Source organism: Amblyomma americanum, chromosome 7 (assembly GCF_052857255.1).
Source record: "Amblyomma americanum isolate KBUSLIRL-KWMA chromosome 7, ASM5285725v1, whole genome shotgun sequence".
NCBI classification, from domain to species: Eukaryota; Metazoa; Arthropoda; class Arachnida; order Ixodida; family Ixodidae; genus Amblyomma; species Amblyomma americanum.
The window spans coordinates 114,975,085-115,047,173 of NC_135503.1; the positions used below are offsets into that span (position 1 = coordinate 114,975,085).

General features: G+C 45.3%; 1 protein-coding gene across 1 annotated transcript; it reads left to right on the forward strand.

Moving 5' to 3' along the window:
• The first annotated feature begins 27,552 nt into the window (after positions 1-27,552).
• On the forward strand, positions 27,553-50,321 carry LOC144098013 (neprilysin-1-like). The gene is made up of 11 exons (XM_077630585.1): positions 27,553-27,720; positions 31,128-31,226; positions 34,137-34,214; positions 39,490-39,602; positions 40,582-40,640; positions 40,838-40,889; positions 41,755-41,822; positions 47,236-47,366; positions 48,473-48,538; positions 49,278-49,354; positions 50,276-50,321. Exons 1-11 carry the CDS (start codon positions 27,553-27,555, stop codon positions 50,319-50,321), a joined length of 957 nt encoding a protein of 318 aa, XP_077486711.1.
• Positions 50,322-72,089: the final 21,768 nt, after the last annotated feature.

Sequence of the window (72,089 nt, forward strand, 5' to 3'; positions counted from 1 at the left end):
TCAACAATTCCATGCAACAACCATTTAACTTGCAACGCACAACAGGGCCTGCCTCGTCGGCCACACAAACTACCACCACCTCATCATCCACTGCTCCCTCCCCACGCTCCTCAGGCTGCGGAGGACTATCTAGTTTTTGTCTCGGTATCTGGAGCCCCGCTGTAGGCTTGCTTAGGGCGTGTCTCGCCTGCTTCTCTTTGTGGCTCCCCACGGCGCACGTTTTGGCAGAACCTGGCGATGTGTCCGCGACCCTGGCAAGCGAAGCATACGATTTCTTCAAAATCTCGCATACCGCGCCTGTAGCTTTGTGGCGGTCTCCGGTTTCCAGCGAATGGGCGCTGTTGAGCGCGCGCTTCAACTTGGCGTTCTACCTGCTGAGATAGCAGCTGTTCTAAGCGATCTAACCGCTCTGTCAAGAGAGCAACCTCAGGGTTGAGCACCGCTCTCTCTATGACGCGTACTCTCGCTGCGGCTGTCGTTAACGCCTCATTTCGTTCCTCATCCAAAGCGGCCTCCACGGCTTGGTCGAAATTGCTCGGCTTGCGCGAGAGCACGAACCGGCGCACGGGGTCTTGCAGACCAGCCACGAACAAAGCGGTCATTTCCTCTTTAAGTATATCCTCCGCGTATTTCTTTTTTAGCTGGTCTCCTTCCTCCTCCCTGCTTAACGTATCGCGCGCTAAGCGCTGAAGCCGTGACGCAAACCTTCGCACGTCCTTCCCTACCATCTGTCCGGCGTCACGGAACCTCTGTACCCGCACGTGACGTGGTTCAGTGTCGAAATGCTCAAACGCGAGCTTCTTAAATTCCGCAAATGCTTTTGTGAATTTTACCTTTTCGTCTCGCCATGCAAAATCATGAGCAGCTCCTGCCATCTTACACCTCGCCATTCCCAGCATTTGAGCATCGGACCATCCCCCCATTTTCCCAATCTCTTCTAGCATGGAAAAGAAATCGCAGATTGGAACCCCTGTCTTATCTCCCGTAAACGTCGGAATGACGCTTCCTAATGCCAGCATGCTTGCTCCGAGCGACGGCTGTGGAGTGGGAGCTCCCTCAGATACAGACATTTTTTTTTTCTCAAGCCCTCCAGTGCCTCAAGCCTCTCAAATGGGGGTAAAAGTCCCACAATCAGTCCCGTGATTCCCTTTTGATTACAATTTTGAAGTCATGAATGTCACAGCATTCAGAGGACATTTGCTTTTGAGACCCCACTCCTGACACCAGTGTGATGACCCCCATAATGCGCAGGTCCACACGGGACGGAGAGGCAAAGAGACACCGTATGGCTCAGTTTAAACAAACAGATATATTCAATAATTATACATGATTAAGATTCAGAGGCTGGGGCGTCCGAGCTTACGTGCCGACGACTTTATGGGGGCGATGGAGTGGCTCCGGAGTTGGGCTCGAGCGGTTGCTGGCAGAAGCTGCACGCCGTCGGGCTTCGGCGCTGAAGGCCCTCTTGGCGAACGATGTCGTCCTGAGCGTCCTGCTTCCGTACTGCTTGTCGATTTTTATATCCTCTTCTCCACACTCCCTAGGGTGAGGACGCCCACGCCGGAGGGGAAGGAGGGGGGCTAGGGCTTTCACTTGGGCGCACAAACATACCACCGCACTTATGATCTCGCCCCCCTCACGTGTTGAGTCCGAGGGAAAGAAGGTTGTCTTCGAGGTAGCGCATAGCGTCGGCTGTGGTAAGGCGCGCTCTGGCCCGCTGACAGTTCCCGCGGGTCACCGGCCTCCATTCTCCATCAATCAACTGACACTCGCTCTTCAAGGTAAGGCGCGCTCTGGCCCGCTGACAGTTCCCGCGGGTCATCGGCCGGGAAAGTGGTCCCTTCTCCTGGGATGTGCTCGTGAGGCCTCCCCTGGAACCGCCACGGCAATTGGGGAGGATAAAGCCCGTTTCCCCGCGGCGGCGGCGGCGCGTCCGGTTGGGTCCGGTTGGGCTTAAACCCCTTCGTTCTGGCCGTCACTCTCAAAGAGCATGGCTGGGTAATTGATGATGCCGCTGTCATCTGGGTCTCCGTCTACGCCGCGCCGTCGAACGCGGAACCTCGTAGCACACACAAGGAACGTCACAGTATTGTTTCACTTTTTACATATTCAAATGGGGAAAACCGAAGATATTTGCGTGATAAAAAAGCCGTCTCCGTCAGCATTGGAGATCATGTGGCTCCTGTTCGACAGGTGTCTGGCTCGTACTCATAACAGTGCTATACTACAAACGGTTCGCAAAACCTGGACGGAAGCTATTCTCTGCGGCGTCCATCGAAATTTGACTGCCGCGGCCGGGATTGAACCCGAGTCTTCCGGGCAAGCAGCCAAACGCCATGCTGGCTCTGGAGTTCGTTGACATTGTATAGACATGCGTAAACACTAGAAAGCAATTTAAAAGTAATTTGATTAATTTTCGAAAGTGACTGCAATTTAATGTCATTGCGTTTTGTGAGAAGTAATTGGTAGCACAATTAACTTACAGTTTCACGATTATCGGCAATTAATTTGTAATGTAATTTAATTGGTTTCCACACGTAAATTTTGCCACGTATGAGCAGGGCCGCCATTGTGCTCTCGACAAGAGCTCAATGCGCGGGCCAATTTATTTCGGCGAACATGAAATCGCCATCGCACTCATACGTAAGTGGCGCAAACAAATTTTTCAAAATCAACAATTCCCGGTTTCCCTGTTTTCGAAATCTGTTTAACTACAAGGCCAATTGTCTTCATTAGCTGTAAAAGCATACTACTCGGAACCACAAAGCACAGCCTAATCCTTCGCACGGCAGTTACTTAAGCGGAACGCCCATTTCGCCTCCCGGTTGGAAACCGTGGTCATAACTGACAACATTTTAAATTTTTATTACGAAAGCAATACTACGACAGCTCTAACCGCTCGTCGCGTATGCCATGCTCCCCCCAGATCCGGCGCTGCGCTTTGCAGGTGGTGTGACGTCGCGCTCGCCGTTGCTATGACGACGCGTGACGTCTGCTTGCTCCCTGCCGCCGCTAGAAGGGAGCCCCTCGTCGCGTGTGGAGTGGCGCCCGAGCCGGTGCCGCGCCTAACAGGTGGTCTCTCCGTTGATATGACGACCTTCTCGCCTTGAGCTCGCTACGTGGCGGCTTCACTGGGATATATAGCGGTGCGCTACGCGTTGGTTGGTCAGTCTCTCCATGGTAGTTACCGACGAAGAGTCTGTATCTGAGTCTAGTTGCTATACTGCTTCGGAACGGTTAAATTCTAAGGCGAAAGCTAAGCAACCTAGGAAGAATGAGACAAGGAGGTTTCAACGTGCCCAGGAAGCAGAGAAACAATTAGAAGAACGATTGCAAAAAGGACGAGAAGCCGAAGCAGCTACGCGAGCTTTCCCAATTAAGCCAGGTTTAGTGAGAGCTAAACCACAGCCAATTTTTCTGTTTTCATTTCAAAAAGTAGCTTTACACACCACGTTCTATAGAAGACGAGGACGCGAATAAAATTTTTGCTACTTCCCGCCCTCCAACAAATCTCAAAATAAATATGGCGTAATGCTTCGCCTTGTTCTGGAAATCATAATTCTACGTGTTTGATATTTTGTTCACATTCCTGGCAGTATCCCAGCTTGAGTTGAAGAAACAACCTTGTGCCATGGCGCTCGTTGGCCGCAGATGCCCTTGCGCCATAAAAATTCATCATCATAAATATCTCTGTCCAAAATAGCTTTGTAATTCTAAACAAGCAAATCCATCATACACAGTGAAACAATTCATTTTTGTAAACTACGTCAACAAGGCTGCTTGATACGCACGTAAACATCGCCTTACTGCGGTGAACACACAGAGGCCCCATATCAAAACCCCATAAAAGGGCACCTTCTGGCTGTGAAAACGCCAAACTTCTCAGGAGCGTGCCATAAGCCCGGCTGACGAGGTCTCCGAGAGGTATTCTTTTAATTATGCTCCCCGGTAACTTCTTTTCTTTGCCAACACTCACTCTTATTCTACATAGGCGTTTGGTAATGGGAACTTTTAAACGGCTTCTTAGGCTGGCTCTCTTTACCTCATTTGGTGTTATAAACATATGCGCAAGGTAGCATTAAACAGATTGTAATTCCTCTTGTTGCATGCCATAAATATTCATTGCCGGCAATAGTGTGTTACGCACCCAAAATATCTATGCTTTAAAATGTGTGGACGAATACGAATACTTTCGCATGATTCGCTGCAGTAAATCTTACTTAAAACAATGCTCACATGTACCTTCTTGAGCAGAACTTAGGCACTGTTTACCAAGACGTACAATGGGGCTCAAGGTCTTAATATTCTTAGGTAATGGTAAGCCGATGAAATCAATACGACATGACAGATCGTGATGGCATGATCTAATTGCGGACGGCAGACAGTTCGTCGTCTTCTAGTCCGTGGGAGTAGATTATTATACGTTGTTTCCCTCACGTGCGACAATGCTCATCAGAAATAATTATAACACGACCATTGAAAAATAACATGAAAAGCATTCACTCTAGAATCCCCTCTAATACGCACTCCTGCCCTTAACATCTCTACAGGCCTGGGCACCGCTGCTATCCTGGTGGCCTCAGCAGACGCTAGTCCGGGTCGGCTTGCACGAACAGCCCTGGTCAGAGCGCACGGAATAAAACACCGGCATCACGATTCTACTGCGACACTTCTGAACAAGGCTGGACTCGTGACGACCTCCAGGCCCACTAGCTTTTCTGCTTCAACTCTGTGGTCATTTTGAGAACAAAACCCTCAAGCTATTAGTACCATAAATCAGCTCAAGACTCATACGATCACAACCTCCTAAACGCACAAGTCAACACAGGTTACACGCCAAAAAGTTTCCATTCTTCTTGCTTTGCATAAATTTCTTCACAAGCTCTGCTCCTGGCATTCCTTTCAAATGTGGAACATTTCCTGTGCGAGCCCGCATAGCGTACACGTCGCTCCTGGTGGTCAAAAAAGCTTTTTTTCCATTATCTGCTCAAACGTATCTTTTTCGCTAGCTGGGCGTTTGTGTACATAAGCTAATTGTTGTACTTGTTTCATTTCCCTTGCTTGACGTTCATTTCGCGGTCCTATAAAACGAGCGCTATTCGCGCAATTCTTCTCTTACGGGTTCAGTTACCTTTCCGCAACCATGCCTGCTAATTTTCGTAAGTGTGCACAGGTTCACTATGCTCCAGGAGGTAAACTGTCAAGTATGTTGCACAGAGCTGAGAAATGGCACTACACATCTATCATGCTAACGAGCTTGTATTGCATGTGAGTACAAGAGAAATTACCCGTGCTCGAAAAGCGCTCGAAACGAAGTTAGGTGGCGCCATATGGTGACAGACCATTACATTCCTCAAAGTATCAGTAATGATTCTATTTTTATGTTTAAAAAACACTCACAGACGCGGTAACCATGGCGCTTTTAAAAAATTACTAAATTCAATTTTGTACCATGTTAACCGAAATAATGAGGAAAATTGCACTGAAGGAAAGACGACTTAATACGCACATCATTTATGTGTGTTCACTACTGTCATGCTTACCATTTCTCGCAGGTTAATATGTCCCAGAAACTTTCCCAAACTGCTGGCTGAGAACTTTGTGAGCCAAAGTACTTTGCTGCTCCTAAATGTAACCACAAGACCGCCTAAGGACGACCCAACGGCTTTAACTCTGTTGACACTTATTCCATCTGCCAAACAGTACACTTTCAATCAAGTTATTTTCAGAAATACAAAAAATATCACTAAAATACAAAAAGCAAAAACATGATCGATACCATAACATGATATGTCAAAGAGCAAAAGGTCATACATACAGTACGTTTAGCCAAGAGTTTTTATTTACTCTTTCAGAAGCTGTCATCTGCCCCAAAAGGCATTAGAGGCTATGAATCTCATGATAATCTTCAGGCTTTTGGCATTCGCATCTTTGACACCTTCAACAACGGCGGGAGATGGTAAGTAGAAATGGCAGTGCTTTAATATGTGAACTGGTGAACCAGTAATGGTATGACGTTTTCCTCAACGCCCAAAAAAAGCCAAAAGAGTTAATTGTTGGCTAGTTGGCAGCTTGACATCGTATTCATCTCATTTCGCGCGATAGGACAGGAAAACAGGAAGCACAAGAACACTCCCTTTTGTCACAATTAATTTATGGAAAGTTCCGGCCCATAGCACATATATTCACAAGCCTGTGCAGACGCAACAGCGCAAGGCATCGTAAACTACAATCCGAAGTTATCGTACCTAGGACGAAATAAATATCATATCTGCTTTATAAGAAACGGTCTTGTCCCGCATTTTTATATAAAATGTCTCCGAAGTTTCACGAGCATTTTTTGCTTACTTCTGCTAAAAACTCTCAAGTTACGGAAACGTGGTCTACAGTCGGTGCATGCAATTGCAGTTCTGAACGAGATGTGTTCCTTCATAATCACCTAGATTTTTTTGCGTGCTTCCCGACTCTGTCATTAACACAACGCCCCGTCTGGCCGATGTACGATTTCCCACAATACAAGTTAACCACGTAGACAGCGTTGCTTGCACACTTAGCAAAACACCTTGCGTGCTCCTTCTGGCAGCCCAGATTTTTGTTTTTATAAGAGATGCGACAGCTCAGCAGGCCACGCTTCTTGAGGGCAGAAAAAACCATCGAAACGTTGAACCGACCCGGTCAATAAGAAGTACAGAACGGTGTGAAAAATACGAAAAAATAAGTTGTAGTTTTGTCTTTAAGACATATTTTTTCTGTTCTTTTGCAGTATTATTTGTTGTGCGGAACTTTTTCTGCGCAACTTTACTGTAGTGCGTAGTACTTCTGTGCACTAACTACACAAAATTTTCTTGTTACTGCAAAATTTTCTGTTGTTACTGCAAGTTCGTGGGCAAAAACATAACAGAAAATATGTTGTGACGACAGCAAATTTCTATTTTGTTTTTTGTTTGCGGATTAGCAACCATTTTAAGTCTGTGGGTGACAACGTGCACGTAAGGTATCCCTTCCAGGCCCCTCTTTATCCACCGTGGTCTTCGCTGCATCCTTGCGTGTTCCGTGCTTCAGTCTTTTCAGAAGCGCTTCCGGCCCTAAAATAAATCGCCAAAACGGAAGTAGCATGGGCATTAAGCTGGAAAAAACAAGTACCATGAATGCGATACAGTCAATCGTTATCAATGCCATAATTGCGTTCGTTCTTTTCAGGGACATCTGCCAAACGATAATTATCAGCTATCCAAAAACAATCATGCTAAAACCGATCTGAAGTTACTTGCTTTCGTGACAAAAATATAGGGATTACGTGCCAGTTTTAAGTTATTTAAGAAGGCGAATAGATTTGGCCGGAGGCACTTCATTACTATCAAGATAGATTTCTCACGATCGCAATGTGAACATGTCTCCCACTTAAATTGAGGCAGTTATTTAAGAAACAGTAGTATGAGTACAACGAACTGAATCTAAATACTACTGTCCTCGGTAAGACAATTATACAGGTTGCTTTAGCGAAGGTGACCAGTACTATTTAAGAACAGACTTTTCACGTATAAAGACGTTTTTGCGGCATAGTTTTACGAATGAAACATCAGAAAACGGGTGAATAGCGTTAACTAAGCAAGCAGAGTGACTTAATTATAATTACAAGTAGTTTACAATTACATGAGGTTCATGGTTGTAATTAATCGTTTGTAGTTAACCGTAAGTAGTAGGTGCATCAACTGGTGGAATTTAGAAAATTCGATTATGCACTGCTTTGTGGAGCCACCAGTTCAGATCATCTAGGAGCGTCAAACCTGGGCCATTAAAACGGTTGTCTTCTAAATATGCTATATTCCTACCTTATATATGTTGCCTCTAATCCATCGCGTCAACCTGCAGTTATCAAGAAGTGTGCTTACTCTCTACTTCGTGTGCGAAGTAATAGATGCACCTTTCCTTAAAGGAACAAAAAGTACTATAGCTCAACATGGCCGATTCCTTTCATTGTTCTCATAACTCTGAATTATATTGGATTTTGCAGAAAATTATTCCGTATGCACCAGCGAAGCATGCCTGAGGCGAGGTAATGACCATTTCATTTTCCCAAGTTTTTCTCTGATGCATACGCTCTGACATACGACTTGATGGAATCCGTGAATTTTTAGGTTTTCTTTGTTTCTCCGCGATCAACTTAAATTTTCAACCCGAGACTCTCTTCTCAGAAAGAACAGAATTAAAGAAATTTTATTTCATCTTAAAAGGTCATGCCGTTCACTTCCCCTCCAGGAATGAGTTACAACAGATGGGGATGATAGTAAAGTAATTCAATTTAAACAGGAGCAACCTCAGCTAAAAAAAAAAGATTTTGAACAAACATTATGCTTTTTGAACCCATGCATAGCCGCGATGCGTTTTTCAATGCGTTGTACTAGCCACATAGTAACGAATTCGTCATTTTAATCATTTTCGTTGCCCTGGGCCATCCAAAAACCAAAATAATTTACGAAACCGATTATTTTTAAACCTAACACTCTCAAAACCGAAGGCCCACATCTAATTACGTTTGTGGCGATGGGCGGTACTGCCTTGAAGCCTGGCTTCACTGTACGGAGGGTAATACTGCTCCCTCAATTTAAACGAGCTACTTTGATAATGTGCCCCCTCTTTCCAATCTCTCTTAAGTTAACCCTGTCCTGCGCCAAATGCGGTCCCCCTATACACGCAGACTTCCTAATCTCATCCGCCCAGCTGCCTCTCCATCGCCCCTGAGTATAAGCTTTGCTTCCCTCGGAATCCTGTGTTAAAATAGCAGAGCATCCGTTGTCTGCCAGCCGAGGCTTCACACGGATGGACACACGGACAGATTTTTCCAACATGAGTGTATTAATGCTCACAAAATTAAAAGATCAGTGCAAGCGTGCATATGCAGGTTAACGTGCGGAATAACATGTAGCACCGAACGTGGAATGCGCAATCTATACTCAATTTCATACATGAGGTGCAACGCTGTGAAAGGTACGGAAATAGTCCACGTGGAAAAATAAAGACAGTCGTGATACTCCGCGCCTGTTCTGTGGCTGCATTTAACCAAACTAAGACCGCATTTAACTAAACTCATGACAAATGTGTAATGTTGTAAGGCTGCAGGCAGAGCATTCACAACGTTTCGCTCACCACAAGGAACGCACAACTTTTTGGTCGCTGATGCAGGCAGCGCAAAGCGTTGCACCTGATGTATGGAACGGAGTATAAGTACATGGGACATGCTCGCACCCGCAAGGCTGGCCACATTGGGGGGCACAGTGACGTCAACAAGCTTTTAGTTACAAACATGAAGAAAGTCCATAACACTTCTGCGTGCTGAAAATCTATGGGTAGTGCGGCGAACATAGCATGTCACTCTTTAGGAGCCTTTAAGCGCCTGAGTTTTAAACCCTGTGCCGCCTAAAGATTTAAGATGGCTCTACTCCACATTGCCAGCATTCGCCCTGTTTCACGTCGTGTGATGGAGTGATGGATTTTACGGTGGGATTGCCGCCAGCTTCGATCATTGAATGAAGAACAGACAGAAGGAACAACGCTTCGAGAAGGCGGAACGCATGGCTCAGTTAAGTTTGTAAACGGAAGAATGCATGTTAGTGCGTACACGCACCGAATAAACTTTGTCATGTTCCGACTAGTGTTCCACCTTTTAGCTTTATGGCTTACCAAACCTCTCTGGATCTGAAAACGGGATGTTTTCATTCAAAATTCTTAATTTACTGACTACCTTGATTTATAGCTCACTTTTATAGTTCAGTTAGAAGCTCCAGCAGGAAGCGATAGTGCCAGGTATATGCACGGCGTTGGAAAAAAAAATCCGCAGTGGCTCAGCTGAGCGAGGCCAACATATACGTAGTGAAAGGACTAGAACCTCCTCGTTGCCGAAGCACTGGCCGTCACCCGTACGGTGTAGTCAGTCATCCGGCACGTCTTTTCCGCGTCTGGTTCTTCCTGCTCCATCGGACATTATTCTTCTCATAGTTCGGCAACAGCTCGGCGTGTCTGTCGCTCCGCATCTTGACGCCGCCGCTTGGCGAGACGTTCTTCCCGCTCCGACGACGTCTCGGACGCAAGCTTAGCCTTTCGTTTTTCATTTGTACGCTGTCGGGCGTCCTCACGCCAAGGAACGATCTGCGGGTTGTGCGACGCATCTTTTCGCAGTCCGCGAAGACGCCGCGCACCGTACGCGCGCTCACCGTGCGCTTCTTCATCCATGGCGCATCTGACTAGCAAGCGCACACGCTCAGGCTTAGATCTTCAGCTACGCAGTCAGATGCGATGAAGGATACTTGGCGCACCGGCGAAAGGTTTGCGCATGCGCACTGAAGCTCCATAATGAGGCAAGTGATGCCACGAGTCGGCGCAGCGGCGGAACACCTGTGGGACGGCGCAGCTGGTTGCCATGGTTACGGCGCATGCGCATCGGCGGCCTCGGACAGGCGCGCCGAAACTCGCTTCTACTAGCCTAGTGTACCTTTTTCCACAAAATTTAGGCTGCCAGTAGCGGAGGCCCAGAAGACTAACACTGCTGAAGTAGGCAGCTGAAAAGCCGTGCGTGACCACGCTGTACGCCTAGAATTGCACACCGCTTTTTAGGGCGTGGCAGTGAGATGGAGGAAAAGAAAGCAAGACATGGCTGAAATTAAGTTTCAGACACAAATATCTCCTCTCAAGCGGCGTGGTTTAGGTGTCCACCTAAACTGAAATAGTTTCTGCGCCTTCCCTTTCCTGAGCGAGAGAAGACTTGTCGCCGCTGTGGTGGGCTCCGGGTTAATGGTACATAAACCCGAGGTTCTTTCATTTGCGCGCATTTAAAGCAGTTTCTGCATCTCCCCTCAACTAAAACGCAGCCAGCATTCTCCCGACCTCGTGGTTTACACTCGAATACCTCAGAAACCGTGCGAGCGTATAACTGGTCCAAAAATTGCATTTTTCCGTTTTGTTTTTAGAGTCCACGGATTCCTAATTAAAAATTTTGACGGATTAGCAACTTAAAGCGTTGTGATTTTATCAGTTAACAAAGTAAATTACTATTCCTCAAAAAACACTTCTGATTGCTTTAGGTGCGATTCAGAAATACTGCTTCACAGGGCGTCACCTGGGACACCCTGCAGTGTGAATACTGTCAAGCAACTGTGACTGAAGGACACTGGCAGACAGGATAATGAATATTGATATTTTCTTTGCAGCTAAGCAGATTAACGACTCCCTCAACACATCTGTCGACCCCTGTGTGGACTTTTATGCGTACGCATGTGGGGGATGGGAAAAGAACCATGCGATACCGGCACACAGGGCTTCCTACGGCCTAATCGAGAAGCTTGCCGACGAACTGCTGGAGAACTTGAAAAGTAAGACGCTTCTTTATATTGTTTGCAATTATAAACTATAAAAGATATAATTGTGCACCGCATGAGAGCTTTACACTACTGAAATGTCGCCTAACAATTGCTTATTTTCCATAACTCAAGATCTGGGCATTTGGCAGAGAGAGAGAGAGAGAGAGAGAGATCAGCATTGGGTTTTTGAGATTTTTGGGGAGACTGAAAACTACATCTGAATGTAGTTGTTATTATCGGGCTCTATTGAGAGGCCACATACCCAAGACGGAGGATTGGCCAAGAGCGAATTCCGAACATCTTTATTTATGGCCTGAAGTCGTGAAGTGTCCAGATCGCGAAAATAATCTTCAATATATACCTTGCCTATTTTATTTAAGATGTTCTAACTAGCAGACCTTTTAAGTTCCTTCAAAGGCAAAAGACAATGTGCGAATAAGCACACACCTGTCTTTATGTGTGCACATATGTGCGCGTGTGGAGATATTCACTTTAACAAATAAATCTTTAGAATGTGTTTGTTCTTCGTGTGTTTCGAAAAATGCGTTCCTTCATACGAAAAAAAAACAAGTAATGTCGCTAATTGGGCACTGACAATGTTCAATTTATCATTGATGGTGCAATCGGACTAAAATAATTCCAGGTAGTATAACGTACGGTGAACAATGAAATAGTAGGCACATTTGGAGAAGCTTCTGGCTGCATAAGAATTGCGCTAACAAAAAAAAACAGGAAAAATGGAGGAAAAAATCTCTTCGCTCCATTGTTTTGTTTGTTTTGTTTTGCGTGTAGAACTCAGGCAATGAAACTGTGAGACAAGAAAAGCGTTCAGCTGGGAGCAGCTTTTCAGGACGAGGACAGTCTTGAAAATGGTGTCGAAGACATCGTCACAATTTCCTAGTTTATCCAATGACCTATCGCCAAGGAAAGTTCTAAATGTTTGCAAGCAAGCGTAAGTGTTCTGAATATATTAAAGACCGCTATCACATTTGCTACTTCCTTGGAAGCAGAAGTCATCATGTAAGAGTTTTCTAGCTTTCAGGATTTGTTTATTCTTTATAAGTAAGCGAGATTTTTTTTCTAGTCCCTTTGCTCTGTATAATAAGATATTATGCTGAAGGTAAATAAAATAAAAGTGAAAGAACAATACAGACTATGTTTGAACTACGTATTGCGGCGTGTATTTTTTCTTTAGGTATCCTAGAAAGTATGGCTCCTGGCAATGTCAGCCAGAACATCACAGACAAGCTAGCCGCTGCGTATAATTCCTGCATGGGTAAGTGAACCTTTTGACCCTAATTATTATCGTGAATATTAAAACGGAAAGGTTCTAATGTAACGGTAGAGTTTTTAGCCCAACTTCACAGTAAGAGCGAAGGAAAGCTACTTGGGACATTTGGGAGGGCACGAAAGTTGGCTGGGAAAACGTATCTTGCCATGAACACCACACTTGGGGAACGGGAGAGAGAGAAACTTAATATAGAGAAAACTTTAATCTTCGTGAACGAGAAGTGACTGTAAGAGCATAAGAAGTACATACATGAAGGTTTAATACAATGAGCCGCACGCACGACCTCAATTAAACAGTGGGATTGCCTACGCGCACAAGCTCAAGACTCAAGAACGTCTTCTTTTCTTCCACACCTAATCAAGGTTCTACAGGGCTGAGTGGGCTTCGGGTAGAGTGGTGAGCTGGGCGAGTTGGTACATGATTTCAGAAAGAAAGCCAGCGCAAAAGACGGAGACAAAGAACAGGAACACAGGACGACGCTGGGTCCTGTGTTATTGGTTATAGCAGGGGGAAGGTTGTGAAGTGTATACAGTAGGTTGATCAAATCGTTTCCAGCGAAGAAAAACACGCAGAAGCACAGACTGTTTCACAGAGTTCCTGTAGAGCGAATAGGGAATCAATCAAATTGATCAATCGTGGCTGAAGGAGCGCATTGCTGTTGTGGTGCTGCAGCAGTGTAATCTGAAACGCGCAAGTAGGAATCTCCTGCGATATGTAAGCCCTTGCTCTTTAGTACGACATCCTCTGCTGAAGAGGAAAGATATAGCCGTCTGATGACATGTGCGACTGGCTCTCGGTTCTCGGGTGCCTAACTTTTACAGCACCAGCCATTAGAGCGATATTCCGCGAAACAGTGGCGTTCGCCTTTCCTCAGCATCAAATCATGGGACTCTCCTTCTTCGTGACGAGGAAAATGAAGTTATCATTGCAGAAAATGTAAAGCGCGCTCTTGCTCCCTCACCGCTGCAGGGATGCGTAATGAATAGTAACTACAACGCTGTTCCCTGGCCGTGCTTATTTTTGCGAGGAACAGGAGGTTGCTAGGAGGGGAATGGAACACGAACTCTCGTTCCCCTTTCTTCACGCCGTAGCCACGTTTGCTGCTTGATGAAGCGGCGTACCCAGCATGGTGAGAGCACAGCCAGCACTGTTACCATTCGTTCCCACACCACACAAGGGTCGCACGTCGTCTGGAGCCGCCGAGTTGGCTAAGTGGTTAATGCGCTCGGCTACTCTGCCGGAGTACCCGGGTTCTAACCCGACCGTGACGGCCGCCTTTCGATGGAGGCAAAACGCAAAAGGCGCATGTTAGATATACCCAGGTGGTCAAAATTATTCCGTAGTCCTCCACTACGGCACCTCTTTCTTCCTTTCTTCTCTCAGTGCCTCCTTTATGCCTTCCCTTACGGCACAGTTCGGGTGTCCACAGAGATACGTGAGACTGTTGCTGCGCCATTTCCCTTCTACAACACCACTTTTCGCACGTCGTCGAAGGACTGGCAATTGCGATCGATGCGCAGAGCAAAAGGCGTCTGTCAACGCCGGAGGGAAGAACGGATGCACCATCTTGAATTGTTTGCATTGCTATGAGGGGAGTATTATTTGTAATTTTCTAGCAGCCCGTGTAATAACGTGCAGCGGGGTCAGTTCGAAGTACATTGACGCTATTGCAATGGTTTCCTTTTCAACGTGACTTCACGGTATTCCGCGGTTTGTGTTGTCCTTAGAATTAGTTTATGTTTAAAACTCAATATGAACCCCGTTTGTATTACATTATACTTACTGCGCCACATTTCTGCATATTTTTATATGTTGCTTCTGCCAAAAATAAATAAACCAGGGGCTATGTGCTGGTCAAGATGCCTGCGATCACATCATTTCTTGCCGCCTTCATATCCCTTATGTACGGTGGAAAATAAAAACTACTAATGACAGAGGAATAAACGCGTACTCGGAGAAATACAGTTGTGTATCACGTAGCGTTCAATTTTTTATCTTTGAAATCAGGGAGTCAAAGTAAAATTGACGCTAATTCTAGACCAGCAAATTAGGAAAAATCAATTTCCGACATGAGGTGTTCACCAAGTGAGATGAGCAAAGTGGCTTCCAGCATTCTTTAGCGTAAAAAAAAATGCCAAAAACTTGGTCTTTGATGGGGTAATTTGAAGCATATTTTATGACAAGATATTATGTCAGCTAGGTAATCGTAAACTTTAGAAGCAAGAGTAACGGTACTTTTATTTGTATTATAAATTGTGCTATATAGTACAATTCAATGTAAGATGTAATTTGAGTAAATCACTGATAAAGAACAGTAAGAAATTGGGAGACGAGGGTGCAGCCTTCTGGCGCGCCTGTGTTAGTATCATGGACGTCTGAATGAATGTCACAAATATTTGCAATCAGAGCGATGTCACGTAGCTATCTTTTTAGCAAATGTAGAGGTCTTCTAGTCTAAACCGCTTCTAGTCTAAAAATTTACACTTTGTGAATAATTGCAGCAAAATATTTCAGTAAACCTACAAAAATAGAACAAATGTTATTTCGTCATCACAAATTTCTATTTATCTGTAATGTAATTTGGGCAAACTACGCAAAAAAAAGCTGCCACAGCCCAATTGGAAGAAAGACAGGAAGCTGAATTCGTTCAGATATTGTTCTGGTCTATGGTTTAGGGGGGTGTAACGTCCCAAAGCGGCTCAGGCTATGAGGGATGGCGTAGGGAAGGGCTGCGGAAATTTCGAGTTTCTGGGTTTCTTTAACGTGCACTGGCATCGCACACTACAATTATTTAGATATTTTTATAATCTATTTTCAATTAGTTTATCAGCTACTTTCCAAAAAGGGGATCACGCAAATCAGTAGATAACTTTCCAGTAATGAAAACTCGTCTTTCTTGTAAACAGAAGTAATCTTCCCCATATTTCAATTGAATAAGACCCCAGCCGTGAACATAAGCATAGTAATGTGAGAACGAAGTTCGCGGATAAGATGTGTGAAATATTCTCATGTGAAAAAGTTCCTGCAGCATAGCTGGGAAAAGGAAAAATTAACATCCAAAGAGGTTAATTCTTTATTTAAAGATAATAGGGCGAGAACCTTCTGTGTTACCGAAATAATAGTCAAAGTTTGTGTGAGAGGTCGTATTGGGCAATGTAGCGACTGGTGCGACTGTGTTTATACTAGCGCCATCAACAGGTTAGAATTAAACACTATGTGCCAATTTTAGTTGAGGTAGGAGAGCACGTTGGCAAATTGAAGATTGACAAGCTGCCCCTATCTGCTGTCGAGTAAGCCCTTTCAGAACTCCATGGTTGTAAGGTATATAACAGGCTCCACCTGGGCCTGGGTCGCCATAAAAACTGTACAGTATATCGGTAATGTCACATATTTCTTCCTTAATACTTCCTCATTGGTTGTCTGAGGAGATCTGATATATACTCGTCCTTCGTCAGTCATTGCGTTTTGTTGTACATACTGGCAACATATATCACTCCTAGCAGGTACAGTGGTTTGAGCATTTCTACGCCATTAGACGCATGAAGCCGAAGTGAACAAAATATTACAACTACCACACACAGAAAAGCCCCGAACTGAACGCCGCTGTCTGTCCGCGAATATCCCAGACCAGCGGTCACCCAACGGAGTTAACTCAGCCATAGAAACTCTGGCACGGTGTCCACAGTCTATCCTATGCCTGTGCGCCCTCGGCACGACACTGGCATTTTACCTAGAAAGCAAGCCTCGGGTGATACCGAGAGAAAACTGCCCAAATTCATCGAGAGAGCGACAGAAATACTTCACTGGCGCAGACCTGCATTATATATTGGTGGGAATTATCTCTCCCCTGGCGCTTTTCTTGTACTTTGCACATTGTACGTTAAGCACGTTTGTATGCGTTCCTAAAACACCTATCTGGTACGTAAGCTTTTCAGACTGAGGAAGACGAGCCTACTGATATGATCAACATATTGGAGACCTCCGGTCTTGATGGATGGCCAATTACTGCTAACGCCACCGTAGCGAAGCAAACGCTCACAAACTACACGGAAGTTTTACTCAAAACTGGAATCCATCCCGTTCTTGAGTTCTACGTAGGAAAAAGCGTGCAAGACTCTGAAACCAACGCTATTCAGGTAATAGTAAGTTGTAATGGCGCCCATACACACAAAGTGTTTTTGACCGTTCGTAATTTTATCTTTGTAAATAATTTCAAAAACGAAGCAACTTTTTGTTACCGTATAGTGAGATACAGTTGCCTTTATCGCTCTGTGGAAATTTTTGGTGTCATTTCTATGCCAACGTCCACTGGGAGAAAAATCGAAGTGTTCCCTAGAGAAGGTCAAACACAACAACTGCCAATATTGTCTGTGCAGTACTTTGTTATAGTAAGATCAAAAATACTTTGTAATTTACTGCCTCCTGTCAAAATTCTTGCTTAACGACCACCTTTATGGATTAAAATTACTATGTCAGCTTGTCACAACTGCCTTAATGTCACAGGGTCCTACAAATTATTGCAAAACCTTCTAACAGTTTTAATGCCCTATCGTTCTTTTTCTCGTGGATTATTTGCTGTACAATGAACGCTAATGCCGAAAATCAGTGTGCAGTATACTACTTAAAGCACTGCAAATTTCTCGTCCACGACATTCTTATTTTCTTTCCCTTTTTTCAGGTCGACCAAATCGGTTTTCAACTCCTGGAAAGAGATACGCTCCTAAATTTAAACAGCAGCGATGGAAATTTTAAAGCAATAGCGGACGCCTACAAGGAGATCATTAAAGAAGCTATAAAGTTTGTGAAACCAAACGCCTCGCATTCGGAATTGGATCAAGTTGCGGGCGCCGTACTAAATTTTGAGCAACAGTTGGCCAATGTAAGAAAACATCTCTGTACTGTGAGTTGGTCCGTTTCTTCGTCAATTTAAGGCAGAAGTGGCAAAGTCATTTGTTTAAACCTTCAGTTCGTGTAACATGCAATCATACAAACCCGATTACACCAGTAATCGCGTGAAAAACGTTTTCTCTTCACAAACCCATATAAATAAGAAATTTTGAATGTCTGTTGAAACCAAAGGACCAGAAATGGTGAAGGATTTTAATTCCCATATTGATCTGCCGTCCGACATTTTCATGCCCAAGTAAAGACAGACGTTTCCCGTAAGAAGATCCCGAGGTTCATGTCAGCGGCGACCTGAGTTGCACTTAGTACCGCCTACTCACGGCAAATTCAACCACTGAGCAGGTTGGGCGCACATGTATGAAAGAGTACACACCTACAGCGCTGAAGCCGTTACTTGTGTACGAGAGCAGCTTCGTGTAAAAAAAAAATCATGGAGCAAGGTTAGTAGCTAAGCTACGCTGTTCGCCTGTGCAAGGGCAGGTTGTTGAGTTTAAATACAGTCACCACGGCAAGAAATGGAATGTATGAAGAGGTGCGCACCAAAAAATGGTCTAGAAAACTGTCACCATATCCCCATTTCTTACCGTTTTATGCTTTGAGTAGGAAAATGCATACTTCGTAGCGCAAAGTGACGACAAAGTTACAACTTTTAGGCACTAATTCTTTGGCCATGCTTCGGAGTGGCAAATCCTCGCGCAAAAATGAGCGGAAAAGAGAGCGCAAAAGTCCTTTTTACAAATTATATTCCGCCGAAGCAGGTGTAACAGACGTATTCGGTAAGTAGGAGCATGATCTATGTGCTGCAAAAACACGTTGTCGAAGTGGGGGGCTGTTACTCATGTATGTCTTCAAAAAATAGTACGCATGTATAGACACGAACAATACAAAAGCTATCAAGGCATTCTCAGTCTAAAAAATATAATACTACTTACCTACCGACATGAAAAAAGGCTTTAAAAGAACCCAGAACGTTGAGAATTGTTATTGAAAAAGAAAAATATTCCCACTCATGTTTCTGGAGTAATCACTGACTGCATGTTTGTAAATGATTTCCTTTCACATTATTTTGACCAGTGTACTAATTGCAGGGAGGAGGGGATTTAATAGAGAAGCTCAAAGAACAAGAAAAATTAGGATCATGAGAACATTTTTTCGCAAACGAGAGCACCGGAAGTGCATGTGGAAGAGGCTGAATGAAGATACTAAAATGAAATAATTTTCATACCATGTGCTCACACTGGCATCGTGCAGGACATGAAGACGGTCGGCTAGGTGAGGTGTAGTGGCCATAGAATGGTAAGATATCGAATGAGCATAGAGCTGCAGAGGGAACGGGGGAAACTAGTACGGAAGAAACCCATCAACAAGTTAGCTGCAAGAGGGAAGAAGAGGAACCTAGGAATTTCTCTATTGCGAACTTCAAGGCAGGCATTTTTGTTTTTATAATGCAAGAACGTTTCTTGAGTTCTTCAGAAAGAGCATGTGCTTTGAGATACGTACAGACCAGGAAATTACCCTCAGAATAATTTTAATCACGAAAACAAATATTCAGAAACTCACCGCACTTCCCCGTCTTTGTGTGTCCCCGTGTTACGCAACGAATTAGTAAAATGCTATTAGAGGCAGGTATATGTCGCTCTTAAAAAGCTGTAGTTTAGAGAACGCGCATAGCAATACATAGGAATGCAGATGAAAATGTCAAACCTAAAGAAGACGCCTGGGAGCCTCTCGATCAGTAAATGCGCATGAGAAGGCGCACTTTGGCTTCATATAACTTTGAATCCACCCAGAACAACTAGATGCAGACCAGCACTGTCGCTCGGCTCGAACGCACCTACTTTCACTAGTGTATTGACCTAATGAACTCGCAGGCTCTCTTTACGTCACTTTATTTGCTAAATGCCTCCAACTGCCATTTTTGACGTAGAAAGATTGTTTCAGCCTTCCTCTATCTCTTTTTCTGCACCACACTTAATGATGTTTCACTGGTGTATCATGACATACCATGTCTGCCGCGGTAAGCAGCTGCGCAGATTAATATTGTCAAATATTGCACTTTATCTTAGTATATATTTTTTTAAGGTCTGAAAGCAGCTGTAGACGCAGGTCCACCAAACGGTGGAACACCCCGGAAGATATGCTGAATTCGCGGGGTTCGCGCCACTAATGCTGTTTTGTTCCCGCGCCGGACATCAATTCTATAAAATAGTCATTGGCATTTCTTCCAAATTGCGCGCTAGCGATAGTATTCATGCGGCTCCTGGTGTTTTGCGTGCTTTCCTTTACCCAGAATCCGGGACAGCGGTCTATTTTATTGGTTTGACCATCATGTGCTACATAACCAGAAACTAACGGCTGTACATTTCTTCAAACAAAAAATTACAGGTGATCAATGCCATTCGTGCAGCAGAGTGTGCATTAGGAATTAGTGCTCCCCCTGGTCGGAGCAGCCACTGCTGCGGAGGGGTTGAGATCGTGCGTGCGGGTGAAGTGATTCAATGGGTCAATCATTATGTAACACTCCGTACCGCCGCTCTAATCTCGCGGTGTAATCGGGTAATCACAGTGCAACACGCCATACCCCCTCTCCACTTTCTCCTACCCACCACCCGTCCCCTCCCACCTTGTCTTCGTCTTTCTCCCAAACTTTTCCTTTCCCCTGAAAATGTAGAGATTTCCCTCTCCACTTTTCTATACCTTACCCTATAGTCGTCTTCCTTCTCAATTTCCCTGTACTCTGAAAGCGGAGAGGAAATTCTCTCTCCACTTTGCCACCTGCGAACCGAGGCTTCAGTCGGACGGACAGATTTTTCTGACATGGGAGTTCTAATGCTGGCGTACTAAAATACACAAGGCGTCAGCGCAGGTTTGATCTGAAGACCTGTTTACTTGTACGTTAAAGCATTAGAGCACTCGGCCTCTACACGCCGTAAAAGTCAGTGTGCACACATTTCCTTATATCCCTACGGCGTGAGGTGCGGTTACCGTGTTCTAAAGATGTTTTGGAAATTGGTTTGTTTCTTCCAACAAACTCTGCATTGAGCAATAGAAAATTCAGCCCCTGTTTTATTTTAAGCCGCTCAAAAAAGCAATTCGAGCGATAGATTCTCTATAAATCGTCCTTATATCATACAAAAGTACTGTAAATTTTGGTTGTGTCCACAGACACCTATTGCTTAAATTCTTAATAAATTTAGAGCAAATGTTAGACGGGACATCAAGACGCCGGTGCCTTTGACATATGCGGGGGATTGCCTAGAACATAAACCCTGTGGGAGAACTCGTCCGGTATTTCTACAATTATATATACAAAACTACTTGACTTCTCCCATTGAAGCACTACAGGTTTTCAAGACTTAGTGCCGCTAGCTTAGAACTCTTCCAAATTCCTGATATCGCATTAGAGAGCAGTGTAAGCTTTGTAAATAAATTTAGGTTTAAATGATGGCACCAATTTTATATTTTTTGAACTCAACTACTTTTTTACTGAATCATTATCTTCCGTGATTTCCAAGAGCGTTAGGTAATCTCAACAAATTCACTATGAAGATTACAAGCGAAACTATGCCTTGGTTGATGGGTCTGGTAAATATAGTGTTCCAGCTTAGTTCCGACATTATGTGTCATTTTTTTACGCTGTTTGATAACGTTGTGTGCCGCACCGCGTATACACACCTGGTTTAGAGGTGCGCTAGTGGGAATTAAAGAAATGTTGTATTCACTCAACGTCTACAGCTCACCACAGGCTCCGATGAAAGGTGGGACCTTTCTCAAATATATGTCAACACTACCATCCGCGCCCTTCAAGAAAATTTCTCGAGTGTAAGTACTAAATTAAAATATTCCTTGAATTTGCTATCGAAAATGTTTTGCTCGGTGCTTGGCCGTAGTGAACTCGGCCACTTATGTTCAGCATTGTAGAAAACAGCTAATGTCGATGCTTTCCTGCAGGTGCCATTGCCTATTCACCCTCACAATGAATACAGTGATAAACAAATTAAGCATTTACATGAGTCATAATTTGATATACTTTAAGATTTTGCGAATGGCGATATTTTAAAATAAATTCAAAACCAATTCCACAAACCCAATTTTTATTGGTTAACTCGGTACTCTTCAGAATGGGTATATGCTACAAAGGTGCTCCAACTGAAAGATGAGACTGATTTTTTTCTTTAAGTTCGCACATCTTGCATACACCTGAGGGCAATCATTGCATCATTTCGACCTCGATTTCCTCGTTAGAAATTCGGGTACATATAACCACCACCCATATGGCTTTCCAAGATCACTTCTGGATGCTGGGATATCAAGGACCTGAGGGTTACTTAGCTGAAAGCGGTCGATAAAGCTCACGTTTCTCAAGTTTATGCATAATACGGCATTATGCACATCGAGTGGCAGCGTGCGAAGCCAGCGAGCCTTTGGATTTTTGTGTCTCATCTGGTCCTTATTGAATCAGGGGCAGCTGCGGGGCGTCCGGTGACGCAAAACTCTTAAATCGCAGGCTTGAATAAACTGAACTATAGTAAGACCTAACACCAAAGCATGTTTTTGGCATACGATTCTGTCTGACGTTATCATCGAATATGTCACCGTTCATACCTCCAAGGTTTCGCCGTCATCTGTGAGCAATGGCAGGATACATTGGTTATATACTGTCCCCTTCATAGATACCTCTACCTCCTCCTCCTCCTTTATAGACACCGTCATTTCACAGTTCATAATTTAGTGGTTAGAGCCTAGTTCAATCTATCCTATTCTCAGTCCCCTTATCACTTCCCTTTTGTGGCCTTGATGAGCAATAAGGTACTGTCTGTAGTTTCGGCGTTCATGAATATAGGCATCGCTGTAACGGCATGTGTTCTGGGGACAACTAAAAAAGATGGGTGAGCACCTAAGCACAAGAAGAAATTGGAGCTTACTTTACTCTCCTTCTGTGGGCGCTGCACGCCTCAGAGGACCATGCCGCTAAAAGTGTCGGACCGATGTGTTAACTCGCCAAGATCAAAGGTTGTTACAGGCAGTTATGACCTCTGCATTGCAGCATGTACACTTACCTCACTAGTACCTTTTCATATTCATTTAAAAAACCAGCAGTTGCAAGGATTAGGTGATGGCGAACTCGTTTTAGACTTGTCTTCAATAATATTATGTTCGCAATAATTGGTTTAGGATTTATTTATGTGTTGTTTCATAATTAAATTTCTCGTTCGTTTCAGTTCCCTCTTCATAATTTGCTAAACAAGGAGTTCTCTATGGCAAACGTCACGTTGACCAGTGACGAAACTATAGAAATTTACGCCTTGGACTACTATTACAAGTTGACGCAATTTCTCCCAACTGTAGACCCGTAAGAAAGAAGTCTACTTGCGTACTATTCCATTTCGAGTTCATTTCGATTATGCTTGCAACAAATGACCTGCATGTTGCAGGGATTTATTGCTGCTTGTTTGGTAGCACCACGGCAATACGTAACACTCGATGATACAGAGATATTAACAGAGCGACACATTTGCCTCCTACGTTTTCGTCTTGCCATGTTCGCAAATGTTTGTCCGTTCATCCGTCCACACCACTAGGAAACCGCCGAAAATAAAATACTCCCTTAAGAATTATATTCTTCACCCGGCTTGAAAACTAGGCCTCTTAGATGCCCAAACTTGAGCGTCTGTGGCGCCTAAAACAGCTCCACTATTCACGCGTTTTATTTTTTTTTAACATGGCCTTTATTACAGTCAGATAATGTTCTACGTACAGGGCCCACTCTTAGTGCAATAACTTGAGGGGCGCTTAACCTTCGCGTTTAATAGTAGAATGCGATAGCGTTATCCGATCCCGTTCACATAGCCTACTGAATGTTCATACAGTGAACTTATTCCTATTTGGCATACTCACAATTTCTCATGTACAGATCAATACATGTCTATGTATAGAGCGGTCCATAGGCGGAGGTAAAAGTATAGAAATCAAATCTTAGTACAACCGTTTTCGCGATTCCGGAAACAAGAAATCAGAAGAAAACGAGCCAGTAAAATATGGGAAAAGAAATAAACCTTATGCATTAACCCGCATAAACAAGGTCGGTCACAAATAATAAAATATACAGTAAGGTTTGGAGAAATATCGACTAAAATGACTTGCAGAACGGAAGAACAAAGTAGAGTGAAGTGTCTCGCAAAAGCTTAGACGCGAAACAAGCTACCGCACGTAAAGATGGACTAAACCAAGGCCACCAGCATTGACAGGCCGGATAAGGTTATCACGTCTCATAGATTCAAAGGTTGAATCCGACACGAAAGTAGCAAACACTCCATGAAACAGCTTATGCAAAGTCTAGCACAATGAACAATTTGCATAACCTAATACCTATTGGTGGCCAGATACAGGTTACAAGCCGTCATCCTGCTGAATACCGAGAGACATTTGTAGACAAAATCTGAGAGTAACGCTTTAGGGTTGTCACGCCTTCTTTATAGTAATGTGCACTATGTTAATAGGCAATTAATGACACGCCCAGGTATTTGAGCAACTTAAGCCTCCATGCACAGCCAGAATGCTGAGCAGGTGTACAACCCCCCCCCCCCCCCCCCCCCCCACCGTACTACAGACCACATCTCTTGGAATGATTAATTTGTGAACCTAGCCGCTGGGTTGGCACAATGGTTACGGTGACAGACTGCTGACCCCAAAGACGCTGGTTCCATCCCGGCCGCGGTGGTCGCATTTCGATGGAGGCGAAATTCTATAGAGGCCCGTGTACTGTGCGATGTCAGTTGCTCGTTAAAGAACCCCGGGTGGTCGAAACATCTGGAGCCCTCCATTATGGCGTCCCCAAAGCTTGAGTCGCTTTGAATCGTTAAACTTCGCATAACTAAAACCAATCTGTGCACCCAAAATTGATCCCAAAACCACCCGTTAAACGAACTTCACCTATGCTTGGCTTTTAAGCGCAGAAGAGATCGACATCACTTGCATAAAGCAATACCTTGAGCTCGTTACCCAAATTAATAAAACCACGAAAGGCATTACGGTTCAGAATGCTCATACGCATGCAGTTTTGGAGTACAGAGCGAATAGCAGTGGACACAACGGGCAACCTCAGCTATGAGCGCAATACACGCGGCCCTTTTTCTAGCACGCATATCCATATGCGAGAACAAGTGATCTACATCGAGCGTTGAAAAGCGAAGCTTCGTGGCAGGAAAGCAGCGCGCACAAAAAAGAAAAATAGCCGCAAGAAACATATTCAGGATGGAGGCTAGATGACCCATAATAAAAAGAAGCTAACCATGTAGTCGAAAAAATAAAGGGGGGGGGGGGGAGTCTCTGACCGGGGGAAGAAATGAAAAATAAAAGTTCGTTGGGCAATTCCGTCCGCCAAGACAAATAAGCAGCGGGCCTGTAAGTTCCGCCGCGCCTGTGACATCAGGATTGCCTTGGCGAGAAGCAGGCGAGCGCCGAAAAACAGCGAAAATATAATCCAGCGGCGTCTCCACAATGTAGTCCGGCCAAGCTTTCATGACAGCCTTGGACACTCGGCAGCAATGAAAGCCTTACCATGGAAGCCTTACCGGTGGACAAGGCTCCGCTTGAATTTGACGTTGATCACTTGGTCGCCGTCGTAAGCTACAGCACGAAAGGCAAGCGCAATCAAATGAGCGCGTAATGGTTTGTTTAGTAACAATGCTCTAGGGCGTATGCATGGCCGAAAAACATGGCATCGCAAGTGTGTATTGAAACAGTGGATTAAACCACGACATTCTGCTCAGATTACGAACGGTATCGGCGGCCAGATCTTTGAAAATGATCCGGCAGAGATAAAAACCAGCAGGTCATTGTTTTTGACGTACAGCTAGCGTCAAATGTCTTAGCATCCATTTCCGAACTTTGTCTCGCCACTACTCAAGCACTGTCTTGAACTCCACCCATCGCCATCTCACGTATTGCAAAAAGAATTTCAACGGTGTCTAGTCTCGCTTGTTGCTTCATACAGGCGTATAATTAAATTGCATAACCGTGCTCGTTCGCTTATTTATCTACGTCACGTCATCATCATCATGAGCCATGACTACGCCCACTGTAGGGCAAAGGCCTCTCTCATGTCTCTCCAATTAACCCTGTCCTTTTCCAGCTGCGCCCACTGTAGGCCCGCAAACTTCTTATTCTCATCCGCCCACCTAACCTTCTACCACCCCCTGCTATGCTAGTCTTCTCTTGGAATCCACTCCGTTACCCTTAAGGACCCGCGGTGACCTTGCCGAGCACTGTGCCCAGTTAGGAAAACTAGCTGATGGCAGTGACTCCTAAATCAGGAAGGGCAATATGATAGGAATGCTGAAGCAGGTCTGCCGTCATCTATGAGCCTTCATATAATACATTACGTCTTTTCTGCAGTGCACTCTGCGTTTACATTTACTCTCGATTTTCTTTCATCGGCTCTCGATGAATAGACTGAAAATTTTTGTTCTTTTGTAAGAATTCGAAGAGCATTTCGCTACATCCGCCTATTATTGTTTCGCCGTTCTGCAATAGTTTACGAGTATGATTCTTTGGCTGTGCAAAAAATCAGTAGCCGATCAAATGATCCTCACGTTCTTTTACATGTTTATTCCAAGAGTCTTCAGTTGTTTTCACAGTTGCTTCAACCCGGAAGGCAGTGGCGAACCCATGTTAGTTCCACGGTCACAAATCAACGCAGGAGGTATTGCGGTGCATTTGTCAAACACAGCATGAAAACCTCCCTTCGCGAGCGCTTTAGGGTGGCAACTGATATAGTGGCACCCATCACGCACACGTATTTTTTTTTCCATGCGGAATGCTTTGAGCCGTATTTTGTGCACTCTTTCATTTGAGATGCCTATAGTACTAGCACAGTAACATCTAGCTGCCTTTCGCAACAACGCGAATAATTTTTCCTCGATATCCTCAGTAATAACCGCAATGAGGCATCCAGAGTGTGCTTTATCTGATATTAATATTCTCCCACGTTTGATGTTTTGAACAAAAAAAGGAACCGCCGTCAATGCTGGAGCCGGGTGCCTCTACGTTTCGTCTAATACGCCATCGATCTGATGATGATGATTATGAATTTTTATGGCGCAAGGGCATCTGAAGCCAAAGAGCACCATAGCACAAAGTGTTCTTCACACCTTAAGCAGGGTTAAAGACCTATTTTCCACGCCTTCGATCTACAGGCGGCTAGTTTGCTCAAATTCCGAAGTTTTACACTAGTTTTTATCCCGGGACGGAACTTGTCTTTTCCAATTTTCACAGCAAGCGCTGGCATCCTCACATCAACCGTAGGTCGGAGGCCAACAGTGCAGCTCCTCATGCTGATATCTGGCATGGGCAAGATTAAAGAGTGATACTTGTAGGCTGCGACATCATCACAAAAAATCTCGCATCATTACATCAAAATGCGCCATACTTATAAAATTAATCATCTATAGGGGACATTCTTCGGGATGAACCAGTCGGCACTGGTGTCGCCGCCGTACGTTGTATAAAACTAAAGCTCCCGCATTCGTCTCCTGACCCATGCATATAAGGTTGGGCCCCAGAAAAGAGGGGGATTCATTTTTTCCCTCCCCGAGTGCACTTTATGTCTCGTAATTTGAAATCCTAGTCGACAGGTACAGCAAACAAAATTATACACAAGCCTGTTATGTAACGTATTCGACAGTTTCACTTTATACTGGAAGGCACTGTAACTTAAACATATTTTCACTCTTTCTCTTCGTGGCCTGTAGAACAAGAAACCAAATTATTACTTCAGTGTCAACTAACTATGAGTATATTTTTTTCGGTTAAACGCCAAGATGGCTACAGCAATAACAAAAAGACCTCTATACATGAGCAGCTGAAAAATGTGGTGCAGTAGTGTTTCTATATACCCGTTAAATCGACCACACATAATATATTAACCTATTTTTCGCAAAAGCATTCATTGCTCAATTTGATTGCAGGGTGGATTTGTTTAACTACGCGGGCTTCAGGGTTATGGTCAGCCTGGCTGGGCACGGATCGAAGTCCCTCCGAGACGCGTTCGGATACCCATCTGGAAATGAGAGATGGAAAGAGTGTGTAAAGCTGTTGAAGGAAGCGATGCCGGAGATTGTGGGCTATGTTTACGTGCTAGATAAGTTCAGCGCAAAAGCCAAAAAAGAGGTGAGTGTACTACCTTATTAACAGCTGTCATGAAGCTATGGCCAATGCAGTACTGATAACACGTGTCCTTCGGTTTATTCTGCACTTTGTCTTGGTGCGCTATTCAACTTTTCGCTGAACGATAGTTTCAAATAGGAGCCTTGAGAGTGCATGGGCCATTCCCAGGTTTTTGAAAGCTTTCAAGCTGGTTCGCCATACCATTCAGCCCGGCGGAGAAAGCTAAAATGCCGTGTTCTTCCTGCGCCGTGGTTCATTTCTTGAGCTGCGCACATGCATGCTCCGAAGCCATTCTGTATCTCAACTCGCTTTCTGTTCTTGTTTCGAAGGCGAAACCGCCAGTACACATAGTAACGCGTAGCATGCAGGCGTTACGTAAGCTGCTTTAGAATGCCTACTTGCATGAATTATTAGCAGCAGCAGACCGCCTTAAGCACACAGGTGCCGCAGTGCTGCCGGTATTTTATGTACGCTCAGCCTTCCGTTGTGGCCTGTTACCGGATATCCGCCGTCGCGACTGCTGTGCCTACGTTGCCCCGTAACCTCCTTGACAAGTGGCGCAGTACAATAATGTCTATAAACACGAACTATTTACACAGTCCTAAGGAAGCAGTACGAAATCCTAGTCAAGACAAAACACGTCCAGACAACAAAGCATTGGGATGGAGGCAAAGCTAAGTACTTTACCAAGAGGGAGTGGCACTCCGGTCTGAAGTTTGTCTGGGCATACTCTGCCTTGAGATGAGCAATCAGTCGGTTAAAATGGGGCTTTATTACACCAGGGATTCACAATGCCGGTCCATCATGCGACGTTTTAATAATCTGCCCCCTAGATAGGCCGCCAATGCGATCATGCATCATAAAGAACAAACTCTGCTCAATATATTCATGCTGAAAAACAAAAATCGATTTTCAGTTAAATGTCTTCCCTCAATGTTTTCTAATCTGCGATAAAACCTGTGAACGTGTATCACAACCGCGACTTGCTCTTTTGCTGCGATTCATCGGGAAGGAAGAATCCTTCTCTTCTGATTGTAATTTCCAAGAACTTCACAGCTATTTAAACAGTGATATCCACCGAGCACCTCCTGCCTTAAACCTGCCAACTTGCTTTGAGGAGCACGTTTTCAGCTGTTGCTCCCACGTCTTAAACACGTCGAAGCCAGCACAATAGATGGCTATTCCTTGTTTTACAGCATTGGGTTGAGAAAGAGGCTGAATTCAAATAACCGAAAAATTGTACTACCTACTTACTGCTCTAGTGCCAGCAGATGTGACCTTCAATGAGGCTGAAAATACCGTGTAGCAGTCAGTTCGTTGGCTTCGAGTCGCCTTATTTTTCAGTAAAATTTCGAATAATACCATAAAAAATATGTGATTATGCAGATGCGGTGCGTCAGCAAACGCCTAAAAGCCACCCACGCATCGAAATGCAGAACCAAAGATTACATTTAAATGGAGAACCAAATCGTTTTTGGTTTTGGCGAGAAATGTTTTCTAAATTTAGAATAAACATATCCGAAAGCTAAATTTCAGAATTTTTTCATAATGCGAAATACTTAAAGGGAGCAACCGATATTCAGACTACCAGCGATTAAACTTTGCCACTACTTCCTTGCTGTCTTTTATACTACCTTTCGAGCAATGCGTTCATGGGATAAAACCCCCCAAATGAAATAGGTCGTATATCATATGTTTTCTATGGCACAACAATAAAATTATGCAAATAAATCATGCACGCATTACATTTTGTTTGTGTATAGCATGTTCGAGTAGGAGCACAATCTGCCTACCGCTCACCATGCAGCACACCCATGACACTAGTTAGTGCCAAGAGGTAAACGTGCAAGCAGTGCACGAGTGTTGCTGCCACTTTGTGCTCCGAAGAGACAACGACGGCTGCAGGAAAGCCAGGTGCCATCCGCTCAGGAGTGCCGCCAACTCATCGAGTTACCCAATGCTATCGTATTCGGCGCACTAAGTAGTGATCGCAGAGATAGTATATTTGGTTCGTGTAACATCATCACGAGGTTATAAGGCAATGCTGCTGTCATCACTGATGTTCTAGAAGGGATCCCTTAAATAATTAAGTTGAATAGTCCATATTGCACTAAAGAGAAACAAGATCACGGCAAAAAAAGTTGAACTGTTTTAGGGGAAAAAAACACACAGTAATTTTTGCACTCTCGATGGACGCCTGAATGTCGCTACAGGGTAAGGGATGAAGTAGAGAGTGAGAGGAGGTAGGAAGAGGCGCCGTAGCAGAGGGTGGCTCCGAATTAATTTCGGCCACCTGGGGATGTGCAGCACCCGGGTGTTTGCCGCAGCGGCCAGGATTCGTTCTTGCGGCTTTGTTCGCGCACGGCAGCAAAGCATCATCCCCACTGTGCCGCAGCGGCCTTTCGTGCAATGGCGGGCGCGGCGCATGCAGCATCCGCGCCGGGAAACGAAACACGTTCATATGAAGGCCGATCTTCGTATTTGCAAAGGGGTTGAAAAGACTAGCACTACGAAGGAAGTACTTAACAGCTCATATTTCAGGCCTTTGAGATGAAGCAGATGTTCAGCATTATGCCATTTTGCACGCAGCGTAACGTGCTAAAAAAAAGGAGGGCAATTTTCTCTTACTTGCTGACACGTTTACTCAAAAGTGCGGTGCTTGTCGCAAGGTTCTTTGATCCCTCCTCAAGAATTTAGAGAGTGTCACCTTGAAGAATTGCGACCCATTTAAATCCCAATGTACACAGTCGGTCACACTTGTCTAGAGCGCTTGAGTGGTGTGCTGTGGAGCAAATTAAATTAAACGTCATCGCAGCTTTTTTGCTGGGGATAAGGCACTGGTGCCTGCGAAGTTCACATGTCTATTAGGCTGCTCTCTAACGCAATTATTATCAGCGAAAGTCAATACCTATCTCAGAATTTCGCTTTATTTCTACCGTGAGGCACCGCTCGAGTGTTCTAGACAAGTTTAATCGACCCTGTACTGGGCTGAAAAAAAAACAAAACGCTTACCTCAAGAACTGATAGGACTGTCCCTTTGTTTCTCCATTGCAGCCTTAAGGCCACTTAAGCCCACCCGGAGTTAGAAGGCAGCGAGGGTGTATTTAATACGAAATAATGCCACAATAGTGAAATAAACAATAAAATCATGTGTGGGTAAAGTTAGAGTATGAGATTATTTTGTTTAATTACAGAAATAGCCTCAAGTGCTAAGGTTGGATGTGGGCAACTGCTTGCACTTTATTCGGCCTACAAGATGGCAATCATTTTGAGCCTTAGCTGGAAACAGCTTGGAATTCCATGTGGGCGAGCAATGCGTTAGCAAGGCCCTTGATGAATAATGATGAAGCCGAAACTAGCGCTCTTGTCGACGACGGCACAACTGGAGAATGCATCCATTTTTTTTTTAGGTTGAAGGCCTAGCAGAACGAATTAAGCAGGCGTACAAGGACCAGCTTCAGAGAAGTGACTGGATGGACAATAAAACTAAGCAAGCAGCGCAAGAAAAGGTGCGTAAGAATCTCAGCACTCTGAGATGAACCTGTTTATTCTTTTCACCTTTTCCTGCTCCCAGGTAACGACGGCAAGCTAAGAGCAGCATTTTGATATCGTTCTCACATACCCAAGAATTCAAAAAAATTATTTTTAACAAGAAAAGTTCAGGAGCGCAATTTTTTCATATATTGTAAGCTTTCAATATAACATTAAATATATCCGAAGATGTCTTGTCGGCAGGCTTGATTTTTTTTGCTACTAATTAACATTTTGCTATCATCAAAAGCGTTCCCCATTGCTTTCCTGTGGCATCCTGAACTGCTCGATACGCGCGATGGAGACACGACAAAAGAAAGATTTTGATACGCATTGGAAGAATGGACCACCGTCTTCAATATTTTCATACCAGCACATTGCAGTTTTTCAATATTAAAAATTTTTGTCTAAAAATCTTGGACATGTGACTGTGTATATCTGCTCTTCATCTCACAGACTACAAAATCAGAATGCGCATTTAGCCACTACTGTCTAGTCAATGTGGCCTCATGTTGTCGATAGGGCAATAATACGGCCTGGCACAAGCAGCATCTGTCCTCACTCTGTGAGCCATGATTAAGTTCCATATGCATCCGACCGGTGCATTCTGGAAAGCATCGACAAATTGAGAAGGCGTACCTGGTACAGTTTATGACATCATTCTTGCAAGCTTTGATGATATAGGAGGGCAACTAGTATTAGTAGGCATTGTGCCCTTACTTTTACGCCATTAAAGGTAGTTTTTCTGCATTTTAATTACTTGCAGCTTTTGTAATTGCTCGGCTTTTCATGTGGTTTCGTTGACGAAATAACAGTGCAGTTGAAAGTGTTAGGAACTGTGTTTCATGTCGCACAGTTTATTAGAGAATGTTAAAAACGCTTAAATGCACGGTAATGTACGAAACTTCTTTGCTTTCTAATTGCGGCGCTCAAGCATGATGTACAAATATATCATTTGTAAGGAATTGACACTGGTTATAATGCCTGTTGATGTGCAAATACACGTTATTTTGCAAAATGTTACTGGCTGTAATCGATTTAATTTGCACGAGGACCTAATTTTCGTGATTGTCACAAATTGCATACACCTCGCGAAAAATAGCTGGTTTTATGCGACTTGATGATAAATAAAAGGATATAAAAAAATTTGATGCGCAAAGTGCAGTGGCAACTCTTCGCTGGCCGCTTCTCTACACAAAGAGAATAAGCCGTTATTTTCACAGCAAGCTTTCTTATTGTAGCTCAATGACGAAAATAAATTATTAAATGCGTAACATTCCTAAACCGCCACTGGGGTTTGTCAGTTTGTTAAATGTTCTCCTAATTTGTGTTTAGCCGCTCCCATTACTGTCAAATATCTTGGACACAGCGACGAGCCATAGGACCCTCATAGTTTTCTAGCGATAGCTACATTACGGTAGCATTTCGAGCCTTCAGCGTGGCTGCGCCGCCACTCTGTCGCATGGTTGGTGACGTGGTGCGGAGCAGCTGCCGGCGGCGCGGCGCCGTGGCTGGTCACATGGCTCGTCACGTGGTTGGTCCCGCAACCAAGTTCCACTCGGCCAGCTGTAGCTATCGCGTCACTCCAGGTTTAACCAAAGCTTAACGGCCGCCAATTTTTTTTACCTCTTTTGTGACTAATGTTTCGCATCCTCCACATTAGTAAGGCGAGTTTACAAATAAACACAAGGCTTATTTCTTGCTTGCTTGACGACGAAGAAATTCGGTAGGCTTTTAAATTACTCTCAAAATGGTTATTTTCAAGGAACAACAGCAATAACGCGTTTTCCTTTAGAGCGCAGCTCTTAAGCGCCCGCTGTTGCGTTCCACGTCGCCGTCGGCATCGGCGTTGTTGGCGTAGTCGGCGTAGTCGGCGTAACCGGTTCTCCAAGTAAGCAGAGCGAAACGTCATCTCGCAGGCGGCTGGCACGGGAAGATCCCGGAGAGGGGCTATCAGCGTGACACGCCACCTGCCACTACGCGTCGGTGTAGACGACGTAGTCGGCGTAACACGCCACCTGACAGGTGGTTACAGGTGGCAGGCATCAGTGGCAGGTGACAGGTGAACCAACCGCTGCGGTCGGGTTCGAACGCGCGGGTACACCGGCTCAGTTGACGAGCGCCCTAAGCACTCAGCCACCGCGGCGGGTAAAAGTGGCCTTTTGCGGATAGAACGCGGTACGCTATTGATACATACCAATTTATTTTTGTCTTCAGTGTCCCTTTAAGCTGTTTAAACACACACACACACACACTCTTAAGCGAAAGAGATGCCTTTTCAAAATGAATTTGGATGACCGAACTGTCTCGCCTATGTATTGTGGAGCTGGACTCAGGGAGCCCCATTCAGTGAGTTGCTTTCAGAGCTATGCGCACTTGTGTGTGACACGGAAATACCGAAGGAGATTATTACAACTGATAAAACACGTAGAGAGGTGAGGGGGCATATTGGAGACAAAAAGATATGGAGGTGGTCGAGGCCGACAGAAAGCGTTCACGAACCACAGTTGTGTACTTCCCTTGCACGATACCGGAGAAACTTAAGTAAAGAGCAGTGTGTACGAACTACTGGCTCGTCTTATTCGGCTATGACAGCAGTAATTTCAAGTCTGATGCTCGCGAAATCTTAGGTCGATGAAGTATAAGGCACTTAACAGCTATGAAGAGCTAGCATAACAGAGCAGCATGGCGCTGCTATGCTCAATCAATTCGAAAAGATTAACAGCCCAGCAGTCGCAGCATTCCGCGGACAGTGCACTAAGAAACCGAAATTGATAATGAAGCGAGCATTATAGCTTTGTGTCCTTAAGAAATGTTTGCAGCTTGCACTTATAAAAGCAAGAAAACGAGAAAGTTTTTTTTCATAGTTAAACTTTTTTTTCCTACAGTTGTCAAAAATGGCAGCTAAGGTTGGATATCCGGAGTGGCAACTCAACACGACCTACTTAGAAGAGCTGTACCAACACGTGAGTAGATGTCGAACAGTGACACTCTGCCAGAATTTTTTTCATTACCGTTTTTCGTTGTCAGCAACTAAGTTTCGGTGAAAGCATATTCTTTAGGAGAATAAAATTGGCTTTTTTGTGACTGCCTGCCACACGATAGCACTTGTAAAAAGTATTTAAGTGTACACCGTAAGATTGCCGGAACGGAACATAAAACGAATCGAGCAGACAAAAAAATAAGACTAGTTAGGGAGTTGTGAAAATATATAAGCAAAAGAATCCGATTGTCTTTAAAACCAAGGAAAACAATTGGTTTAGAGTTATTTCTGTTCAATTGCCTCCAACCTAAATAACTTCTGAAGGAAGTAAAGGCCCAGCTGCGTGTCTAGTGAAATATAGGGCACCTTGCCGTAGATTACCGAAAGCGGCGTCACATTCATGTTTTTCTGCGTTGCAGTGTTGAAGGCGAAAGATGCAGCAGGGACAAAGCGGTCCCAGTTGGTTTGGGGCTGAGCTGCTTAACACGCAAGTGTCTCTGTCAGAGTACGGCTGACCCACTCCAAGAGATCATTGCACTGCAGGACGTGAAAACCAAAGTAGAATTGGGCTCGCTCGAATTTTTAAGACGTGAAGGATCTCCTACGGTCCTTGATGCGACAGGTACGCCATGGCGGAGAATGTGATGCCGCTCCACAAACAACACGGCATGATGAGGCGACGTGTCAAGGACGGGCAACGCTTCTACCCATTTGGAGAAGTGGTCGACTGCGACCAAAACTTACCGTTGCCGGCGCTCGTCTAGGGAGCAGAGATATAAAATTTCCGAAAATTTTCAACATCGAAAAAAAAACGCGAAAAGAAAACTTTTTTTCCCGCAAATATTGGAATTATTGGAAGAATACTCTAAACAAGAATATGCGCATGATTTATAGCCATGTACGCCGGGAGTTGCACAACAAAAAGATATTTTTATGAATTTTTATCGCACACATTCAATATTAGGTACCACTTTGGCTTCCCAAAGACTGCTGTTTTCGGGTCTACCGGACATTAGGTGGTCTGCTCAGTTTGATCAAGGCGCCGTTTTAAGGATTTCTTCTGATTACAGTCGCTTCAGGTGTCAATCGAATTGAAGTTGTGAGATCAGGAAGTTTGCTGTGAGAAGCTGACAGCACCAGGGCTAAGAAGGAAGCTGACAGAAAAGTCTATCAGTATACTTTGCAGAAACTTATGTTGAGCGAATAGCATCATAATGCCGCAAGAAATGAGCTGGTAGTTGGGGAAATGGGGCAGCTTTGTCGTTTATAAATAATGCCAGCTTGAAGTCGTCAAGCTTCGAAGCCTCGCATTCGTCAAGGCACTCGCTAGATGCAGTGAAAAATGATGATCACAGGCAAACAGGATAGTGTATACCAGCAAATTTCAAAGTTTGTTATAGAGCTTGGCACCCATGAGTTCACTATATATAGTAACTTATAGACAATCAGAGCAACTGCATAACTGCATATAAGTGATCATAAGCCAGCGTTAACCCACGTCAAAACGCTGGGTTACTGCGGCCATGACGATAAGTTGTTTTTTTTCTGAAAGTAATTAGAGTAATGAGGCTGCAAGAAGACGTAACTCGAAATGGGTGATAAGCTAAGTAGCCTAATGTAACGTCTGCAGACTTCGAAATGCAGTGTAATTGGGACGGAACCGCTGCTGTGTTTTGTAGCGTGGCGGCGCCGTGGCGGTGGCTGCGCCGCCGCGCTGTTACGTTGTTGGTCATGTGATGCGGAGCATCTGCCGGCGGCACTTTGCAATTCAACTGAGCAAGTTCCATTAGGCCAGCTGTATCTATCGCGTCACTCCAGATTTAACCAGAGCTAAACCACCGACAATTTTTTTATCACCACCACGCTTGGTAGTTAGCCGCTATGCGTTTTTCCTAAAATGCCAAAGTAAAGTATCTTAATACTTCAAGGGCCAGAAAAAACTAGGAGTTTTTCTTTTCCTGAGGAAGCTATTTTTTATGCATTGCTAAGCGCCTGCTAGGAAATATCAGCTAATTTACAAACCAAATTTTGAAATTTTCACAACGCACAGACGTGTACTCATGCAGAGGAGAACCACGCAACACTTCTGATACTGCCTTGGTAGGAAGGTTTTATGTGATTTAGCATCTAAAAGCGACTCAGGCTATGAGGGGTGCAGCAGTGGACGGCTCCGGATAATTTCGGCCAACCCTAGTGAAAAAAAAGCTGTATGATGCAATAACCTTACACGGTTTGTCATATAAATCTGATACAGTGATCATACAAATGTAATTCAATCTTACAAAATCATCCATTTCTCATACACGTCTACAAATGAATGCCAATGCAGTGTGTCAAGCAAATAAAAGTTGGATGGGACACATAAGCTCCGCTTTAAGGGTAGGACGCAATAGCGTCGATAAGTTAATTTCCATGTATGGGGAATGGGTCCTTCTCGACTTTCATATATCCCAAGGAATCCTCATCGCACTCCTGGCGCAGTGGTGTAGTATTTAAGCGATGCGCCACTGCCCTGCGATGGCAGGTGTTGCCGCCAGTGGTGCTTCAGAGACCCAGGTTTCTCTTCCTGGACAACCTCTTCCGACCAATCATTAATTAATCTCCCACCTGCTACAGTTGACAGTTTGTTTATAGTGCGGGGGGCAGGTTGTGATAAATACACAAGATCACGTGACCTGGGGGGCCCAGCTGCCACATAGGAAAGGTTGCCCGCAACCGAATGGGAAGAGGGACCGTACAGACAGCGGCTGAGTGGAAGCCCTAGTGCTAACGCGTTAAAGAAAGAGATTTATAGGATGTTTACCATTGTGGTAATCCGAATTTCTGCCACAGCTGGGACCCTGTGAAGTTCCCTCGCCAGTCAGAGCGTTTAGTAACTGGGGGTATGACAAAGCACTCACATGCACCGTTTCTTACGTATCCATCTGTAGACATTCACACAGACATGCATATCTCCATCTATGTCCAACATAGTGATTTTACGAGTGACATCGTTGTGTTCGGAACAGTCTGGGATTAGTATTCCGGTCGATCAGCGTGGCGCGTTGGCATTACGTCATGCGTGACGCCACTCCATTCTGACAACTCAGCGTGACAGTTGTTTCTGGTTTGTCATACTAACAACCCCAACCAGGCAAAGGCGGGAAGCATGGCCTTAATAGCTGTCACTGCAAAAATAATAAGTGGGGACACGGTACTCGTAGCATCCTGCTGCAATTATTCCTTCCTTACACCCTAGCCACGGGTCTCACCGCACACCCACTCATAGGATCAGGCCGGGTTCCGGGCTGCCTCCGCTGGTGATCTCCACGTGTGCACCCACGCCTGCAGGCAGGCCCAACCTGAACTCAGCAGGTCTGGCACTGCGGTGCTATCGGATCGCGGACGGCTGCCACATCTCCCACCGTTGGTGGCTTCTCAACTAATGTACTGCCGGCTACAAGAGGTGAAGACGCGAACGGGGATGGCCAACATGGACAACGCCATCGTGTGTCAGTCTCGAACCTCGTCGCCAGGATGGAGTAACTGCGGCCTCCCAGAGCTTTTGACCACGCGTGTCACGAGTCTAATTGCCCATCCTTCTGACAAGTGTAGAAGAGTTAAAGGGGCCTTATGTAGGGGCTAGATGTCCACATACCATGCTCGGACGCTTTCTACATTCTAGACAGCAAAAACGGAGAACATGCAACCTACTGCATTGTTGCTATGCTTGGGCATATATGTGCGTCTTTCATGTTACGTCGCAATCTTTTGCCAGAACATCTTGCGGTCAGCAGAGTCCCTAAGAGCACACGAGCGTCGGAGCATCATCCGTTTGTCAACGTTTCCTTCCGGGAGAAAAAGACGTTGGCCGCTGTAGGTTCGGAAACCGATGGTTTGTCTTTCAACTATCTTCGGGTGAAATGGCGCCATCCTTGCGACCTGTGGGGTTGTGATTGTGCCAGGATCGTAGTAGGGTTGAAGGAGGTTGGTGTGGACAATTTTACGGCATCGGCGATTTTGGTCAGTTGACGGTGTGAAGGGTTCGATGCGGTAATTTACGATAGTGAGGCATATATATTTTATCGTGCACCTCATGTGGCATATTCGTTCGTCTGCTCTATTCGTGTTAAGTGGAATTCTGGCTGTCCGATTGTTTCTACGCAAGTACTTTTCACAACTTATCTGCTCTACTAGGTGGTTGTCTGCTATTTAGAAGAGAACTCAGTAATTTGGCATATTTGGCATTTGCAATAGAACAAAATAGTGGGCCAGGTTAGAGAAGCTTCGACAGAAGTTAACAACTTTAACTGAGGAGCAAGCATGCAGCGAGCGTTGCACCGTAAGTACAGATTAAACCCACTACAATGGACAAACAAGGCTGGCATGCTGGCATCAGTCAGAAAACTACCTTTGATGGGCTAAATTGCCCCATCAAAAAGAATAATCGTGCAACAAGACTGAGGGGCTGGCACTACTTGCATAGCCAGCGGAGTATACGGAGAGTGCTACCTCTTATTCGAATCCGTTTCCGCAAACCGCTCGCTTATAACGACACTGCTCATAAGCTAAGCCGAGTACGCCGCTACGCTGAATGTAGCAGCATGCACTCTGAAACGAAGCAGTAACGGCCTCTCGGCGACTGCTTCTTTACAGCATAGGCACGAGGATGAAAAGGAGCGACAACGAAATAACATCAAGTGCTAAGAGACAAAGTTTTACTACAGGTAGTGATGTTCAACAACACATTGAGCAGGTAGTTGAAGCAGGCGCACAAGTGGAGTTCCGGACGCCGCCATGCTGATAGAAGAGGATGCGTAAGGGCCAGAGCAGGCGTCGTTCAGATCCTTGTGGAAAACAACCTGGGGCCGCTTGTAAAGCAGTGGTCGCAAACTATTCGACCCCTATTTAAACCCCACTGAAGAAACACTCCTAATGTGCAGAAAGTTTCCTAATATTAAAAAGCAGTGAATACGGCTTTCTCAAGTCAGCGATGTAGCGATGTTCTCTTTATTCTTGTGTTAATGCGTTTTATTATTATTGTTGCCATTACTATCATAAAAATTAGTTCGCTATTTCGTAATGTCAAATTTTCGCCCCTACGTGAAGAGAGTGAACTGCAAGAATATACATCAGCAGATTTCGCTCCCCCCAATTCGAAGTCAAATACAAATGGAAATCTCGGCAGAATCCAGTTACCCACGACCACTTGTCCCTGGCTGTCTGCCACGCTGTAGCAGACTCTGACTTAACAGTGACCATGGCTTCTGCTGTTGCAGGTGCCACACCTGCCCCTAAACAGTTCTTTTCTTAAATATTGGCACGAGATAACTCAGAACAACTGGATAAGACATCTCAGGAAATTGCGGGAGAGTCCAGTCAACACCTCCGAGTAAGTCGGCAGAAATACTGCCAATATGTGTGTGTGTGTGTGTGTGTGTGTGTGTGTGTGTGTGTGTGTGTGTGTGTGTGTGTGTGTGTGTGTGTGTGTGTGTGTGTGTGTGTGTGTGTGTGTGTGTGTGTGTGTGTGTGTGTGTGTGTGTGTGTGTGTGTGTGTGTGTGTGTGTGTGTGTGCGCGCGCGCGCGTGCGCGTGTGCGTGTGCGTGTGCGTGTGCGTGTGCGTGTGCGTGTGCGTGTGCGTGTGTGTGTGTGTGTGTGTGTGTGTGTGTGTGTGTGTGTGTGTGTGTGTGTGTGTGTGTGTGTGTGTGTGTGTGTGTGTGTGTGTGTGTGTGTGTGTGTGTGTGTGTGTGTGTGTGTGTGGTCTTGGTCTTGGTGGCCATATATATTGCTGCCGCAGCCGTGGCCTCGTGGTACAGCACCCACCTCGGCTACGGGAGGTGGTGGGTTCGACTCCCGCTGCCGGCCGGTTACCCACCGGTTTCCTCAAAATGGGTACAAACCATTCCCCGGCATGGTGCTCGGCTTCTCAGGGTACATGGCTTGGAAAAGGAGCCCGCGCCTTCAAATCCCAACACTGTGTGAGGCCGAGCTCAAAGCACTCCTGCTTAAAATATTGCTGCGGTCACAAAAAGCGTACTCAAAATCGTAAAGAAAATTGATGACTATACCATATTTGAAGAATATTTGAAAAATATCGCAAGAATATTGATTCTATGTTTCAGTGGACAACAGAGTTGCCGGTCGAGAGTGCAATCTTCTTCTTCTCCTTAGTAAGCATGGCACATACCCACGCAGGGGCATTCGCCAAGGTTCAGTAGATAATCCCAATGAGGTGTTTGCGCGGGGAAAAAAGGCGTGAGAAGACTAAATCAATATAAAAATTGGAACAGTCAAATGAATGAAAGAAATATGAATTACCAGGAATAGAATCGTGTAATCCCTTGTTTATCCTTTTCTTTTTCTTAATGCAGTTGGATTATCGGCCCGGCTGAAGTCAACGCTTTCTACAGTCCAAACAGCAACGAATTAGGTGAGACTTGCTGGCACTGCGTACAAACTATGAAAACACTTGGAGTGTCGATTTTCTTTTAAATTCAAGAAATTTCAAAATATTTCAACCGTGTAATATTGAAACAAACTAAACGCATTTCCATCCGCATTAATTGCAAGCAATCGCCAGTGAATCGCACACACTCGCAAGTAGCGCTTCCTGTTTTCATTTTTCAGTTTATCCATCCGCGATCCTCCAAAGTCTTTTCTACGAGCCTGGTCTCCCATGGTAAGTTGTCATTTATGGATGAATTTTTACTGCAAGGGCTGAATGCAGGCACTCGAACTGTGTTCTTTTCTTTCCCAACTGCTTATGCCCTGAGGTGTTGAACGTTGCCTGTGCTAAACCTCCTTTAAGGAACGTTTTTTGGACACCTACATTATTTGAACCGACCTGCTGCTCCAGCGGCTGTAAGCGTAACTTTTCGACGCTGTGCGGCGTTATCGATTCGATAACGATAGAGTTGCAGTAGTAGTAGTACTGGTGGTGGTGGTAGTATTGGTATTGGTATTAGTAGTAGTAGTAGTAATAGTAGTATGGGGGGCGTGTCTCGTCGGCGTAACCGGTGCATGCGTCGCCATGGAAACCATTCAGAGAGTGGTTACCGTGGAAGGATGAGCGTATGACATTAGTTTAGGAGTCCGTAGCCAGTGGGCGGTTAACACCGGAACCATCCGGAGAGTGATTGCCGTAGAAGGAGGAATGTATGTGAGAAGATTGCCACGGGAACTATTCTGAGGCCTCTTGCCCTAGAAGTAGGTGAAGAGAAGTTACAATGGAAGAAGAGGGATACGTATGGCGAGAAGAGAGGAATGTTTCACGGTTCATATGCGGCAGCTGATGCGAAACACACCGCCAGAGGAGATGATGATCGGTAGCACCGAGCACCAACAGCGGCGGACTGGAGAGGACAGCCAGTCGGAAAGCGACTATGCGAGGAAAACTAGAACAAGCCCTCTACAACTATGCAGATATGAAGTCTCTCTCATATTCTCTGCAATATCTTAAAATATAATTACATTCACAGCCGTCGCTGAATTCCGCGTTACACAGTGGTAACGGTCCTATCATTTTTTTTTTAACTTTTTCTCAGGTCTCTGAACATGGGATCTCTTGGAGCGGTGATGGCACACGAGATGACACATGGCTTCGACCTTAATGGTGATAATGATATAGCGTTGAGAACATATTTGTTCTCAGAACCCTTCTCCCATCACTTTTTCATCACCAGAATCTGTACCGCTTAATACGTATCTGTAAAGCAAACCGAAAAGTGCCGGAATTGGCGCCTGGTGTCGTTCTTCCTTACTTTCTTTCCTTTTTTTCTTGCTTTCTTTCTTTCTGTACTTAATTCAGTGAGCGATTATACATTACGACATTTCCGATCGTTCACAGCAGTTCGTTTTATTAACTCCCAATGCTAAAAATTAAAATTTTATATGTGAAAATTGGTTTCTTGATTGAAAAAAGAAGCCACTTTGTATAGGTTGCGTTCCGTCTTGTGGGTGTCAAAAACATTTAATGTACAGAATAGATCGAGGTTAGCTGGGCAGGCCGTCCCTCATTCTAGGAGCCCATTGGCTTTTGCTTCAGTCTTCTTCCACGATTAGTCGCACTGCATTTTTAGCGCGCCATTCCTCGCACCTAATCAGTCGGTCAGTCAGTCAGTCAGTCCCGCAGTGATGGCGAAGTGGTTGAGCATCCGCCTCGCATGCGGGAGGAGAGGGGTTCGATCCCCAGTGCTGCCGTGTACCCACAGGTGATACAATGGGTACAAGCTTTCCCCTGGCCTGGTACTCGGCTTATCTGGGGTGAAATGGTTGGAAAATGGGTCTTTGACCCCACCTTGAGAAGACGAAACCACCTTGTGCCATGGCGCTCTTTGGCCACAGATGCCCTTGGGCATAAAAATCAATAATAATCATCATCAGTCAGTCAGTGTCTGTCTGTCTGTTGCTCTGGAAGACCAACCTGGGTAGCAACTCGACCGAAGTCCCACCGATTGCAGCACCAGCCATCGCAGGGCACCAGCCATCTCAGGGCAGTGGCGCATCGCTTGACCGCTGCACCACTGCGCCAGGAGAGGTAGAACTCCAAGGGATCTATGAATGAAGAGAATGACCAATTCCGCATATACGGACTTTAAGTGGTTACCGCTGCCTGAACAACTGCCATCCGTGAACACAATCTGAACACCGGAACCGAAGGGAAAACCGAACTGGTAGCACACCTAATTCCTATCTGGCCTAACTACACAATTTCTCATCGTTTTTTTTTCTGCGTTCATGCGAGCACCTTCGGCAGAAAGTTGTTCCTTTTGCTTCACCTTTTAGGCCACTACGTTTGTAGATATAGCGTGCGTAAAAATTCGATTCGCTGCTTTTTGATTACATTTTCATGTACACGGATACGCCGCAAGGTGTTGAAATCGTAAAAGTTGCAATTTACGCATTATGGGATCAGCTTCCGCTGCGCTACTATCTGCCAGCTACTGCTATTACCGTAACTGCATCTCTTACAGGATTTGATCCTCGGCGCTTGGCCAGATAGTTTTAGAACTGTAAAGGCAACGCGAGCGCTCTCACGATTTTTGAGCGACACGGACCTTGTCTCGCGTTTGTGATGTCAGAAAGTGTGCCTTGTTTTTTTGTTTTTTTAAGTAGTTTTTCATCTGCCTCCCCCCATCATCATCGTCCCCCATCGTGACCTTCTTTTATCTCCTCTTTCTGTCCCCCAGAGCAGAGTAGCAGGCCAGATATTTACTTTTCAGGCCAACCTCTCTGCCTTTCTTATCAATAAACCCTCTCTCTCTTTATGCCAAAACAATACTGCGACACTAAGTATACCTGTCTCCTAACGCGAAATATAATACAATGATAAGATTGTCACCAAATGTTAAGCATTCTGAAATGTTAATTGAAACTTAGACGCGGGCCGCAGTTTATTTTCAGTACGTTTCACGCAAAGTTATGATGGTGCAGGTGGTTTCAAGCATGAAATTCCCATACCTCTGATTCTTGGATACCTCAGTCGAACATCGCGCAGAAAGCAAAGGGAAGTTGACGCCGGTACTTCAGAATAAACTGGTGACAAAATCCACGCGAAAACCAAGGATAGTTTCTGTCTAACGTGCTTTCAGATACATGAAGAAGAACTTTGTGTCGATCTGGAATCGTACCCACGCCAGCATGAAGGCTGTAGCGTAGTTAATTGCAGCCAACTAATTGTATTCTTTTCTTTAGTTCAGAGCCAACTAATAGCATGCGCTGCATTTGCGCAAAAGTAAGTTGCGCACAAAAGCGGAAGAGCCGAGATATCAAAAAGGATGCTCATGATATTCACAACTTAAAGGAAGCTAAGGAGAGACAACACATCAGCAATGGTAGCAAGTCTGGCGTAAACTTACTTTCATCATAGATGTCCTTTGAAAGACATCTTTTGAATGAGATGTGTTTTACAGGAAACGTCTGGTTCATCACTTCTGTACATCATTCGTGTTTTCTACAAGCTGTACAAAATGATTCATGATCATGGAGTCGCTACGAGATATCACGCACTACGAAAATTTAAAACTTCGTTTTCTTTTAGTGTCCTATGTAGGACGCTCCGAAAAATTCCATTTTTGCAGTTAGCAAAGCAGTGTTAGATAATTTTCTGTACATCGAACAAACGGCGGATAACACAGAAAACGAAATAGCTTTCCCTTGAAACCAGGTTTTAACATACAGAGCTTTGGAGTGTAATTATTTTAACGTTGTTAAACCTAGTAGACGTACGCAAGCATGTGTGTAGCCAGGCTGGCTCATGGTTTTACTTTTCTGGCGACGATATCAGACTAAGGTTTTATAACTGGCGATGATATTAGACTAAGGTTGCGCTCTTATCAAGGTTAAGCCGATCTGATCTAAGAGCGGCGTCCTTCTTAACCCTCTGTGTCGCACAGTCCTCTAGGATCTGCAGAGACGGAAGAGCTGCTGCTTAAAGGAGCTGCGAAAAATATTTTTCCCGTTTTCTCCGAGTGTTAACTGACAATTTCGCCAAAGTTGTCAGTGAAAAACTACGAAGGAGTTGAAATTAGCACATAAAAAAAAAAGACTTCGTGAAGGCAGATGCACAGGACACCACGAAGTGTACTGTTGTGCTGGGAACGTTAGGCCGAGAGCGTAGAGACGAGGAATTCTGTACTCATAGAAAAAAAAAAATACCGCTACTCTAGGCTCTCTTAACAACTGCGTGAAAGCACAGGTGGAAGCGCCTACGTTACTGAGAGAAAGGGGAAGGAGATAGATCATAATCAGCACCGCTATTGTACATTCTTCATCCCATTCCTCATTCTACTGGTTCCATGATGATGCTGCGCGTCCCCGTGCCCAGCGGCAGCAGCGATACAGATTTCTGATGCGTTTGGATGACTAGCCAGCCAGAATATGGAATGCGACATGATTTTGACGCCAGGGCACAGAGACGCTTGACTGGTGGATAAAAGCAACGCTATGTGGCCGCCAGCAAGCGCCGAACAGTGTTAAGAAGAAAGCCGGACGAACGCTACCATAAACACCCAGCCCAAGCCGGTACAAATTGTGCGGCTAGCAGCCTGTAAGTGATATGCAGTACGGAATGGAGTATTTTCATCTCTGACTATAATAATCATCATCATCAGCCTGACTACACCATCAGCCTAACTACACTCACTGCAGGGCAAAGGCCTCTCCTCCCATGTCTCTCCAATTAACCCTGTCCTTTGCCACCTGCGCCCACCATTTGCCTGCAAACTTCTTATTCTCCACAGCTTACCCAACCTTCTGCCGCCCCCTGCTACGCTTGCTTTTTCTTGGAAACCACTCCGTTACCCTTAAGGAACAGCGGTTATTTTGCCTTCGCATTACATGTCCTGCCCAAGCCCATCTCTTCCTCTTGATTTCGACTAGTATGTCATTAACACGCGTTTGTTCCCTCACTCGGTCTGCCCGCTTCCGGTCTCTAACGTTACACCTATCCTTTTTTTTTCCATGGTTCGCTGCGATGTCCTTAATTTAAGCTGAACCATTTTCGTTAGCCTCCACGTTTCTGACCAGTAGGTGAATACCGGTAAGATACAGCTGTTGTACACTTTTCTCTTAAGGGATATTGGTAAACTGCCATTCATGAACATAGAGAACCTGCTTATGCGTTCCACCCAATTCTTATCCTTCTAGTTATTTCCCTCTCAAGATCTGGATCAGCGGTCACTTCCTGCCCTATGTATATGTATTCCTTTACCATTTCCAGCACCACGCTGCCAATCGTGAACTGCTGCTGTTCCCTGACTATCGTTGTCGGGATAAAAAAAATTATGTGTCGCCATGAAGATATTTGCCCAAAACAAGGATTTCTGACATTTCAAATAAGGTCCCATTACTTTATCTGAGAGATTAACCAGTGCTCGGAGCTCTCTTTTAACAAAGTCAGGAATTAGCAACTGTTGTGCTGCTCACCACTCATCTGTTTACTGGCATATATCGTTGGGGGTCGGAATGTCCGGAAAAAGCCTGCAGAAGCACAACACGTGCCTGTCCTAGAGGGAGAGCTCCGAGGCCTAACCGTAGGTGTTTTGCGGGACACGGGTAGCAATACAGTGGTTGTGCGGGACACCCTAGTTCCTGACTCAGCTCTCACCGACTCAGCTCCCTCAGGCGCCGAACTGATATTATTGACAGTTAACCTCCTGGCGCCCATAATTATCCTAAACTCCACCTTTCGAGTTATATAACCCCTCTACGTTTCATTGATCAAATTAAAAAAAAATAGAAGTTTATGCCGAAGGTTAACGCCTAACGACACCGCAAAACTTTTGCCAATTCCCAATCGTGGGTATGTGCCGTTCCTTCAGAGGCAACAACTGGCACTTCCTACACGTGGAACGGAACAGGTGCAGTAAGATACGTAACCTCATTATGATGATGCGAAAACCTACTGTCATTACGTTGCTTATGTACCGTCCTAAAAAGGTGCCAGGCCATCAGTAGTGTCCTCTACCTTGCAGTGGAGATCCTATAACGGTCAAGTCCTCCCTAAATTTATGCATGTTAAGGGTAGCATTCGTCTTCCCCCTTCAGATCTTTCAAATTTCATGCGCATTACTGGAGTTCTTTTCCAACGCCGAGCAGCAAAGCCGCTGGCAATAAAATTTTATAAACAACGGTGCGAATAACTTCATTGTTTCCATACATCAAAGAAAAAATCGAAACATTAACTATTTTCTTGTTCGATTCAATATCATAAGAAAACATTGTGAACAAATAAACAGTGAATGTAAAGCAACTGCACTATATTCCTTGCAGAAACTGTTAATCTGCATTCAAAAATTCCTCCCCGCCTTGCTCGCAAAAATCTGTAATAATAATTGTAGCTATTGGCCGCTGTACGTCATTTTAAGCGATAATCTGGGCTTGTGTTCTGGTTCAGGTGCATATTCGTAAGTAAAGCAGGGACGTCCCGCTTGCGAAACTAAGGGACATCACATTAACCATACTGCAGAAATTACCGCTAAGGTGCTTTCATTCACGTCGGTTTCTTTTTGTGTATTTGCTTAAAGGCGGACAGTTCGATGCCCACGGTAAATTTACTGACTGGTGGAGCAACGGCACTCGCAGTTCTTTTCATAAAAAGGCTGATTGCTTCCGGAAACAATATGAGAACATCACTGACCCGGACGCCAATATGACGGTGAGAATTGACGTAATAGGTTATTCGTATCCTTCGCAAGGGAACGCAAGCATGAGCCCTGCCAGAGAAATAGTGTGAATTTTCTCAAGCATGTGAACCAAAATTCCAAGGAGATGTTGGGCCTGCCGTTAAGCCTGCCGACCACTGCACGGCCTGTGTGAATAACATAATGATTGGACAGCAGGCGAAAGGGGGCGTTTTTGGTTAAGGAACACTTAAAGGCCGGTGCCGTTTTCCTCAAAGAATGTTTTCCCTGTGAAAATTTCTTTGCAAAAATAAAGACAGAAATAGAGATAAGAACGAAACCTTCTTTTAACTCCCGGTCCTCCTGCTTAAAGGCATAGCACAACAGGACGAGCGATTAGACCACTCGACCACACTTCGCGAGAGAGTGTCGAGAGTTACATTGAGTTTTTCAAGATTATTGGGCACCCACAAATGCAACACTGCAGAACCCGTTTTTCTGGATCCCTGATGCTTGAATGCTCGGTGCTTGTATCAATCGAAAGCCTTGTCAAGGTCAGGGTGCGGTATGGGCATGTTAAACGGCCACTGACGTTGTTTTCGCGTTCAAAAGTAGAGCGTAATTTTTATCACTTCCATAAAGCTCTTTTGTTTAAATTTCGCCTCCTGAAGAAACAGCGCTTGGAAGTACTACTGCTTGCGTCGAGTCATGTCCTATGTGGCTTTTAGGAATGGGTTTGTTTCCGACAGACATTTAACATATTTAGCTTGCAAAGTTATTTGCAGAAGGTGGCCTCGCCTCATTGAAAAAAAAAGTAAAACGGGATTCTTGTAAATGCCTGTAGCATCTTTAAGTGGCGCATGAAATTGAGAGTTGATGCATGCGTCAGTTAGTTTTTGTTTCGATCGGTAGCTTATTCTTTTCTCTCCAATATATTGCTGAAGAGATCCATGATTCTAAACGCCAGCATGCTCTTACTAAAGAATGATGTTTGGTTTCATCTAGTTTCATCAAGGCTCATTCAGACCTAGAGATGTATTCATCCTAAATATTGTTTCATGTCATCAAACACTAAAGACATTAAAAAAATAAACGCAGATTTACTAGTTAATTGCAGTGCCATCTCTTTTCCCCATTGCAGCTCAACAGTGAGCAAACTCTCAACGAAGACATAGCAGACAATGGCGGATTGCGAATTGCTTTGACGGTGAGCAGCAACTTTTCACACACGTCGCTTAATTTACTGCAGATGAAAGAAGCAGGTTGTTAGCAATTGCTTACGGGATATTGCCACAATGTTATTCTGTACTGCTTGCTCTTTCCGACAGTGTTCGTTCTCTATCACCATCCGATGCACTGCCTTATCATTTTTTCTTTAGCTACATGGGCATCTTTTTATTGTGTATGCAACCGTGACGCGACTGGCTTCCACTTTCGATATCGCGCAGCTAGTTTTACGGCCATGAGGATTTGTTCTCTAAGGCCCCTGTCTCCGCATGCCATAACGAAACAGCACATGACGAATCACAACGCGTTAACACAATAACAAAATTGGCATGTAGTGTCAATAGTGATCCCGCCGGTGATGTATTTGTGGTAGCATAGCCGAACCTACAAACACGCACAACATCCCTTGCTACCCTTAAGATGTCACGTTTACACGGGCTCAGCGAATGTATGTTTCCAGCGTTACGCAGAAAAGCGCAGAAACTGGCTCCTAAACCAGGCTTCCTTTTGCAGGCATATGAGCGAATGTTACAGGAAGAATGCGATGGCAATGAAACACGATTAAAAGATCTGGAGTACCTGTCTGGGAGAAAGTTGTTCTTCATTGGAAACGCAATGGTATGCGCTATAACCTAACGTATTGGCACAACAACAATAATGACCCCATTATCGAGCGTCGAGCGTAAGTAACCTCAGAGACATGGGTGTTTATTCTGCAGACATGGTGCGGCATTACTGAAGAACAGAGGCTGAAAGGCGACATTCATTACAGCAAGTACAGCCCAAACAAGTACAGGTAAGTAGACAAATTTTGAAGAGATCTCTGTGCGCATGGGAATGTAGAGTTACTGTATACGTAAGTAATAGTTACTGCATGAGTGAATAGGTACTGTACAGTAGCTCTTGGAGAATGCAGCGCGCACCGCTTCTTAGATGCCACGTGCGACACACTACCGGCCAGGCTGTGGAAATATTTCTGGGCCCCTCGACTACGGCGCCTATTTTTCTCTCCCTTCTTTCCAACCCTCCTTCTGCCCTTCTCTCACAACGCGGTAAGGTCTCCTTCGACACGTGAGGTAGTTGCTGCACATTTCTTTTCTTCAAATATAATTTTAATTTTTACCTTTCCCGTGGCTAGCCGTATCGCACGACAAAACGTGAGTTCGCGTGTGTGTGTGCGTATGTGTGTGTGTGTGCGTGTGTGTGGGCGCGCGCGTGTGTGTGTGGGCGCGTGTGTGTGTGTGTGTGTGTGTGTGTGTGTGTGTGTGTGTGTGTGTGTGTGTGTGGGCGCGTGTGTGTGTGTGTGTGTGTGTGTGTGTGTGTGTGTGTGTGTGTGTGTGTGTGTGTGTGTGTGTGTGTGTGTGTGTGTGTGTGTGTGTGTGTGTGTGTGTGTGTGTGTGTGTGTGTGTGTGTGTGTGTGTGTGTGTGTGTGTGTGTGTGTGTGTGTGTGTGTGTGTGTGTGTGTGTGTGTGTGTGGAGGGGGGGCGGCAAGGGCTGCAAGCAAAAAATTGGTGGGGACACTTTAAGTTCCTTAAGTAACGCGATAGCTAATGGGTTAGTGCCCATATAGGCAGTATTCATCACTCCCTGCTCAACATTAATAGATCCTTGAGAGTCCTCATAGCACTCCTGGTGCAGTGGCGCAGCTAGCGGTTTAGCGATGCGCCTCTGCCCTGCGATGGCAGGTGCTGGCACCTGTTGGACTTGTGCTATCCAGGTTGCTCTTCCCGAGCAACCTGTCGCGACCAGTTATCAACAGCTAGCTGTTTACGGCAAGTTCCTCGTGATTAGCGATGTCCTCGTCTGCCCTGAGTATCTGAGATCAGGTGACCGCCATAACAGGTAGGAAGCGGGAGAAAGGGAGTTCGAGAACAAGACACAGAGATTCCGAAACGGAGAGCCATGAGCGCGCATGAGAGGCGGAGCAGCACGGCGACACGTTACGGCGCATCTGCGCACGCCACAGGTGCGAGCAACCAATCACAGCTGGACCTTTTACGCCGGTGCGGAGTAGAATCAAGCCCAGAGAGCGACGCATGGAGACGTGCTTCTGGGCGGTGCGCCGACATGTCAGGTCAGCCACCGTCAGTCGTCATAGGCAAAGAGGAAGGGTGCTTCTGGAGACTGAGGTAAGGCGAGTGGTAGGGTGGTTGGGTGGTGGTGTTGAAGGTTGGCGGCCCTTGTGGAGGGCGGCGGGTATTCTCGCCGAGGCTTCCTACGCAGCTGCCGTTTCGGGGAGCATCTTGCTGACTGCTAACGCAATCGGCCGCGGTGGCGCAGTGGCCAGGGAGCTCGGGCACTGAGTCCGAAGACCCGGATTCAATCCTGCCCACGTAGTCCGCGTTGCAATGGAGGCGAAAAGCAAAGGGCGCCCGTGTGCTATACGGCGTCAGCGCACGTTAAAGAACCACGTGGTGGAATTTTTTCCGGAGCTCTCCGCTACGGTTTTCTTCATAGACCACGCGTCGCTTCGGTACGTTAATGCCAACAATTTGCAATTTGCTGCTAGGACAGTAAAAAACAGAAAGAAAACAACGTCAGCCTCAACGAGAGCAGCAAGCGCATTCGAGACGTCTGCGCCCGGCCGGCAGCCCTGCAGAAAAATAAACCGATGGTGAAGCGCATCGTACGTGACATGCCGCGCAGTCCAAAGGTGTCGGGGGGTTGGGGGAATGTTACTTGGCCCACAGCGACGACAGCTGCCGAGGGTATGATCATTTGCAGGCAGGCGGTGATGGTGATTCGTTTATTACAAAAAAAACAGTAACAAATGAAAGACAAAAGATTCTTGGAGGCCGTGGAAACGGCAGCTAGTTTTTCGACACCTGACCTGAAGCCGTTTGCAATAAAAGGGATAGGGTGAGTGATATGGCATCCTTATTAGCAGCCTAACTACATTCCCTCCGGGAAAAAGTCCGCTCCCTTATCCCTATCACGACCACGACCACGTTATTCAACCAAACTTCCTAATTTCATCCGGCCGCCTGACTGTCTCTCCGACAAAAAGGTTGACCTATTTGAGCATGCGTTGGCGATGACCACGGCTCGAACAGAATGTATACATGTGTGTAAACATGCACAATAAAAGTTGGAAGTTCAGCGCCGTCCCTGTCTTCTCGTCTCCCTCCAAGTCTTTTTTTTTTTTTTGCGCTGCTGTTTCTTCCGATGTGTACAAGCACGCTCAATTCGCCTCATTATTTAATTCTTGCAAGGTTCCGGTACGCTGGAGGTTCCGACGCACTGCATTATAAAGGGTGGCAAGTTTTCCTCGCTAAGTCTCACCAACGTCCCTTTTCTTGCCGATGCACTTGTGAGCGCGCTTTCTTCTCTTGACTAGGGAGGGCGACCAATGGCGACTTTCTATTGCTTTGAGGGAATGCAAGTGTATCTGAAGAGATAGCTTAGAAATGGAGACGGAAATAAAAACAAAAACGACCCAATAGAGCAGAGATGAGGATCTCGGGGTCCCTCACTTCGCTGGAAGTGCCGTGTGGCCAAGAATACCTTTTTGAGTTGGTTGTGGCAAAACATATGCAACCGTTCGAACATAAGCCAGGAAATATTTAGTCAGATAATTATATTTCGATATATCAGAAAATCTTAGCTCCACCTTACCAGTACTTCGCCTACGGGGCAGAATCGCGGAGGTTAATGAAAAGGGTTCAGCTCAAGTTAAGGACAACACAACAAGCTATGGAAAGAAAACTGATAGGTGTACCGTTAAGAGACCGGAAGCGGGCAGAGTGGGTGAGGGAACAAACGCGGGATAATGACATCCTAGTCGAAATCAAGAGGAAGAAATGGGCTTGGGCAGGGCATGTAATGTGAAGGCGAGAAAACCGCCGGTCCTTAAGGGTAACGGAGTGGATTCCAAGAGAAGGCAAGCGTAGAAGGGGGCGGCAGAAGGTCAGGTGGGCGGATAAGATTAAGAAGTTTGCAGGCAAAGGTTGGATGCAGCTGGCAAAGGACAGGGTTAATTGGAGAGACATGGGTGAGGCCTTTGCCCTCCACTGGGTATAGTCCGGCTAATGATGATGATAACCATGCCAAAAAATGCTCTCACCATTTGTTGCTCTTAAAAATCCCACTTTAGACCACGTTATATCTCTGTAACAAGGAGGACTTATATGTCGTGACTAACATGATACTTTTCATTTCAAAAGTACGACTTCAGTTGCCTTCCTTGGTGTTGCATAGACATTGCCGGCAACGCTCGCCCACGTAGGCAGAATCCGTGTTTCTTCCTCGTAATGAAGGAAAGTTGGCCAAGAAACGGAGTGGGTATACTGTGTCAGCATCTCAGCTCAGCAGTTGCAAGTTCAATTCGAAGCCGAAGTTCGAGCTCGATCGTGTTTCTTTTTTCTTTTTTTTTTGTCTGGGTGACATTTCAATGTGCATTGTGCGCAACGCCAGCGAACAGTGTTGTCATTTCGAAGTTTCCCCTTCACAGCCCCGTTTGTAACATCCCCTACTTATTTTCTATAAACGAAAGACCAATAAGAATTCTATAAGATAGCCTCCTCACAGCCTCGCAGCGCATGTTTGGCAGTTGACACACATCCTACTCGACAAGGCAGCTGCAAGGGATGCAAACGCATTCAGAAACGTCGCTGGTCCACTTAGCTGTCAATGGAACTGCACGGCACAAGGTATCTTTTAATCATTGAAAAATATTCAAGTAGCGATGTCACTGCTTGACGTCAGCATCGTGGCGAGCGGAACAGGACCGGTAGGCAGAATTTGGTTGTTGCAGCTATTAATTTTCTGTGTTATTCTTCAAATCACCGGAACAAGCAGGTCCATTTCGAGTTCCCAAAGAAATACCGCCAATTTTTTCCACATTTCAGTCATATGGCCAGAGGAAAATACTCTATATGTCCTTCCGAAATGGCGAAGCGCTGGATGCTGTTTTCAGCGATAACGACACCACCATAACGATGCTGCTGCAACAAGCGTGATTTCAATTGATTATCGTAACATTTGCAGCATATATCACCTGAAACTTTCCTGAACCTCGTACTTCTTGCTCATTTTCCCTTCAGAGTCAGACTGAAATAGTGTTCTTGCTGCGTAAGCTCCTAGGACAAACCAGTGAGGCACTGAGAGAGACAGAGATGTCACTCCAGGCTGAGAGGAGACTGAAGGATGTCAGCGCGGGAGAAGTGCAGGACCCTCTAGAACGAGAATAAGGTCGACGAGTGGAAATCCATGCGACAGGTGCGTAGCGGGGCTAAAAATTATGCTACGTGGTGCGTGGCCATGTCATGTTACGTCACATATACTACATGACGTCACCAAACTGGAAGCGGTGTCAAAAAACCGGAAGCGACGACCGAAAGTTCAGTCATTAAAGCGGAAGTGTTCCGACGAACGATACTAGAACGTCGGTCCCGACAACGCCTGGATTGTGACGCCGCTCAAAGGTTCGGCGTGTGGTTCGTACAGAACGGCCGAAGCGTAAAGTTACGGCATTGCCACACAGGAAAATTTGGCAAGCTTCATCGTCCCTTCATATCATCGCGGAGAAGTTCCAACTACCTTGTGGGTCGGACAGGGGTGGCAGTCGATCGCACGGGGGGGGGGGAGGGGGGGGGGGGGGGGGGGCTTCGAATACGGCGGCCGAGCCCGCAACCCGAGCCGCTTGGACTGCCGTACTGCAGACGCTTGCGGCTCTGAGGAGTGCGCTGATTTGTCGCTGTGGGGAAGATACCAAAGCCGCCGTATGCGTTCCCCGCCTATCTGCGAGCAACTAGTAGGCGAAAGAGATACTATGTGGGCTAGTTGGTATTTCATCGTAAGCGTTTGGAAAGCGCTAACTGGCACGCAAAGGACTCGTGTACCATGTTAATACCCATGTCGCTTGCGAAAAATAAAGTTGTAAGCAGCTCTTCGTCTAATGTGTTTGTGTGTGTCCTTTCCGTGCCAATTACCGCTTTCCAGCCAATTACCATGAGGCGGCCGTACAGGTGCCTTCTAGCACGCCATACCGTTCGGAGGCTGATGCCAATCAGCTCAGGCTGATTGATGCGGTAAGCCGCAGAGCTTAGCGCTACATTTTTTATTTTTCTCGCTACTGGTTATGGAGCACTCGTCGTTTCGCTGAAGCGGTAAATTGGTGTTTGCATAGCATGAGACAAATTCAAGTAAAATTGGTGCATACATACGACCACTTGCCAGCGGCAGCATCGGATATTGATTTCAAATTTACGTGTCATTTTCAGAGCATCAGTATTCGCTCACAAAATAAACTCACCTCTCTCGAAGGCTTATCCGATCGTTATGAAGTGACGCAGATTGCTGCTGAAAGGCTTTGAACTGCACAGAAGAACGCGCCGGAATAAGTCGAGCGATTTTACAACATCTAGTCGGCGAACTCTGCCAAGCCGCGCTCACTTGATGCGCGTTGTCAAAAAACATGCCCGCCGCCTCCGAGCAGAACCGGCCAGATATTGAAACTGATAAGACCAGCCGCGGCCACTGACGGAAGCCAATACTAGCGTAGAAAGCCAGCTCCACTTCCGGTGTGATCTCTTGCTGGCCGCCTCCAAAACGACCGCACTGTCCGGCAATCTGCACAATGAGTAGGGCACGAAATTACGATATCTTCAAAAAAATTCGTATCAGGCACTTAGCTATCTGTTAACTGCAGGAAGGCGACAGCCGTTTGCGACTCATTGCACTGATTTGCAATTTTTACACAAAATATAGGTCATGTGACACCACGAGGTGACGTGACATCACGAGGTCACGTGACCTAGGTGGCGATGTACTGGACGGTCACCGCGACTATGAGCTATTAAAGGCTATCGCCTTAAAAGTTGCATCAAGCGCGAAATATCGCCTTCTTTTGAAAAAAAAAAGTTTATTCTTGGTTTGTAGTGGCCGTTTTCGTGCCGCCTTAAGCGAACGGTGTCGAAGAAGAATGCGCCGCTGGTAACCGCGGCTTAGCAGACATAAGCACCTAATAATTCTTAGAAACCTATGCAGGTACACTTATGGTTTATGGTTTATGGACGTTTAACGTCCCAACGCGACGCAGGGTATGAGGGACGCCGTAGTGAAGGGCTCCGGAAATTTCGACCACCTGGGGTAACGTGCACTGACATCGCATAGCACACGGGCTTCTAGAAGTTCGCCTCCATCAAAATTCGACCGCCGCGGCGGGGATTTGCAGGTACAGTGAGTGCAACGCCGTCGAAATGAACGCTTTCACATTTTGAACAGAGACAGTGTCGCTGTTTTCGCAGACCGCCACTATCAGATGTATTTCCGCTTACAAATCGCGTTCGCTTTTCTGCCGTGAGCTAAGCGGCGGTGGCCACCGCTTCTTTGCTCCATGTGTGTCTCCACCCAGTGAAGAATGGGTGTCATACCGCTGAGGCATTTTCTTCCGCGTAAATCTCCATGAGGCTGGGGTGCCGTGAGTGCGTGGGACACACATTTTCCATGAGGCATTTAAGAACATGAGGTCGTTTCGGAGCAGAGTTGGAATATTTTGCACAGTAATCGAGTTAGTGCCCATCTGCGGCACCCTCTTTTCTCTTATATTGCAAAACATTCCATGTATTTTTCATCTCGTGTCATTTCATGTAAATTGTTGTTATTGGTTTTCTTCGTGTACTTTTTTCCTCGCGCAATGATAGAAACACCTAACATATAGGAAGTTCCGTTATTTCCGTATATGAGGTCTTTCTCACCAGTCATCATCAGTATCAGCAACTATGTGGTAAGCACCAAATCACGATGCCTGCTTCTGATAAGTCATTGTCAGGGGTACTTTATTTCCTGGATAGCCTCTGTTTCTGAAAGTTGCACCACCTTTTTCTTTTTTTTTAGGGTAATCGTACCAACTCAAAACCTCGAAGAATTTGCAAGCACATTTAACTGCTCAAGTGGGTCCCCAATGAATCCGACTAAGAAGTGCCTCTTGTGGTGACTCGTGCTTCTGAGAAGACTGCGGCTTCACCAAAAAAAAGTAGAGACGAATAAAAGTGCTGAGCCGTATTTATGTCCCAACGTTGCTTTGTCTGCCTCTCTTCGTCTCCAACAGGTGACGGAAGCACTACAGCGGGACAAATCTAAAGAAGACGAAGTTTTCTTTTTCTCGGGAGTATTTCTACCTCACGGCCACGAATCGCGGCTACGGCGGCCGCGTATCCAATGTTCCGCCCTCAAATCCAATGTGCCGCTTCAGGACGTTAACCTCCCAATCTTGTTACCATTTTATTACTTTCTGCCCTATTAATGCAAGAGCATTAAAAGCTTCCTCCGAGAAAAAAACCAAAGGCATCCGGCGTCGCCCGTAATAAAATTCTCTAATAAGTCTACCGGATGTGTGACGTCATGAGAGCATACGACGTTGCCGAGAGCTTATGCGTCGACTGGATTCGTAACGTCATGAGCCACGAGACATGACCGAGCGCGGTGGCAGGCTCGGCGGCAGTTATCAGCTGGTTTTTTTAGGAAATGGTGCGCTGAATCTCCGAAGCACAGTAAAATTGCAAGACGCGTCTACAGGTAGTACCATACGGCACCCATTGCGTTCTTCTCCAGCTGCAGAGGTAATTTCAAAGTATGCCGTAACTGCATCAAATTAATGAAGTAATTGAATGGGGTATGCAGCACGCATAACTGAGCGCCCTCCCTCGACAAAAGTCATGAGCCCTCGCGGAAATAACATAGAGAAGATTTCCGGCAGAAAGGTTTCATTTATGTGTTAATTCGGCTGATTGTTTTTGCCTACTTCTTAAAATGTATTTTGTACCAATCACCTTTATTCTCCGTCAATGAAGCCTTAAACGGAAGAACCACGTGGCGACAACCAGCAACGTCGCACCAAATTAAATAAATCAGTACGGACACTCAGGAACACGAAAACATCAGTTTACAATTCAAAATATCTAATAGTATTCCTCTTGAGCGTGCAAAAAGTAAGGCCGCGTAAGCTGTTTGGTTTACTAGAATTGATATGAATGAGATTAAAGGGACCTACACTAATGGATATACAAATTTGTACGTTTATTTCTTCATACTCACAAACACTCACAAACATTTCACTTGTACATATTGCAACCAACGATCACATAAATCACTGCTTAACATATTCACTGGCACCTTCATCAAATTCTTCCCCTGATTGGTTATACAAACTGCCTTCATCCATAACACTTTCGTCGTCATCCATGGATTCACATTCTTCTTCTCGGCGGTAGATGGCGCTACAAGTCTTGAGCCATTTTTTAAGCAGGAAATTGCCAAACAAAATATCTATGATAATATTAGGGGAAGCTCTGTGTTCTTTGAGGCCAGGACAGGAGTTTTTCGGACTAAGACAATAGAGTCAGGTACCACGAGATAGACACGTTGTGCGTTGCGTGCGGAGAGGAGGAGGAAACGGCTGAACACTTGATACTTTCCTGTAAAGGGCTTCACCCTACAGTGGAAAGCAACAGGGCTGATTTATTCAAAGCATTGGGGTTTATAGGGACAGTGAGAGGAGGGTGGATTTTAAGCGGGTAGAGGTGACCAAGCGAAGGTTATCTGATTGGTGGCTGAAATCAAGAGAAGAGTAAAATTTCATAAGTCAAGGCTAGGTGGCTTGAGCCGCCGCCCGATTTAAAGGGTTCAGCCATATCCATCCATCCATCCATCCATCCATCCATCCATCCATCCATCCATCCATCCATCCATCCATCCATCCATCCATCCATTCATCCGTCCGTCCATCCATCCATCCATCCATCCATCCATCCATCCATCCATCCATCCATCCATCCATCCGTCCGTCCGCCCATCCGTCCGTCCGTCCATCCGTCCGTCCGTCCATCAGTCCATCCATCCAGAGATGTGCTGTTTTCTAGTTTTCTCGGTAGGTAGATGGCGCTGCAAGCCTGAATGCGATATGTGCTGTTCCCTAGGGGCTGCCACAGATGGCGCTGTGATCTCAGGGTGGTGATAAGCCGTTGCGGTGGCTCAGTGGTTAGGGCAGACCCCACTAAATCTCGAAATGTGATGAGTAAGAGCTAACGCCCTTAAAAGGAACTGCGATAATGATGTTCTACATTGAAAGCAACAACAAAGCCTAATAAACTGCACAGATTAATATATTGGCTATAGTAACCACGATGAATATAGCATTATAACATATATGTACTAACAAAGTGCAGTTCACTATTCATCGTGTACAAGATAGAAAAATTATTTCGTTTGTCAAATAACTTACATAATGACGGTACCATAATCAAGTTGATTAAAAAATAGTGTACTGAAACGTTTGTCCGGAAAAGCGGAATATATCTCTTACCTCGGGGGAAATCAAGACGTGAGCGCGGGCTGCTGGAAGTTTCTTAATCAGAAAAAATAAGCAGATAAGTAAGCGAACCCTCAGTCTTAATCACTGAAAAGGAGTTTCAATTCTTGTCATCCTAAAGTTTCTCTCACCTAGTCAAAGTGTCCGCGTGCGCAGGAAGCATGTATAAATGTGGCTGAATTCCTGGCGATAAATCAGTTGCAAGTCCAGCATTGTTGTGTGTGTGCCTACATCCTCTTGTCCTGCGTCCATTTCGATGGTTCCACCATTGCGCATTACGAACCAACTAGCCCAGCAATTTACTCTATTGAACTGTTATTCTGGTACTTCAAGCCCTTTTCTATGTTTTCATGCATCTTCGGATGTGTTATCTACCTGCGTCAACGCTATTGCTTTGACTACATGTAAGGCAAGACCACACTGCCTTAGATGTGGTCTTCCGCCGTTAGAAGTTTCTCAGCTCTTCGGCCCTCTACTACCTTCTTCAGGCCACTGGAAGCGTGTCTGCAAGATCCTCAAGTCGGTGCTTTACCGGCAGGTCCGACATTTGCGGGATTGGCTGTGGTAATTCTGCCTTCTATTCGGGCTTCCCTGGGCGGCTTCAAGCAAGCATCAGGAGTGTCTTCGCCTTGCAACACTACTTACTGAAGCCTACTGGAACGATCTTCGGCGAGGTCTGCACAAGAAAGGGAAACAATGCGACTGGCACACCTGTAACATACCTTGAAGGAGCCTCCCTTCCGTAAGAATTTGACAACCTCCTGAAAATGGGTCCTAAGTACTCCTTAGAGCTACGGGCTCAGAAGCACGAACTTCTGGCAGCGGTGCACAGAGTGGCAGATAAGGCCCTTTCCGAGAAGAAGACCCACTGCGTCTCGGAGGAAGTGAATTGCCTTGTGCGGACTTGGACTCACCGCCCTACAGTGGCAAAGGACCTGCGCCCCTTGGTCGCCCACTTCTAACAGGAGGGTCTCAGCCTCCTACAAGCAGGCAAGGAGGGTGGGTTGGTGGTTCTTCTCTTCTCTCTTTTCAGTACAAAAGTGAGCGAATCTATTGAGAAGAACTTCAAGAAGTCGGATTTAAAACCACGAAAGGCTAAGGCGTTAGCCTTGAGGCTTCTCAATCGGCTGAATTTTGGGAGCCTGGAAAATGAAGTTTGAAAATGCCATCAGGGCGTCCTGGATGTGTTTTTCACTGCAAAGACACATAAGCCTGATTACCCTTTTAGGGCGATTGTCACAAAAGAACGTTCGTGGCAAAAAGTGGTCTCCAACTCTCCGAAACATTCCTTCGAGAGCCTGGCGCCAACGGATCCTTTTCTTGTGCAGAGCTCAATGAACCTGACGGAGTACCTCCGCAGTGGGTTACCCGGCGCTAATGCAGCTTTTTCAATGGACATTGTGGATCTGTTTTATTCTGTGCCCATGAAGAAATTTTTGTAGCAGTGCGCGAATTAATTGAATGTACTGGGACAATTTTCTTCCACAAAAAGTGCGGCATCACTCTGGAATCCTTCCTCAAACTTTTAAACCTGTATTTAAACTCAACAATCGTACAACATGACAACAACTTTGTTGTACAAAAACGAGGCATCTGTATCGGCTCCTATGTAGCGCCAGTTCTTTGCAACATGTTTTTAGTGATGTTTGACTCAATGCTACTGAGCTCACTTCAAGACACACGTGTGGTCAGGGTTTTCAGATATGTCGACGACATTTTAGTATTTTTAAATTTAACAGAAACTGACCAGCTCACCCTTGTGGCGGACGAGATTTTAAACGTTTTTAGCACCTGTTCTAAGAACATGGTTTTTACCAAAGATGTCCCGATTGACAAGACCATTATATTCCTAGATTTAGAATTGACTTTTTTACCTGATCGACCCGTGTGTTGGAAGTATGCATCTAGATCTAAAAAGGCGCTTTGCCGTTCGAATCAGCCCATTCGAATTTGGTAAAGTGAAGCGTCGCGAACTTGTGCTTTTTAAATGCTTTAAAAAAAGCTGCCGCATATGATGCAACAAAGTCTGGCGAAGCAGGTTGACCGCTTGAAAACCTCGTGGTTTCCCCCATCGGTTTTGCTTGTGGTGTGTGAAACCTTGGCGAAAAATATGAAAAAGAGTTCTGAAAAACCGTATGCCCTGTGGAAGAGGATAGGAAGAAGATTAAAGTGCTCCCCTACTTCCACAAGACGTCACATGGGCTGAAAAAAAGTGGCTCAAAAATTTGGGGTCACTTTTGTTTTTTTCTGCGCCGCGGAAGCTCTCCGGTTTGTGCGCCCAAATCTCTGGTGGCCAGCAGCAGACTGGCGCTTGCCCCACTAAGCACCAGGCGAAGTTCACCACGTGCGCAGTGGGGGTGGTTTACTCCATCCCATTGTCCTGCGGCAAATATAGAGCAAACTGGAGCGTGCCTAAATGAAATTTTAAGGCCGCACCGAACAACTTTGAGCATGGGCGCGGGAAGCAATTTAGCCCTGCATGTCAATGACTGCCACTGTTCCCCTCGGTTTCACCTGGTAAGCATTACCGGTCAGGGGAAATCAACACGTGAGCGCGAGCTGCTGGAAGCTTTCTTAATCATGAAAAAATAAGCAGATATGCAAGAAGGTTGAGGACTGGGCGAGTTGGTAAGTATTCATTTTAAACCAGCCAGAAGACACGACACAAAGGAAGAAGCAAACAAGACGAGGCTGGACTAACAACTGAAGTTTTATTGAAAGGAAGAAAACAACGAAGACTCGCACTGAGATGCGCGCGCACGTAAGCCGTATCAGTGAAAGGGCACACAAAAAAAAAATTTTCAATGTCAGGGTCTTACTAACAAGTTATCTAAAAAGGCAAATTCCTTAGCGTGAAGGTTTACCGACGGCTTAGCCACACACGTGTCCTTAGCCTTAGCAATGTAGAAGGCTTCAACTATCTCGCGACAGATTTGTTTTTCATTTCTATATGGTAAAGGATGGCTTGGCAGTCGCATGCATCAAGTCCGCTTTACGTAAGTCTTGCCATCACCGCGTTGAGGACTCATTCTCGCAGCAGGTTTCAAAGTTAATGGCAGCTGGGTTTCCAACTGCCCACCTTGCCCGCTGGTCTGAACGTGTTTTGACTCGCTTGAGAAAGAGCAACACGGGGCCGGAAGATGCTGACGTGGAGGTGCGGCGAAAAAAGGTGGCCGCCTTTCCCTACCTCCATGGTGTTTCACACCGACTCAAGAAACTTGCGGGGAAGTATGACGTTGGCGTTGTCTTCACAGCTAAAAACAAGATAGGAGGCTTGTGCGCCAGCGTAAAAAGGAGGCTTGATAAAACATCAAGTGATCGTTCCCGATGCACAGTGTCACATAAGACACGGCTCACCCCTTACAGAAAGAATGTGGTGTATCGCGTTCCGCTGCCTTGTGGTCGATGCTACTACGGGCAGACGGGCAGATGTCTAAATGTGCGCCTGACGGAGCATTCTAACTCTCTGAGTGGGAAGGCGAACTCTAATCTGGCGTTGCACGTGCAATCTCGAGAATGCAAATCGGACGATGATCTGTCTCTTTGCACGCCTGACTTCAGCGACACTACTGTAGTTTATAGAAATGAAAAACAAATCTGTCGCGAGATAGTTGAAGCCTTCTACATTGCTAAGGCTAAGGATACGTGTGTGGCTAAGCCGTCGGTAAACCTTCACGCTAAGGAATTTGCCTTTTTAGATAACTTGTTAGTAAGACCCTGACATTGAAAAATTTTTTTTGTGTGTGCCCTTTCACTGATACGGCTTATGTGCGCGCGCATCTCAGTGCGAGTCTTCGTTGTTTTCTTCCTTTCAATAAAACTTCAGTTGTTAGTCCAGCCTCGTCTTGTTTGCTTCTTCCTTTGTGTCGCGTCTTCTGGCTGGTTTAAAATGAAGCAGATATGCGTAATCGACCCGTCAATCTTAATTACTGAAAAGGAGTTTGAATTCTTGTCATCCTAAAGTTTCTCTCACCTAGTTTATGCTTGTGTGAGAGGCATTTGGAACATTATCAATAATACAACTTTCTAATAGAGCAAGTACAACAGTGTTATAAGAAGACATAAAGGGAACAAAGCTAACACTTGCGCAGTTATATAAAAGTTGTCACAGCTAAATACAGCCTGTTTCCATCAAGGTGAGATTTACGCAGCGCTATTTATTGGCCTTAAAAGAAAGCTATCACGTCAACGGTTGCTGGCTCACATCTCAGCCCCATTGTACACGAAAAGGCTCATCGGGGAGAGAACTTGAAAAGCAAAAGGATTTGTTCTCTATGAGGCGTCTTGGGCTGTTGAAGTGGTATCGTTGTCACGTAGAATCTTTTTTTTTTATTGTGCGAGTTATGGTTTACGGCCGGTAAAAAAAACTACTTTACGTAACGGTACCTTGGTGCAAACGTTTCAGTCAGCTGTTTTTCGAAGCGATCTACGACTTTTTTATTGATACTTTGTTCCTCGAGTGAATAAATAAAAACCTAGGTAATTAGACTTAATTAATGAATTATCTTTGAAGGACGAAAAATTAATGCAGTCTTGGTCACGGGACTCTAAACAACACCCTCTCAATGCTAAGGCCTCTCCACCGGCCGCGTGACGTCACGCCAAGGGACCGTGCAGGCCCCGCGCTCCGCGATTTCAGCGCGCCGCGCCCGTCTGCACTATTCGGGTACTGCCGTACGTAGCTGCCTTATAAGTGATTCCTTCATTTTCATTTTTGTCGTTGCTGCAGAAAAGAAATTCGCTAGTTTGTGCGCGCCTTAGGCTATCATTTTATCTGCTTTATATATTTTTTTTATTGCAGAACACCTTATTGTCAAGAAAGTTCGAGCTGCTAATACAGTTTTTTATAATAAACAATTTAGCATACGGCCGCCAATTTCGCATTATTGGTCATTATAATAAAAAATTGATTAGTTAATTTCAATTAATCATCTAATTATTAGGTTCTATCACGTACATGATGTCTGCCGTGCGGTAAAATCCATCCGCACAGACCGCACATGCGTATATCTAGTTGTTAAAGTAGAAGTTCGTGAACATTGAAAAAAAAAACACCGTCTACTGCGCATTGTGTTAGTTTTATTCTGTATTGTGTTTTGCTTAAAGCTTTCACACACAGCAATAATGACACTCACAATAATGTTGCGCTGTTGAGTATTTGTACAGCTAATCTGACCCTTACAATAAAAAACGACGAGACACCAGCAATGAAGTGTGCGCAAAGCATTTTTATTGCTTGGGAATAAAACTTACTTCTTCTTAAGCGTTGCTGCTTTCCGGGCTGCGGCCTTCTGCTGCGCATTGTCTTGTATGGCATCATTTCTTAGTTTGCAAAAGTTGTTTAGAACAACGTTGGTTGCAACGCGTACTACCAAGCGCAGGAGAGTTTGTGCAGTGTGGCCATTTTCACATGTCTCAATGTCGTGTTCGTCCAGGAGGGAAATCGTCTGTGAAATCACGACACCACGTTGATTTCTACAGGAGAGAAAATCTTCCGCGGTTGCTCCAAAAGACAACTTCTCTGCAACTAGTTTAGTCATCAGTACCATGTGAACTGTGCATGGCTGGGGAAACTTCAGCCCTCCTCTCGACAGGTTAGCTATCATGGCAGTATTTTCCGCTTCGATCTCTCGATTTTCAATCACCAATGTGCTGAAGCAAGCAGAACATGAAAGCTTCTTTAAAGCAGCATGAGCAGCGTATCCTGCAATGTAGACAATAGCATCCATGTCAGAGTGGGCGTGTGTAATATCGTCGTCGCTGACAGCCACAGAAAAGTTGCATGGGACAAGATCCTCACTTACGTCTTCAAACTCTGTTTCCTCGCGTGGAAATGTCAAAAGTTTTTGAAGACGAAGCTTCTTCTCACATTCGTAGAGCTGACGCACGGAAATGTGGTACTGTGATCCTGCCAGCTGGCGGTAACGGCCGAACCGGTCTTCTAGCGCATCCGTCTGAAATTTGCCCAGCAGTACGTACTTGAAGTGAAGTTCTTCTAAGCAGTAGCGCGAGAGTTCTACCAGAGAATAGCATGTCAGTCGCAAAGCACTGTGAGTCTCTTTCGTCAGCGAGCCACTGGTGATGTTTATTCTTGCCCAAGCGTCCAACCAGTCCACAACGCCGCTCAGGAAAGCTAACTGTGTGTCATCAACAGACCTTACAGGGTCTTGCATGCTGTCCCTTAGCCTCTGGCCTTTGCAAGGGGTCTTAACATTGACTATTTGCCACCATGTGAGGATAACGTCAATGAAAAGAGCAGTCGACTCAGCTTGAGGAATCTTGAACGCGGAACCATGTGTCCTGAGGGCATTTGAAACAAACTGATTAATGACGTCGAGAGCGAGCTTTACATTTTGCCGCTCCATTGAGGTTGGATTCACGGCTTTTGCGTTCAGTCTGTAAGCAGCCTTCACAAGCGACGTCTTCTCTGAAGAATAAAGCTGCCGCACAGCTGCGAAAGAAGCAGCTTTCATACGAGGAGGCCCTTCGGGCATTGCTCCACTCAAGTCCATTTCAGGGAAATAGAGGCATGTTCCAGGGTTTTTCTGGTTAATCCAATTGTTCCTAATGCACTTCAAGAGATGCACAGGATCGACCACGTAGAAAAGAGGGCGAGCGTTATCGGCTGGATGGGGATAGACAATGCTCACCTGAGGACTTGTAGCAAATAACGACATCATCTTGCGGTTCAGAGCATTGTTGTCCGTTATCACAGCGATAATTTTGAGCCCCATTTTCTCAACATTAATGATTATGTTCTTAGCATGCTCGTGCAAAATTTCTGCGCTCAGTTTGCTCACAGGTAATATGTGAATGACGTCCTTGTTTGCAGAAAGGAGTGATTGTACCATGAACACATGGGCTGTTCGAGTTTGATGTAGTTCATTTTGGTGGTAAAATTCAGCGCGAACAGGCAAAACACAGAAAAGGGGACAAAATAAGCGCTGGAAGCGGTTAGACCAAATAATAGACCCGATGAAAAAGAAATGTACGATGCTCCATAACAGCGCGACAGACGGGACAGAGAAGAGTGGACACAACACAGAGCGGAAGGAGCCATCAATGCGACCCACCATACCCAGGTTGGGGTCCATGTTTTCAGGGAGTGTTTGCTGCCTCAGGTACTGTGTTGCTCCGGAGGCCTCAGCGCCGTTGGCATCCCAGTGGCTTTCAAGCGTTTCAGTGGAGCGCGCAGGGGCAGGTCAGGTCTGCGTGTCAGTGAGAATGTTGTTGCTGGTTCCGTTGAATGAACCGACGATCCTACTATTGTGCCCCCTTTGTAGTCGAAGTATGGTTTTATGTGGATCTCATCGATCATCAGGGTCACTGTCTTCTCGTGGTCTTTCATTGATTTGACTCGTTCTCGGATGTAGGAGAGACAGTGCGGTTGATTTTGCTCCACAAGAGGGTCAGCTTTGTGATTTGAGCAAACACGGCGCAGTGTGGAAGGATGGGGCAGAATGATTCTTGATGCAGCTCTTGTGAAGTGATATGCGTGAGGAGAAATTGAATTCAAAATACTGGCGAATACCAGCAGCTCTGCGCTATACACATGCTGTTTCGCGAGGAGAAGCTCTATCTGCTCAACCAGAAATTTCAGCAAAGAAGACTGTTCTTTCGTCGTATCACTGTCCTCAATGAGGTCTGCAAGCAGTGAACCGACAAACTGCAATACTTTAGTATGTTTCGACTCTTTCGTCACCTCAGGTATATTATGCAAGCCTATCTCGAGTTCTTCTAGCAGCAAGGACAGGCTGGAGGTGTCGCATACTTGAGCTGGCAGAATCCTGCCTGAAGGAAGCGACAGAAGCTTCACTCCATTCAAGAAAACAGAAAGTGACAGATCAGGGAGAACTACCAAGGCGCATTTCACATTAGGTGAAGGATCATTCTCGATGAGAAGGAACCTAACGCACTGCTCATCGACAGAAACGGTCCAGAATTTCGTGTTGCAGATTCCAGGCAATTTAGATTTGAACTCCTCGTAAGATGAAACTTTGTTTCTTTTCTGTTCAAGCTCATTAAACTGAAGTGACTTCCTCATAGCCTCCTGCAAAGCAGCGTTTTCCCTTCTTGCTTTTTTCGTCTCTGGCGATTCACTCCGTCCAGGCGTTGAGGACAAGTATTTTGGGCAGTTTGGAAAAACAGAAGGCGCAGCATCAATCTTCAACTGTAGCCTGTCACGCTTCACCTCTATTATTTTCCCTGTCAGTTCATCTTGGTGTGACAACGTCGTAATGAAGTCGCCTGCGTGGAAGTGCAGTTCACACACCTGCACGAGAAAATGAAGCAAGGCCATTCGCCATGACTCTCCATTGCCTAAAACACTAAGTAAAAAGAGTCTGAATAGTGAACAGCTTTTACATATTTACACAGCTTTTACACAAGCCTTATGCACATCCACAGAACTAAATGCTTCCTGGACAATTCATACATAAGTGTAAGAAGTGATATCATTGCCTACAAAGACAGCATGCCTTTCCGGGAGCGACAGCTCACAACTAAGATAATTACCAGCGCCTATTAAGCAATATTTCAGAGTCTTACCCTCGAATGCTCTGTAGGTGTGAAATCCTTCCGTGGAATGGCTCGCAACCAGGCTTTTCTTCGTACTTCGTCTCTTGGGAAGCAATAAACACGTACTTTGGGACCATTCTGGTAGTTCCCGCGGCACCCGGGAACACAGCACCGGCCCATGTTTCACGAAGTTGCACTCGCTACACGGCAGGCAATCAGTTTCCCATTCGTGCGCTAGCACAGGTACGCACGCCACACAAGAAACGGCCACACGAAACAGACACAGCCGTGCGAGGAGCGAACGGAAATGCACCCAACGCCAGGCTGAAAGACTCAAGCAGCAGCTAGACGCTCACTGCAAGACTGCGTTCGTGTCTGTGCTTGCCCGGGCAAGCGCGAGCACATCGAGGGAGACAACCGAGCGGAGCGGAGCCGCGCTTGGTGAGCAGCCTGACCGGACACTTGGCGTGACGTAGCGCGTGTGGAAAGGAGGGCCTGGAGAGGCCTGAAGAAAGTATTTAGAGGGTGTTGCTCTAAACAACCTTGGGTGGCTGCACGTGGCTAGGACTTTCTGTGGTTTTAAGATGTTTCGTTGCATTTAGCTGGGACACCTGGTAAATTAAGGACTGCAAGAAGGTCAAGTCGGTCAGTACAAGCGGTAATGAACCCTAGCTGCTCAATGGAAGGCCAAAGCCTGACGTTAAAGCTCAGTTACCTTGGCCATCAAATGCGAAAAGAGGAGTTTCTGTGAAAGACTGAGGGTACAAAGGCAAGGGGACAAGATGAAATGATTAGATGGCATATTGTCATAAGTGAATATTTAAAATTGTTGCATAATTCATCTCAGCTAATTAGTTAATTAAGCAAACGAAAAACGCTGAGCAGCGCCATATGACGCCAGACATATAATTTGTATCGTTAGCCTCACCCATCTGTGGTTTCCCACGTTTTTTTTTTTTTTAATCCTTGGTTAATGTTTCATGAAACACCCTGTATATAAAATGCAGAGCTTCTGGGCTGGCTCTTCAACAATGTGAATGCGCGGCCCCGGGTAGTGTATGAGTTACTACAATGCGGAGTAATATTAATCCAATGTTTCAAGAAAATCTCCCACGGTGGAGTAGATTTGTAATAAAGGAGTAATTACTCATTACAATCGTCCCAAGTGCTGCCGAATGGTTACAAAAGAAAGCTATATAACATTAACAGAAGCTTCCTAGCTGAAGAAAAATTCCATATCATGGAGCAAAACTGCAAAATCTAGGATATAACGTTCCGAAGCAACACACGACTATCAAAGAAGCCGTAGTTGAGGGCTCTGGGTTAATTTGGACCAGCTGGCGTTCTTAAACGTGCGCTGACATCACACTGCACACAGGCGTTCTGGTATTTCGCCTTCATCGAAATGAGGCCGCTGCGGCCGGGATCGAGCTCTGGACTTTGGGATAAGCGGTCGAAAGCTAAATACAATGCGAAGCAGACCCTTCCCCGCCCCCTCAAAGATAAAAGTGTGCAAAAGTAAATCATCATACATTGAAATGGGCCACATATGGAACAAAGACGCTATCTTACGAAAGGTGAATCTTTGGCCGCTGTACCTAATTGAGAAAGGTGCTGTTAACGCAGACTACATACTCTATTTTTTCACGTTCAGTCGCTCTTATTCGTCATTCTCCTCATTACCAGTGGCCTCAACACTCAAATAGTTCTTGAAATAAGGGAGTAATTATTCATTACTTCCTTATTTCATATTACAAAATCCTATGGAAGTCTCCAGTACACTATACTCTCGAGCAGTTAAATACTGCAAAAACCGCAGGACGCTTATCAAGAGGTTATGAAGAGCAATAAATAGCATACTAATATTTTATGTTGGGACCGCCTTGCGAACACTGAAAAGAAAGCGCTAATTGACATGGTTTACGCAAAAATCGTACAGGCGCTAAAAGACGAAGACAAGCACACTCAAGACAGGCCAGGCGCCTGTCCTGTCTTGAGTGTGCTTGTCTTCGTCTTTTAGCACATGTACGCTTTTTGCGTAAACCATGTCAAGCTACAACCAACTAGCTCAAATAAAAGTCTTGCGGCTAATTGACAGCCGTTGGCATCAAATCAATCGAGGCTGTCAGCCGCACTTGTTGTAGACAGAAAGCGTAAACCGTGGCGGACAGTCTCCAAGATCACAATTATCCGTTTGCTATCATCATCCCCCGCAAATGTCTCCAGTCGATCGAGCAAACTCTACTCGCCGCCCATTACGAGACGCAGCTCATATATAGCCTTGCAACAGCGGGGATGAAAAACAAACATGTCGAGACTTCGCCGCAATACACTGATAGCTTAGGAATCCCGCCGCAATGAGCAGCTGTTATTTCTGGCAGGTCTTGCATCAGCAGCTGCAAACTGTGACTAAACTGAAATTTTTGTTCTTTTGATTAACGACAGAAGAATTAAGGGCACTGACGCCCTATCAGGCTTGGACTTCAAACAGCGTGCTTGCAAAAAGTGTTAGGAAAGGGTTTGAAATCCCGCTGCAGTAATAAGGTCGTTGACGAAGCAGTCCTAATTTTTAGGTGGTGCCTCACTTGTCATTGGTTAGCACCACTGTCGATTGACTGCTCGAATTCTCCAACGAGATGTGTTCCGGTTGCTTGATCATTACATAATGCGTATACGTTCAGTTTTACATAGGACTTGAAGACAACGATCAAACTGCTGTTCAAACGACGACAATATTACGGATAGCTACTGCAACACTGTACCCACGAAGTGACTATACACCTATGGTTCTTGTAAACCAGTGCAACGGCTGGAAGCCAAACAGAAAGGGACAAAACACATGTTCATGTTATACAAAAGTTCATGTTATACAGCTATGTCGGCGTGTAGTGGTGATAATTTATTTTTATATATTTTTGTTATTGTGATGCCTCCAAATTGTTTACGGATTTTCTCGTGCCATCAAGTAACGAGTGGTGTTCATGCAGGTCCAAAGTGTGTATTCGGTGAAAGGCTTGTCTTCATCCTGCGGGCACAACATTCGATTTTATGAAGGCTGGATTTCTGTTATATATCTACGTGTTTTCATTCACATGAATTCATTTGAATTTATTTTTTTCATGAGTCCAAAAATTTCTGGGACGGTTAGTTGGGCAAACAGCTGTTTAACTACTCAATGCTCAGACACCCGGTTTACAGCCGAAGTTTTGAAGCTTGTTAGGAAGCACATAAAAAAAGAAGCGAATGCAAAGACAGCTACAATCTTTTAAGTAACAGAAAGCACTCAACTGAAACAGAAAATACAAAGCACTTCTAGTGAATACAGTTACAAGTAGGACTTGCACACGAAAGACTTCATTTGAGAAACAGACATCAAGAACAAACAGAGAGCAAGAAAGCAAAGGGAAAAATACAGTAAAGACACACGCATCTCATGACAACGTGGCCTTTTTTAGACAGATAACAGATAACTGACCCGTTACGAACAATGCGATAGTCTTTTGTTTAATCGGTGCTTTGCAAGACAGGAAAACAAGTGAATAACCTTTGAGTTTCCTGAGCGTGAAACTGACAGGTAGCTTATCTTTGCTTACTATAGACGGAAGGTTACGCTGAAGACTATGCAACTATGGTCCGTGCGTAAGTGGGGGATGCTCCATAAAGCGGCACTATGTGCATATTTAACGCCCTATTGGCTAAGAGATGCGGTATCGCTTAAGAAATCTCGAAATAAACAAATGAAAAATAGAAATAGTAGCTAAATAAACTAGCCGTTAACGTTATTACCAAGCATCTCCAGATAGGTGCTGGATAACTGCATATCGGTGTCTTAACAGTTTCGTTCTTCTTTTGCACGGTGTTACACAAAAAACAGAGCAATGACCAATGTACAGTTGTCCTCCGAGTTAATAAAAACGCGTGCGGGTACAGCCGACAATACCTGTCCTGTCTTTTGCAGATAACCACCCACCCGTATGACGAGGCGCCTATGACCATCACTGCACGCTCACTGCCTCGTCGCTCGCATAGGCGATAGCTGTGAGGTGGGACAGGTATCACCGGCTGTGCACGCACACGGTACTGTTACCACACCGGGCCGCAGAACATACCGGAAGCTGTTATGTTCCGGGCAAACACGCAGTCCATGCAATTGCCCGCTCTGGTAGTCGTTTCATCTTACTTATATATATCCGAGCATCCAGTAAGTGCACATGAAATAGTAGAGCAGTGGTTTCTCACTGGGAGCCACTTGCTGTCGGGCCAGTTGGTCTTCCATGATCTTTGATGAACCAGTGCAACGGACAAGTGTCCGTTTCTGCGTTTCTGTCTGCGTTGGTTCATCCAATATCACTGGGCGCATTTCTACGTTCTCCGCGCGTTCGAACAAAAAACCGGAGTTATGCCCGAGCTAACCGCCCCTTTCCCTGAAGTTAATATCGCTTGGGCAGGCAATAGGGAAACTGGAATGCAAATGGTATATCACATTTGTCAAGTGGCTGTAAAAGAGAGTTTCTATAGGTCGTTCGACAGATATACTGCAGAGTAAAATTTATATACTTAGCACCAGTAAGCAAGGAAGTTTTGCTAGCCTTTTTATTCTCTACATGTATCGTTCTCAAGAATACCAAGGGTCTCAACTCGACGAAATACATTCGTCGATCATACAACTGAAATTGTGGAATTCCTACTTCTGTGAAAGGTTACA

What these genes read in the sequence shown, in the direction of transcription:
- LOC144098013 (XM_077630585.1), top strand. Translation starts at nt 27,553, where the DNA reads ATGGTCAGCCTGGCTGGGCACGGATCGAAGTCCCTCCGAGACGCGTTC. An exon ending in AGTCCAGTCAACACCTCCGA is followed by an intron (nt 39,603 to 40,581) that starts GTAAGTCGGCAG and finishes TTCTTAATGCAG; the next exon opens with TTGGATTATCGGCCCGGCTG. An exon ending in ACCCGGACGCCAATATGACG is followed by an intron (nt 47,367 to 48,472) that starts GTGAGAATTGAC and finishes TCCCCATTGCAG; the next exon opens with CTCAACAGTGAGCAAACTCT.